Source organism: Gymnodraco acuticeps, unplaced genomic scaffold (genome assembly GCF_902827175.1).
Source record: "Gymnodraco acuticeps unplaced genomic scaffold, fGymAcu1.1, whole genome shotgun sequence".
Classification (NCBI taxonomy): Eukaryota; Metazoa; Chordata; class Actinopteri; order Perciformes; family Bathydraconidae; genus Gymnodraco; species Gymnodraco acuticeps.
The window spans coordinates 1,682,996-1,755,084 of record NW_022990501.1 but is presented as its reverse complement, the minus strand read 5'-3'; the positions used below and the strand labels follow the sequence as shown (position 1 = coordinate 1,755,084).

General features: G+C 40.6%; 1 long non-coding RNA gene and 1 pseudogene across 1 annotated transcript; one reads left to right on the top strand and one right to left on the bottom strand.

Moving 5' to 3' along the window:
- Window positions 1-7,506: 7,506 nt before the first annotated feature.
- Window positions 7,507-9,622, bottom strand: LOC117552993. Its single transcript, XR_004570055.1, has 3 exons — window positions 9,416-9,622; window positions 8,364-8,510; window positions 7,507-7,706 (listed from the first exon to the last, which is right to left on the bottom strand). It is a non-coding gene; the product is annotated as an uncharacterized LOC117552993 (long non-coding RNA).
- A 33,055-nt stretch (window positions 9,623-42,677) lies between these two features.
- Window positions 42,678-42,766, top strand: LOC117553018 (annotated as a pseudogene).
- Window positions 42,767-72,089: the final 29,323 nt, after the last annotated feature.

The following is a 72,089-nucleotide window of genomic DNA, read 5'->3' as shown; positions in this document are numbered from 1 at the left end:
GTACATATGTAGTATGTAGTATGTATGGCCATCTCCTCACTAGCCCTATGCTGCTGCTCCCCTGCCAGCTGTCTCTCCTTTACTCATCTTCTTCTTAAAATAAGAAGAAATGTCTGTTGACTTTCTCTTCATTTTATGCAAATTGACATTAAACACAGCAGTGATTAATAGTAGCCTACGCATTACACCAGCCCAGCATACCGACATCAGCTAACGTTAGCTTAGCAAGCTAAACTAACGCTAACTAGGATAGCCGCCAAAGTGTGTAGGCCTACAGACGAATTATTATACCTGAAGTCAAGCCAGCCTTTACTGAGCCCCGAGCCTGTTTTGCAGGTCTTCCGCCGTTTTTCTCGTTTTAATGCCATTGAACACACATTTTGATCAGAATAACAGCTAAAGGTAAGCATATCTCCGTTTTTTGCTACCTAAAGCTAACACACTAAAACCTAAAGTGTTGTGGGGCTTAACAGGCAACGAACGTATACGACTTACCTTCTGGTCTGGTGGATTTTTGTCAAGTCAGTAGAAAAGTCAGTAGAAAGAAACGTTTTGCTGCAACCTGCTGCTGTCTGTGCAAATATCAGAGTGGTGCGCGCGAGTATCAGAGTGGTGCGCCGAGTATCAGAGTGTTACCATGGTAGCAGTGGGACGTATACGACTTACCTTCTAGAAGTCTGGTGGATTTTTGTCATGTCAGTAGAAAAGTCAGTAGAAAGAAACGTTTTGCTGCAACCTGCTGCTGTCTTTGCGAATCTCAGAGTGGTGCGCGCGAGTATCAGAGTGGTGCGCCGAGTATCAGAGTGTTACCATGGTAGCAGTGGGACGTATGACTTACCTTCTAGAAGTCTGGTGGATTTTTGTCAAGTCAATAGAAAAGTCAGTAGAAAGAAACGTTTTGCTGCAACCTGCTGCTGTCTGTGCGAATCTCAGAGTGGTGCGCGCGTGTATCAGAGTGGTGCGCCGAGTATCAGAGTGGCTGCAGTATGAGCATTGGAAGCTCAAATCAAGCGACTCGCTGGCTGTGTATTTATTTGTTGTTAAATATCAGATAAACTACTACGCATACGTGACTGGCGAGGCGGTGTGTGTGGTGGGGGGGCCAACAAATATATCAGGGTGGCCATGGCCCCCCCTGCCCCCCCCCCCCCCTGCTGGCGCCACTGTTTTGAAGCACTGGCAGCCAAACTACCAACCCAGTCTCATAAAAAAACGTGTAATAACTACGTTGGTCCACAACTTGAGACGTAGTATTTCCACAAAAACGCCTCTGAAATTGTAAGATCCCTACGTTTTTTTTCACCATTCATTCCAATGGCTGGCGTCTATGTCACATGATCTTCAAATTCCTCCCTGCAGAAAAAAAAAAAATGGCCGAACTTCGTTTTATTCTCGGTGGAAAATGCCTATTTTAAGGTTAGTTTGGCCATTAAAATGCATTTTGATGTCATTTGATGCGAGAAATATGAGTTGTTATTTCAGATTATGTGTGCAGTGGATGTACATGATCTTTAGTTTGCTAGTTATTATGAAGATTACTTCAGGAAATTGTGTCCATTCAACGTTTTCATTGTTACCAAGGTGGTTGCTAGGGACGCTGCTATCGATATTATTTCTGTTATGTTGTGTTTAATGGTGTTATCTTTATTGCTACACCCTTCCCCAGTCAATTTATAGTGTTGGTCCACAGCGCAAACTTATTAGTTTAACAAAATCCGCATCTAAAATTGTGGCATAGATACATTATTTTCCCCTGTGCAATTCTCCATTTACTCAACAATAACACAAAATTATCCTTGTGTTTATTTATTTGTTTGATTAATAAACACAAGTTGGAGTCCGTCAGGACCGAGGGTCGGAGCAGCTCATTTGCTTTAGAGAATATTACACCCGGAAGTAAGTATTCTCTCCGCTTCGCTTGACAAACCCCGTGATAGTCCTCAAGCTCTGTGATTGGAGAGTGTGCTCCGAGGATTACGCCAAGCGTCGAACAGCACTTGAAATGGGATGGAACCACGGCAGACTGTCCAAAAATGGGGCGAAGCCTGCGAGCTAGTTCAGGCAGGCCCATTCCCAAACCGCCCCCTACAACCTACCCCTCCGTTTGCGCGTTCACGCGGAGGGTCCGCCTTATTGAGGGCTGTTCCAAAGCAACGAGTGTGGAGGGGGAGTGGGCTATCAAGCCCTCAAACAGCGAGTCTGCAGCGGTGCTGACTTGAGACCGGTCTCTACCTGACCGGAGTCACGCTGTGTGTGTCCGTCAGGAAACACGCTGTTTACAAGTAGTTCCAGCAAACATCCACTGATAAATTGCGATGTTAACAACCTCATGATAACCTCATATGTTTTTAACTTAGGATCATACCTGTGTTTAGTCTAGAAAAAGGTAAATGTGTGCATTTTATTATAAAGTTGTGTATATGTACAGACCGTTGCAAAAACAAAGAAGCTTATAAACATCAGGTTTAAAACTAAAAGAGCTTTGAAACACATTGAAAGATGTTTGGAGTTTTATTTGAGTTATTCATTTAAACTTTTTGTCTAAGAGATGCTGATTTGAAACCGTTGTTACATACAGTTACGGCATTTCCTGTTTCTGCCGGAGAGAGGGGAGGCCGTCCCAAAGCTTGCTGCTGTATTTACTCCCTCCATCTGACAGGAGGGAGCCTCGTTGAGCTGCGAGTGTGGCTTCAGACGGAGTTCACTCCATCACGGAGGGGTAGGGTCGAGGGAGTGGTTTGGGATTGGGCCGCAGTCAACTCGAGCATTTCCGCTGCATTCATACATAACGCCCCCTTGCCACTCTACAACCAACCAAACAGAGTCTCCTTAATATGCCACTCTATTTAACCTGCCAGATCTCTCTCCATGCATTGCTTGGTGCTGCTATTACTGCAGCTCTACGTCGCTGCTGCTTGCCTGCTGCGTTCACTTGCTATTGCTGCGTTCATGTTCCTGCTGCTGTGTTTCATGTTGCTGCTGCTTGCCTGCCGGTGCTGTCCTTGCAAATGTCTATTGCAATCTCCGACTCTGGAACCGAATCATCATACGCAAGAAGCCGTAAGAAATGCCTCATTCCCGAAACACAGGCTAGCTCAGAGCATGGTTCAGACGCCGCTGGAACGAGCCATAGCTCCCGCACGACACACATTCAGGTGTCCCTTCCGTCCTCATCTGGAGTAACTTTTAATATCCTTTGGGCCAGAGGAAGTCCCGAGTTCTACGCCAGCTCCGGTAACAACCCCTCTCTTGTGTGTCAGCTAAGAGTCGCACTGTCTCTCGGTCGGTGGGTATTTAAACACCAAAAAAGGCAGGAGCAAGCTAACTCCGGCATCCCCAAAGTACCTGCCATCCTGTCCTACCTTCTCGAAGTAAAATCAGCGCTTGAAGCCTTTAATTGCACGATATATTCCCGTGAACAAACTCGATTTCCTCTACCTGCAATGTAAATAAATGTTTCTACTTCCGCGTTCAACCACGTTGTGCCGCTGACGTCACACTCACGAGGATTCTGGGAATTGGAGTCCCAGATCCAGCCACGAGTTCTTGCTTCCCCCTTGCAGCAGCAGTTCCTTAGGAATCGCATCTTGGCAGGTATATAATACTATTCTGCATAAGCAATATTTTATTATGGAAATATTTGGCCTGCAGTAAGTCATATTTGAGGCAATTATACAGAAGTTGTATGTGTATAAGTATGTATACTAGGCCTACTATAAATCAATACAATTAAAAACGGAAATAAATTAATAATTTCCATCACGTGAATATGAAGGGAAGCTCGATACATTTTTGACCATCATTTTAGACTTCAATCTCCTACAGTGTCTTTTCTATGAATACCATGAATCATTCTCTGCCAAGTGGCCATGTACATTTAATCACCTACCAAATAAGAGTTTTTCCTCACAGGAATTAAGCTCTACCTGCAATATCTGCCCCTCGCTGGGTGTGCCTCAGGAGGCTTCATGCTACAAATCGTTTCCAAGCTCTTTCTAATCACAGATGTTCGTCAAATGACCTTATCACAGGCTTAAATCAAGGTTTCTTAGCAGGTTATGCTGGCTCCCAGGGACCCATGTCTGTTGAAACCTGCACTCAAGACTGAAGTTTGCACTGAAGGAGCCAGGAGTATTACACGTGCTGCTATTTAAACGTTTAAAAACACGACAGGCCCCTAGCCTAGTGCTAGGAGGAATTATTCTAGCAACGTTTCTTTATTGAGCCGTTAGTTCCTCACGATTATTCTGTTAAGAGTATTATTAACTACTAAAGATTTTTCCCGTTTCTTTGCTCTGTAGATGACATGGCAGGGAAAGCAGACATCCCATATGCCTTCTGTGGCATATATATTTTAAGGTTTTACAATCAAATGTGCATTTTGTTGCCATAGTAGCCACGTTTCTTTGACACCTCATCAGAAGCATTATGCTGGATTCTCTGCAACACCTGCAAGCACCGCTTGGTGTCCATCTTTTAACCATTTCCTAGTTGTTAACTTTCCCAGATAAAACTTTTCAACAGCTAGGCCTACCTCTTTCAGGACAGGAACTGGAAGCCCTTCCACACGTCTAGAATTATCGATATCATTTTCGATAGTGTGCTGATGCAAGCTTAACTGCCGCCAGACAAGCTGTCCCGCATCAGAACAGCCATAATTACAATTCATGTTATTTATTTAGCGCCTTTCCAAATGTTCAAAGTGCTCTACGTTATACTACATATTAGATTTGTAATACATTCAATACTGATTACTGCCTTCAATTATGGTCTCCCACTGGTAGTCTCTCTAAAAGAGATGTTTTATATCTATAAGGAACAAGCGCTAGCCTTTCTGTTCAAACCTTAAGGCACCATAGTCTTAGGTCACGTTCACACCTGCTTGGTTAGTACTATTGAATTGGTCCCTGTAGCGTTAACCCCTTGATGCGGTTCGTTGGATTGGTGTGGAAGTAGTCCGATACCTCTGCTCCGCCTAAAAGAGGTGGTCTCGGGTCGCTCGCTAGTAAACTCTGGAGAGGTTCATTGCTGGTGTGACGTAGTCCGCATCAAAACATGGGAAACAACTATTTGCGCGACATCGCTTGTTTTGCTATCTATGCTGTTTGCAACATCCAGTAACCTATAGGGTCATGCATTCATTCTGGTGACTGCTTACCTCACTGGTCCCCTGTGTACAGAGAAAAGGCAGTGGTACAATCTCATCAGAGCCACCTGTCATCGGTGAAACCTCCTCACTGCATAACGTTTATTATTACATTACATGTTACTTGTTAGACGCTTTTATCCAAAGCGACTTACATACTCAATACTGTGGGCAATCCCCACAGGAGCAATTTGGGGTGAAGTGTCTTGCCCAGGGACACAATGACATGCTGACTGCAGTGGGACTCGAACTTGCTATCCTCTGATTCGAAGATCAAAGCACTAACACACTGCACCACACGCCTCCCTATTATGTGTTATAATGTTTTTAATGCACGTTGTCCGATTTATAATCCTATGCGCCGGCCGCAGAGTCTGTTGATGTACTCCAGATTAACAGCAGTATGAAAATAACCTGCCAATGCTCCATGATGCAGGCTACTGTAGAAATAGCTGGGATCTGCATTTTATCCGCTTAATGTCCCGCCAATTGTTGAAAAAGCATCTCCGTACAATGACTTTAGTTTACAGTTCATAGTCTGTTTGAGGTTGCCTGGGTGAACGCAAACCCAACCTTCTGCAAATGAAACGATGTAATACACTTGCGTCTGGTGTAAAGACGCGGACTATTCGGCATGAATGCAATCTTAGAGATGGCTATTGCTCAGATCTTTGGTCCTTAGCCCCTCTGCGACGAGTGGAAGGTTATGTTCATTCTTTATAATGACCTTGCGGTGTCCTCAGATCCTCTCTAGTTACTTACAGATGCTGCGCCTTCTGCTGGTTCGGGGGATTTCACAATGAGTGGTTTGCCCCACCAGCTTGCCATGCCCTTCGTTCAACCAAATGACTCTGGATCTACACGTCAAGCCCTCAAGGATTTCCCATATTCTGCCTCCAACCAAGAGCATGATTCAAAGCATACAATTCAGCTTGGTACTTTATCTTCTTCTGCACTGTAAAAAAAAAAATCGTAAAAAAAACGGTCAAAGTACTGGCAGCAGCGGCTGCCAAACAAAAACCCTTAAATTAAAGTAAAATACTTTAACTGAAATAAAGTGAATAAGCCATTAATTTACGGGAATTGTCCTTAAAGATTTTACAGGAAAACACTGTAATTTTACAGATGTATCCTCTCTTTTTACAGTCAATAACATTTAATAAAAGTACAGCACTAATATTTTAACGTGCAAACACTGTAATTTTACAGATTTATCCTCTCTTATTACAGTCAATAACATTTAATAAAAGTACAGCACTAAAACTTCTACGGGCAAAAAACCCGTAAAAAAACGGTCAAATGACTGGCAGCAGCGGCTGCCAAACAAAAAACATTAAATTAAAGTAAAAATACATTAACTGAAATAAAGTGCAAAAGCAATTAGTATACAGAAATTGTCCTTAAAGATTTTAGAGGAAACTTTCCTCTCTTTTCAAAATCCATTGTCTTAAAATGTTACATTAAAATACTTTAAATAAAGTTCTGATGAGAAAAACAGTTTACATTTTTTTTATTAGATTTGTATGATCAAACACTAAAATAAATACAGAACCTAAAGTTCTACAGCTAGAATACTGTTATCTTACAGCTTTTTTCTAACATTTTCCAATCAAACAGGTTCAACAAAATGACATCACAAAATGTTCTGTAGGAAACAATTACTCTGAAAACTTAAAATGAGTGCCGTCAAAATTATCGCGTTAACGGCGGTAATCAATTTTTTGAATTAATTGCGTTAAAATATTTAACATATTTAACGCATTTAACGCATGTGCAGAATGGCCCGCCCCATACGTGCCACCAGTGGGGGGGGGGGGGGCCTTGTTGAGGTGGCGAGAGGTTTTGGTCCTGATGGAGAGAGGTGTTGGTCCTGATGGAGAGAGGTTCTGGTCCTGATGGAGAGAGGTGTTGGTCCTGATGGAGCGAGGTGTTGGTCCTGATGGAGAGAGGTGTTGGTCCTGATGGAGAGAGGTTCTGGTCCTGATGGAGAGAGGTGTTGGTCCTGATGGAGAGAGGTTTTGGTCCTGATGGAGAGAGGTTCTGGTCCTGATGGAGAGAGGTGTTGGTCCTGATGGAGAGAAGTGTTGGTCCTGATGGAGAGAGGTGTTGGTCCTGATGGAGAGAGGTTTTGGTCCTGATGGAGAGAGGTTCTGGTCCTGATGGAGAGAGGTGTTGGTCCTGATGGAGAGAGGTTTTGGTCCTGATGGAGAGAGGTTCTGGTCCTGATGGAGAGAGGTGTTGGTCCTGATGGAGAGAGGTTTTGGTCCTGATGGAGAGAGGTTCTGGTCCTGATGGAGAGAGGTTTTGGTCCTGATGGAGAGAGGTTTTGGTCCTGATGGAGAGAGGTTCTGGTCCTGATGGAGAGAGGTTCTGGTCCTGATGGAGAGAGGTGTTGGTCCTGATGGAGAGAGGTGTTGGTCCTGATGGAGAGAGGTTCTGGTCCTGAGGGAGAGAGGTGTTGGTCCTGATGGAGCGCAGCCTCCAGCCAGAGTGTTGTGTTGAAGGCAGAGCTGAAGTCCACAAACAGGATCCTGGCGTAGGTTCCTGCTGTGTCCAGATGCTGGAGGAGGAAGTGAAGTGATAACTATTAGTAAACCATAATGATGGATGTTATTATCAGCAGCTGCCAATAGATCCCCTACATCTTGTATGATGGACCTTTGAAGCACAAGCGCACGCACGCACTATTGTGGGAACAATCAAACGCACCCTCCCAGGCACTGCGTGTTAGCGAAGTACAACTAGGATTTCGAAGAGGAAGATATGCTTGGTCAATTCTTAATAAAAAAGAAAAACCAACAAATTGAGCACTTGAGTTTTCATTAGCAGCGCCTAGCTACAGCTGCGGAGCTTTGGTAAATACCGCTAACAGTCCATTTCCTTAAAATGGTACATATCGCTGAATCTATATTTTTATCTTCAGGTGATGAAATCTGCATAATGTTCCTGTACAATAAGATTCGAGCATTTTGTAATACAGTGAGGAAATTCAAGACCAGTAAATATTGATTGATTAAACAACACTAAATAAAATGTTAGTGTTTTCTTCAAACTCAAGACTCTCTGCTGCAGCTGTACCTTAAAGACAAAACAATTGTCTGATGATCTTTGTTGAATAAGGTCTGATTGTCCTGTACATGTACAATGTGGGGTATTTTTAAATACTTTACTAAACCACATTCAATATTATGTTAGAAACAAGTTAGTTATTACTCACATATCAAAGTCTTTTCATCTGCAAGATGGAAGAATAGCTGGGTGCTGCCTGGAGAGACTGATGAGAGGGACACAGGCTGGCGTTAGCAGCTTTCCACACAAAACCATCACATCTTCTCTTCCATAGTCTTCGCTGTCCACTGGTGCTCTGTCAAAAGAGTGAACATCACAGCTGTCATGTTAACCCTTTGTTACACAACATACAACCAACATGTGTCAAAAGTGACCCGAATTAGTTTTAATTGTAAATATCTTTGCAATAAATTACTTTAACCATTCAGGATCCCAGGTATTCCTCAATTAACATGTTTTAACAATCAACACCAAGTCTAATTTTTATTTGTCCCTTTCTTACTTTTTGAATACAAATCATGTTTGTATCACTACACTTCTAAGGCACAACATGGGTCAAACATTACCCGTATTCTTTTGCCATGTTATTTCATGCATGGCTGAGTGTTTCTTTACTATACATTTTCAAAAATAATTAATTTTAGCAGTGATTTGGACCAAGCATGTATGATGTAGTAATACAAAAAGTATTTTAGTTCACAGTGTGACATTAGCTAGTCATGTTAGCGTGTAATATATAGAGCAGAGCTAACTAGCAAATTAGCCGAACGTTAGCGGTTAGCTGTTTATGCTATGCTAGCTGTTGGCTACTGAACATTAACAAACTAGATTCCGCTGTAAGAAAGCTGTGAAACTTTACATTAAACTTGGCGACAACACTGTGATACCCCACTGCATGTTTATGTGTAATTCTCCCGTGTTGGAGACGAGAGGGTGGGGGGGCGGCACTGCAATAAACTGTAAACTAACGTTAGCAGCCGCATGTTAAGCCGGGTTTCCCGGGCGCAACATCTTGCAAGAAACAGCATCTCAGGGCTTCTTAACATTTAACAACCTATTAATTATGCATACCAACTTAACCGGAAGAAACTCAGCTAACTAGAAGAAGAAACGTAACCTTAAATACAAAATAAAACATTCACAAACTAAGTAAGGATTATCTAAATACATGTTTAACTCCATTACAGTTGCAGGACTCACCAGATCTCAAGTCTTCTGTTCTTTGTTGACGTCCCGATGCTCATATTTAACGTGTAGATGTAAAACGATCCCGATATGAATCCATAAACTCCTGTAACAGACACACAGACAGCTGTAGCTCCAGCAGGAGGAGACCCGCTCAAACTGACTTGGATGTTTCAAATGTGAACGACAGGCGCGGACAGTTCTCATTGGCAGGTTTCTTCGATGATGTTTATATTAACCAATCAGGAGTGTTGTGGAATCATTCCAAACATGCCTGACTTGTCTGCCGTGTTTTGGCTGAATTCTATTTCAAGTGCCGTAGCTCTGGCTGTCGGCCAGAATCCGAAAACCATACATTATACTGTAAAACTAAGGTTTATTACTGTAAATTGACCAATGGAAAAAAAAACACAGCAACAGAACACATAAATAAAACAAGGATAGCTGTGACTTATTGTTGAGTAAATAACAGTGTGTGTTTTAAACCTTGGTCCTCCCTGCAGAGATTTCTCCACTTTCTATGATTTTTTTTTTTTTAATGATATTGTCAACTGTAGATGTTTACAATATAGTAAGTTAGGAATTTCATGAAAACATATTTATTTACTTTTGTTTCAACATTGGATATTTTGTGTTTTTGTTGGATTCAATCGAATATTGAGAAAATGATTTATGTAAAAATGTTTTACTTACATTTTACGTTTTTTTTATTTTACGCTTTTCTTACAGTTTTATGTTTACCTTAAAATTACAAAGAACATCTTAAAGTCTTATAATAGTAATACACTTTTATATTACGAGTTACATATTTAATTACAGATAAAAACATTTTATTTTACGTACATCTGCATGTATTTTCTGAAAGTGCAAAAATACTGTAAATATTATATAGTACATTTACAGTAAAAAAAAAAGGAAATAAACGTTATTTGTTGTTATTGTCAAAATACTTCAAATAATGTTTTGGGTTGTTAATTTATAGTTAATATCTGTCATTTTACAGGATTTTGCAAGTTATTTAAAAAAACATGATAATTACTATACAAATTTACAGTTATTTCCTGTAAAATTACGATCTTTTTTTACAGTGTGTCCCAACCTCCTCTGTGTACTTATGCAATAGATATAATAGTCGTTCATGCATTATATATAATTGTATTTTCATTCGAATCCTGCAATCTTCAAGTGCTAAGTATTAAGCCACGTTAGAGTTAATTAATTTGCTCCTCAAGGGCCTTAAGAAGGCACGTCCTCCACGCAATGATAAAGACTGCCTCTTAACTTTGCACCCGTGCAAAGGTTAATGTATAAGTTCAGGCAAAGGGGTTTCACTATACATTGATAAACGTCAGATGCAGTTGTTACAGCTTTCTATTGGTTTCTCAGGTGGCGAATATACACAGACCTCTCACCTTTTAATCCTCAGCATAATCTCTTCCTTACAGAATTAACTTTGGAGATCAAATATACACACTTTTTTGAAACATTCAATGTCTGACATTTCTGTTTGGGGAGTCAAGGAACCCCGAATAATCATTGCTAAATCTAACACTGTTTTCTTTGTCCTTTATCTTCCATGCTGAACTTCTCGCATCATTGCCCTCTGACACATGGGTCGGCACCCATGTTTATTCGATGGCTGCAAACCCAACAACGAGGGTTCTCCTCCAAGCTGCGTGATCTCTGCCTAAGCTGCGATCTGCCCCCAGATCGCTATTCCCACTGTTTAAGAATCTGCACAGCCACAACCGCAGCTCTATATCCGCCTACCTCAACCCTGAGTATCCTGGGCCGTCGGTCATCTTCTGCCCACCAGCGCTATATCATGCCTCACATGAATGAGATCCTTGCAGCACAAACAACCATGAGCTCTTGCACTACTCGATGATGAGTAACGTTCAAAGATGTATATCTGTAGAATTCTGTTATTGCATACCAGGTGTTTGCTGGGTTAGATCATATTTATTTAATTATAGTATATTCCCCTCATAGCTGCATGCTTGGGGGGGAAAGCTCATTGTCGCTGCCTCAAAGACCTAGACACAGCAGTCTTGATAGGTAGTATATTCCCCTCAAAGCCACGGTGCTGGGGGGGGGGGGTCGGCACTGGTCACTTCCAGGCCTACACATAGCAGTCTCTCTAGGTAGTATATTCCCCTCAAAGCCGTGGTGCTTAAGGGGAATGGCTTTTCGGGCTGTTCCCGGGCCTTCACATAGCAGTCACTCGGTAGTATATTCCCCTCAAAGCCGCGGTGCTTAAGGGGGATGGCTTTTCGGGCTGTTCCCGGGCCTTCACATAGCAGTCACTAGGTAGTATATTCCCCTTAAAGCCGCGGTGCTTAAGGGGGATAGCTTTTCGGGCTGTTCCCGGGCCTTCACATAGCAGTCACTAGGTAGTATATTCCCCTCAAAGCCGTGGTGCTTAAGGGGGATGGCTTTTCGGCTGTTCCCGGGCCTTCACATAGCAGTCACTAGGTAGTATATTCCCCTTAAAGCCGCGGTGCTTAAGGGGGATGGCTTTTCGGGCTGTTCCCGGGCCTTCACATAGCAGTTTCATTAGGTAGCATATATAGGTAGTATATTCCTCTCAAAGCTGCTGTGCTCAGGGAAGAATCGGCTCTGGGCTATTCCTCAGGCCTACACATAGCAGTCTCACTTAGTAGTATATTCCCCTTAAAGCCGCTGTGCTTAGAGGGAATGGCCACATGGCAGTTCGCCAGGCCCTCTACTTATCAGTCTTACATCACCAGCGTCAGGCTCGGGCTACGCAGTTTTGAGGGATAGTATCTAATCTCCACGCAGTTTTGGGGGTTAGTTATTTAATCATCACTCATCGTGCTATGTATATCTATGGAGTGATGATGCCCGAGCCTAGTCGCCAAACTCAACTATATGCTGCTTCTAATAAACATGTTAAAGGAACACGTGAGTTGTCTGACTGAAATGGGGCGAAGCCTGCGAGCTAGTTCAGGCAGTCAACTCGAGCACTTATGCTGCATTCATACATAACGCACCCTTACCACTCTACAACCAACCAAACAGAGTCTCCTTAATATGCCGCTCTATTTAACATGCCAGATCTCTCTCCATGCATTGCTTGCTGCTGCTATTGCTGCAGCTACCTCTACAGATGTAGCACTCCAGATAGGACTCACATGGGTGTGTCCCAGTCAAAAGCCCAGCGGATCCCAGTGGCTGGGGGTGTTGCCAAATTGCTAGAGGGCGTTGCCAAATTTCCCCATTTGTTCAATTACAGGATTTAACCATGAGATGGCGCTTCATTCACAAATACACAAAGACAACTGGGTGTTGTAGAACTTAGTCTGTTTGCAATGTTTGCAGCTCTGCAGTTGTGTTTGTTGAATACTGTAGCATTTCATCACTTATTTGTTATGGTTTTCACAGGCTACTATAATGAAAAAACATCAGTTTTAGATCAAATAAAGTATATAGTTTGCTTTATGCAGTATATTTTTTGTAATATTGTTGGGGTGTTTTTACACAGTACAGTAGATTGAAGTAAATTAACTTATACATTAAGATAGGATGGACCTTTATTAATCCCTGTGGGGAAATGCAGTAGTTCAAACAGCAACAGGGTGAGAGTGAAAAACAGGATAGCACAGATTAATAAAATCAAAAATAAGATGAGCGATAAAAATAATAATAATGAGAAACTATGTAATAAGAAATGAATAAAACTAAAATATAATTATCATATCATATATTATAATGTATTGTATTATTAAGTAATATTATACATTAACCCCATTATAGCAGATGCCACATTGAATGGATGAACACATTTATGCATCAATAATTAGTATTTCTAAATACAAGTTGTAAAAATACTTATATGTATTTAATATTAATAACATAATGATTAATTTCAGATGATAATACTTTTCAGGGTTAGGTCCGGTCTGACAGCGCTTAGCTCTGCTGCAGAGAAGATCACTGCTCTAAACAAAGTCAAAAATCCTACATCCAAACGGAATAAATATAATTAATTACGATGAATACGTTAAGTCTTGTTCATTGTTTTTCACTTTTATTAAATGTTTGATATTTCCGGCACAGACCCTTTCATACCGGCAATGCGCGATAGAAACAACAGAAAGTGCGACAGTTTAAATATGCCAGTGTTAATTTCGTCAATGAAAACTATTACGAAAAATGTAAGTCAACAACCTTTTTTACATGACTAAAACGAGACGATGACGAGCTAAAAATAGATTATTGATAACGAAAACTATGACGAAATGTTTAGTTTTCGTTGACGAGACGAGACGGGACTAAGGTGTTAATGGTGGACTATCGGACATTCAAAATGCAGCATATTTTCCCCCAAGTGTCCATCTTGTCTGTCAAAATGCATCTTATGTTTCTAACTTGCAATATCATTATTTCCGCTCTATTCACTCCAGAAGAGCGATCTCCCTGTGTCTCTCTGTGTGCGGGGGGCGGGGCCTAACAGACATTCTGCAGCGGACACAGAGATCTGCCGGGGACGGAGCGTTCAGAGAGTAGGCTATAGAGCAGGGGTGCCCAACCTTTTTTGAACCGAGAGCTACTTTTAAAGTTGCTAGTCTGCAGAGATCTACCAGGCCAAATAGAGAGGCGTAGTTACTGACAGCCTACTACCAGGTAAATACACACTTCTACTTGTATACAACTGACCTTTGTACGATTAATACTTCATAAAATACTGCATATCCTTTATCTTACCTCTTTCTAATCTACACACATACAAGTATTTAACTGAAGTTACACAACAGTGTTGTTGATACAGAGTTGGAGTGTATTCACACGTCACATACTACAGTGGGTAATGTTTTCAAGAAACATTGAACAGTGCTGCCACATATGACACAGGAAAAACAGAAAAGACTCTGAACCCTTTCTTTGCCATTATATAAAAATAGTGTTGCTACAAAAGTATAAATTAGGCTTACTAATAAGACAACTCAGATCTGAAGCTACACAGGAATCTGCTGCCAAAGTGCAATAAAAAAGACCAAATTAATAGAATCAAACCCTTTTTTTGTTGCATTTTAGTAGATTATAAAAAGAAATGCCTTTAAAAAAATAGGATGCTAGCAACACTAGTTTCTTAACCTGAATTGATAATAGACTATAATCAATTTAAGTTTGCATTCTTATACCATTTTGTACAATAATTATAATGAATAAGTTCAAACAAACTAAAACTTACAGCTGATTAATAACGGTATCTAACTTGAGTTTTTATTATGTCAAAAACCTGTTGAAATGCTACTGTTATTTTGACTGTCCCCAAAAAGCGCGTCGGCAGCCTCCAGGAATGCTTCTTTCACAACTTCGCCATCTTTGAAAGACTTCATGTGTTTCGCAAGAACGTGACTGACATGATAAGATGCTATGGTAGCAGCCTTGCTCTTGTTGTTGGGCCTGGTGAAAATGGACTGCTGTGCATTTAGCTGTCCTTTCAGGCCCCTCCCCTTTTGGGAGCGTAGGGCAGAATTAGGAGGGAATTCCGTCTCGTAGCGTTTGTGCACTGTTTTGAAATGCCGCTCTGAAATTACCCTTCTTCGATAAAGCTACGCTCGCATTGCAGATGAGACAGATGGACTTTGAATTGGAATAGATACAAAAATAATCATCCTCCCACTCGGAGTGAAAATTATATATGTTTTGCTTCTGCCATAATTGCGGTCTTGTTTGTGTGCGGACTGTCACTCCTGTTGACACGGACAACGTTAGTGAATTAGTGCACTGCCCACTCGCCACGCCCCGACACATGGGGTCACGCCGGCCAATCACAAAGCTTTGATGCGTTCAAGTGCATTATTCTGGCACAGGAAGAGTATGTTATAGGACATTAACGATAAAACAGAATATTGTTGTTCTATTTTTAGACACATCTCGCGATCGACTGGTTGGGCACCCCTGCTATAGAGACACATTTTGACTAAATGTTGACTAAAATGTAATTTTTCATCGACTAAAAGTTGACTAAAACGTTTTGAGTTTTCGTCGACTAAAACTAATAACCATTTTCGTCTAAAGACTAAATCAAAAACAGCTGCCAAAATTAACACTGAAATATGCGAACACAAACCTATACAGACTGGGGGTTGGGAGATCAAAGGAGGGGGGAGAGCAGTGGAATGTGACCACCCCCCTTGGGAGACTTACTCCACATATTCCGATGGCCAATTAGTTTTAAACAAAGAGTTTGCAGCATACAGCATAGGCAACATGGGGGTGGGGGCTTCTCAAAATATTTTTGTTTGTTGTTGTTTTGTGTCAGTTTTACGTCGCCACTTCCATTCATATTTTTCATCATTGTTCCACAATGTTTATCATGAAATTAATATCCATATATTTTATACTATACTTGCACTGCTTACCGTTTTCATACTTTATATATCTTAGCATATATTCATACACACTGTTAATACTGCTCACAGGCTGCTAGTGTATTCATACCCCACACTGTTTATTCATCATTCAATTCATTCTATATTTTATTCTGTAGATTGTGTACATTACTTTTCACTTTACTGCTTGTTGCACAGTTAGAAGCTAAACTGCATTTCGTTGTCTCAGTACCTGTAATCTGTGCAATAACAATAAAGCAGGCATCTTTATTGTAGCCTCAACAATCAAGTTCTAAGTAGTGCAATATGAAATAAAAACAACTACACTCTTTTGGCAGTGTTGTGGTGCCGAGAGATGGGAGTCGGAGGCGGGGTATCAAAGATACAAGCTAGACTTTTATTTAGCATCTGAAAACCATTGTGAACAACTTCATTCCCGGGAAGCGAAGACCGGCGGAAACAAGAAGTCCGGTCCGGGTTCACTCAAATGTCCGTGCAGAACAATACCCCAACCCATAGATCCGTGGGTGAATAATGTCAATCACAACAACTACACTATTTTGACAGTGTAACAATTAAACAAGAACTACACTCTTTTGGCAGTAACAATTAGATAAATAATAAACTGTCAGACTGACACTAAAGACAAACAAACTATTTTCAGCAATCAATCTGTTTAGTTGACTCTGGGTGACATGTGGCGATTTAAAAAAATCGTTTTTTGGCTATTTAGATGGTGTTGCGCCATCTGGGTCACTGCCGGTGGTTGAGACGGTGGGGTCTTTGGCGACTAGTTTTATAGCCTCATGTACATTAGTTAGGTGCTTCAGGAGATTGGCATTGCTGTTATTTGATGTGGACAATGCTTTTTGTCCTGCACACAGTTTACATTTGACCATAATATGTTGTGCGTCCTTTATCCCCACAAATTGAAAATAGTGGTTATATCTCCAAGTTGTAAATGCGCTGCTGCTCTCGCTGATACGTGTGTGTGTGTGTGTGTGTGTGTGTGTGTGTGTGTGTGTGTGTGTGTGTGTGTGTGTGTGTGTGTGTGTGTGTGTGTGTGTGTGTGTGTGTGTGTGTGTGTGTGTGTTTGTGTGTGTGTGTGTGTGTGTGTGTGTGTGAAGGCAAGACCCGACCCAACTCTGTCTCTGATTGGCTTACCCTGAAATGTTACCCTGAGTTAACCAATCATCACTCCTCTCTGGTTCCTTTCACTTTTCCATGGTGCTGTGAGAGACGACGCTGAAGTTGGCTTCCGATTCAGAGCATCCGATTCGGCAGTTAAGGGGAAAGTTAAGGGACATTTAATTTACAGCGCTGAGCGAACAATCCTCCGTGTTTGAACCTCTTAAATCGCTGCATAGCCGATTTATTTGGACTGGATTATCCCAGAGAGTCTAAAGATTCTTTATAACCCAGTTTGAGATTTGTGAAACCTTTATTCTATTTGTGAAAATACAAACAAGGGAGATTTCAGTGCTTTTTTCGCATCCTGACCACATTAGACCAGGTCCTGATCTAAAACCACTAGACCTAGACTCATCAAATCTGGACTGGATTATCCCAGAGGGTCTAAAGATTCTTTATAACACAATTTGAGATTTGTGAAACCTTTATTCTATTTGTGAAAATACAAACAAGGGAGATTTCAGTGCTTTTTTTCGCATCCTGACCACATTAGACCAGGTCCTGATCTAAAACCACTAGACCTAGACTCATCTAATCTGGACTGGATTATCCCAGAGGGTCTAAAGATTCTTTATAACCCAGTTTCCGATTTGTGAAACCTTTATTCTATTTGTGAAAATACAAACACAGGTGGAAGGCTGAGGTTGCTGCAGCAGGCCAGGATCAGGATCAGAAAGTGAAAATACAAAAAAGGGAGATTTCAGTGCTTTTTTTACATGTAGACCACATTAGACCAGGTCCTGATCTGAAACCACTAGACCTAGACTCATCTAATCTGGACTGGATTATCCCACGGAGGCTAAAGATTCTTTATAACCCAGTTTGAGATTTGTGAAACCTTAATTCTATTTGTGAAAATACAAACAAAGGTGGAAGGCTGAGGTTGCTGCAGCAGGCCAGGATCAGAAAGTGAACCTCCCGGCTGGGCAAGCCTTTATGCCTTCTTGAGGCTCCGCCTCTAGATGGGCGGGCACAAACAGGACGACACTCCCAGTACCTGCCAGAGGACATTAAGGCAGGGAGCACAGACAGGCAGAAGGGGGGAGGGGTCGTCACAACATGTTCTTTTGTTTTGTTTTATTGTTCTGTCTTTTTATTTATTTAAGTATTCCAGTAATGTATGTTGCATGTTTTAATTTGATTGTATTTAATTGTTTAAATGAAATTTGTTTTAGGTTCACTTATAAAATCTGTCCAGGGACAACAGATGAAAAATAGCCTCTTGGCTAACTCTGGCACATTTACAGGAATGTTAATTAATGTGCACTGTCCCTGTTAAACAAATGAATAAATAAATAAAAATAAGTGTATGCTCCTCATTTAGGTGATAATTATTTATCTAGAAAGTTTTCGTATCTTAAATACTGTTTCATAGCAACCAAAACAATGAAAGACATGTTAAAGGAATTCAGGTTCATGAGATAAAGAAAAAGGCTAACCTTCAGTCTTTCATCCACTTTGAACAGCTTCTGCTGCTTTGTCCTAAAGCAAAATATGAATAGCAATTATTTTTCTGAGAGAGAAGACAGGATTACAATGAACCAACTTTCTCATACCATTGTTACCAAAGTGTTATTTTCTAATCTTGTAATGTTTTTCACATTCCTAGCAATCCTAGTACTCAAGATGACATACTGTAATTAGGCAAACAAAGCTTGTTGCTTAAAGTAAACTTGAACAATGCTAGTTATAGACTATATTTAATTTCCTGTTGAAATGTTTTGCCTGCAACTGTAAATACATTAAGTTTATATAAGTATACCTACTTATCTGTTGAATTTTTATTTGCAACAAAACATTATAATACATTTGAGAAGTAAAGACTTTATTCTTCCTTAATTAGCTGTACATACTTACCCGATTTGATGAGTGTAGGTCTAGTGGTTTTAGATCAGGACCTGGTCTAATGCGGTCTACATGTACAAAAAGCACTGAAATCTCCCTTGTTTGTATTTTCACAAATAGAATAAAGGTTTCACAAATCTCAAACTGGGTTATAAAGAATCTTTAGACTCTCTGGGATAATCCAGTCCAAATACATCGGCTATGCAGCGAATTAAGAGGTTCAAACACGGAGGATTGTTCGCTCAGCGCTGTAAATTAAATGTCCCTTAACTTTCCCCTTAACTGCCAAATCGGATGCTTTGAATCGGAAGCCAACTTCAGCGTCGTCTGTGAGAGGACATCGCTGTATTCACCTGTAAACTACATCCGCAGGGAGATTCGGTTCAGTTCCATCACATAATGTAATGCAGTAACGCACCCATTTAAATCACAGTAACTATAACGGCGTTACTGAATGGGAATAGGTAACTAGTAACGTTATTAGTTACCGCAAAAGGTAGTTGTTTTACAGTAATGCGTTAGTTTGTAACACGTTAGTCCCAACACTGGTAAACACACAGATCACCTGAGAGCTGCCGTTTCATTCAGACTGTTTAAAAAAATAAAACGGTCTGATTTTAACAACTCAATGTGTGATTGTTATAGTAGTAATATTAGACACTAATAATACAGTAAACTATTAACACTGTACATATTATTGTTTGCCCGTGGGATTAGGATGATCGGTAGTGAGAGCCGTGCTGCATTTTCCTCCGGTCGGATGTGATGTAAAAACAAAGCGATTATGTTTGTTGTTGTCAACTCACGGGGATTAAACTACATGTATTAGTGCTTTAATTTCAACTCGCGAACATATGATAGCCTACATTAAATGATCGTGAGGATGATGATTGAAAATCGTTTGTTTGAGCCGGGCTGCATTTCCTGATGAAAAAACATAGCGATGGTTTTGTACTTACACCTAGGCTACGTGAATTAAACAACATTATTTTGTTAAATAAAAACATGGTGATTTAGCACAGAATATGATCCTATCCGTGACATATGGATCTTAACAAATATCCGATCAGATACCTGTAGATCTATCAGCTCTTTATTTCACATGAGTTTCAGTGTGGCAGCTTTTCACGACTCCCCCTGGTGGATCCATGATCCATTGCAGCTGGTTTCATTCAAATTACATTTATTTATCAAGGGGGCGTATCAAGTCCTGCGGGGGGTTTTCCTTTTCAGCAGGGGCCCACCCCGTGCAGATCACGGACCCGCACGGGTAGGCGTCTGAAATGAAGCGCTACATCTGTACGTCGCTGCTGATTGCCTGCCCCACCACCACCCCAGCTTCCACCCCATGCTTCCACCTGTAGGCTCGGGGGTTAGTTATTTAATCATCACTCATCGTGCTATGTATATCTATGGAGTGATGATGCCCGAGCCTAGTCGCCAAACTCAACTATATGCTGCTTCTAATAAACATGTTAAAGGAACACGTGAGTTGTCTGACTGAACTGGATTTGAACGGGTCCACCCAGTCCCCCCCCCCCCCCCGTCCCCAGAACTACACATGATGGCTATTTTGTTTCGCAACATGTTCTCTATCTATGGCACGTCTCTACTGGGAGTTGTAGTTTTAAAAGACGTTTTTGTATTTCCCATAATAAGAAGTTGCCAGTATTAAACTGTGTACATTCCTGGAGGTTTAGGGGATAGGAAACACTCAAATTTAAAACATATAATTAATAAATAGGTGAAAATTGCTTGTGCCCATAATGGGCAGCATTAATATATATACACACATGCCAGCTAAGGTCAGAAGAGCTTTATTTAACAGCTGATCTTATGTTTGTGAACCCTGTTGTTCATTGATAAGCCTGAAACATGCACTTGTCAAGGTTCAGAGGCACATTTTGCAAATATGGCAGTAACCATCGATCATCTTAATACAAGATATACTTTATTGATGCCAAGTTGGAAACATTTGCGTTACATCAGCATGTGTAACATTTGTAAATATGCAGTGGTGTTTATTTGTAAATCATTTAGTATAATCACACAAATTCTGTGTTTCATATTTAATAATTATGTGTTCTTTATTTATTGATTGTTCAATACCTGACAAGGCCGGAGATGAAATATCTACATACATCTTATAAGAGTATAATACATATGTATAATATATAGGGCTGGGACTCGATTAAAAAAATTAATCTAATTAATTAGAGGCTTTGTAATTAATTAATCGAAATTAATCGCATTTTTAATCACATATAAATATTTGACCTAAGAACAGTGAGAAGCAATTTTTTTTCACATGGATTTTAGTATACCATTAGGCGCAGTCACACCGCAGTACTTTTCCCACAAAGGTTCATGAGAACTTAGTTCATGAGAACTTAGTTCATGAGAACTCTTTGAACCTGGGGGTGGATTAGGCAAATGAAGCCGCTGACGTCACTTCTTCTTCTTCTGCTTTGGGTTTACTGGCAGGCCGCAAACCACTTCACGGCGTATACTGCCGCCCAAAGTCCCCGGCCGGAAGTCCCCGGAGTTGGGGACTGGCTTCAGTAGAAGCTGCTGGGAGTCCCAGCAGCCTTCCGAGTAAATCGCCAGAACGCCGACACCTCCTCATCTCCACCGCTCCCATGTTTTATTTTGTGTTGCCATAAGTTAGTCTCTCTGCGTTTCTGCGCTGGGCTAATGCTAATAATGCTAATGCGAGGATAATAAAATGGCGGCTTCACAAAACTTTTTGGGAGTTTTTACGGGGCGTGGTTTGCAATCCGCCCAGCCAATCAGAAATATAGCTCTTTTCTCACAAGAGAGCCGTACGAAAGTCCCTGCTCTCTAGCAGGGACTTTCGTGGGGGTAAAAAGGTTCTCATGAACTAATTTTAGTACCGGCTCTTTTTGGGTGTGAACGCGATAAAAAGAGGCTAACGTCCACGCTAGCTTCCACGCTAGCTGCTATATGTTTTGCATTGAGGTGATACTTGAGGCTTGATGTGCTGCGGTGATATGCGAATTCCTTTTTGCATAATTTGCACACAACCGTGCTCTTATCGACGCTTCCATCCGTCCGTTTTTCAAAACAACATTTCCCACTGTTGTTCACTGTGGTTTGTTGTTGTCTGAAGTCATGAACGTTAGTTGGTGCTCCAGTATAATCGGTACGCCTGAAACTCATCCAGTGAGAAACGTTCCGCGGTGCAAAAATAAGTGCGATTAAAATGCATTAATTTTTTTAACGCGTTAATTTTTGTGTAATTAATTAATCTTAATTAACGCGTTAAAGTCCCGGCCCTAATAATATAGTTAAAATAAGTGCTTCAACATAGTTAACATTGCTGGAGGTATGCACACATATTGATAGATGTCTTGTAATGCACTATTGAGGAACCTGCGACCCAAGTTTTTCATTCATTGCATAACTACACCGTTTATGTCTTTATTAGGATCCCCATTAGCACTAGCATGAGCATTGGCTATTCTTCCTGGGGTCCTCACACACTCAAAACATACATAAACATACATAAACATACATACAACATGTATATGATATGTCAATAAACCTTAGAACATCTTGAAAGGGATGTGCAAAATAGTCATTATATACAGTCTTTAATTAACTATTAGTAGAGAATAACGAGTAATGAATATACTTTATAGGGATCCTATTAATATCTAATAATACAAATAATGAAATTCAATAACATGCTTTAACCACTAGGTGTCCCTTTATATCAGCTGTGCACCTTTATGGTGTAAATACAGCCTATCTACCAATTGGATCAAATATAAAAGTCAGCCGAATTAGTGTTGATACTGCAAGGAGACGTATTGTGTGAAAAGAAATGTAAGATGTTGTTTAATGGCTGATATATGTATGATCCATGTCACGTTTTCAGTGTTGGCGGCAGTTCCTCATGTTTGTCTAGAAGTCTTCTCATCAGGGCTCTATAAATAGAGAACTCGGAATAAAGTGTTTTCGGTCTGTTTCCGGTATTTGTTTATGACGATGTGATGAGATGTGAGACTGGAATTGCACAGGGGAAAATAACGTATAGGCCTATGCCACAATTTTAGATGCAGATTTTGTTAAACCAATACGTTTGCTCTGTGCAACACTATACATTGACGGGGAAGGGGGTAGCAATAAAGATTACACCATTAAACTGTTACACAACATAACAGAAATAATATCGATAGCAGCGTCCCTAGCAACCACCTTGGTAACAATGAAAACGTTGTATCAACACAATTTCCTGAAGTAATCTTCGTAATAACTAGCAAACTAAAGATCATGTGCATCCACTGCACACATAATCTTAACTAACAACTCATATTTCTCGCATCAAATAACATCAAAACGCATTTTAATGGCCAAACTAACTTTAAAATAGGCATTTTACACCGAGAATAAAACGAAGTTCGGCCATGTTTTTTTTTCTGCAGGGAGAAATGTGAAGATCACGTGACATAGACGCCAGCCATTGGAATGAATGGTGAAAAAAAACGTAGGGATCTTACAATTTCAGAGGCGTTTTTGTAGAAATACTACGTTATTACACTTTTTTTTTTTAGACTGGGTTGGGCACACCTGTGCAATAATCATGCTGTCTAATCAGCATCTTGATATGCCACACCTGTGAGGTGGGAGGGATTATCTCGGCAAAGGAGAAGTGCTCACTATCACAGATGTTTTCAGATTTGTGAACAATATTTGAGAGAAATGGTTATTTTGTGTATATAGAAAATGTTTTAGATCTTTGAGTTCATCTCATGAAAAATGGGAGCAAAAACAAAAGTGTTGCATTTATATTTTTGTTCAGTGTAAATATACAGTCAGTGCAATAATTATTTCATGCTAAATGAAGCTCTGTTGCTTGGATATCACAAGATCCTGTTACAGCAGTGGTCGCCAACCGGTCGATCGCGAGTGTGGTGCGGGTAGATCGCGGACCGTTAAAAAAAAAAGTAACAAAATAAATTAAAAAAAAAAAAATAATGTTTGAAAAATACGTTTTTAGATGTAAACCTATCATCCACCACCCCGTTAGCAGGTGCCACTTGATTGACGTATATTTGAGACACCTCAATAATGTAATACATTAACCGTGCTTTACGTGAACCTCATCATGACACAAGAGAGGACGGCAGGAATGCAATTTCCCGTGTTCAGTGAATGCAACAGAGTGTGCTTGTGTCATTCAAGCTCGGCTCTGTGGCCGTTTCTCAATCGCGAGGATACTGGCTTGGTAGTCGCGTACTTCCAAGTCACTTCCTTCAGAAACGAAGCAAGTATACTTCCAAGCCACGGCTTCGGAAAACGAAGAAGAATGGAACAGGCTAACAAGTGTGCCACTCTCTCTAACGGTTTCAACATAAACTGTACCGAAAATAAATACCTCACGATGTCTATCTAATTATGAACTTGCTTTACTTTCACGGAACACATTTTGGTGATAACAAACAAATGTAACAAAGTAACATATTTACCAACACATGTTCTACGCCACTACATACTTACATTTAAATGTGTGCTGCGTCGGTTCAGCCATTCTCCGCAAGGGTTTTTGAAATTGATCCGTGCGCAAAGCATTGTGGGGATTTTAAGGACGCGAAGTCTACCCATGTGCAGCCTCGAAATTTCCCCCAAACCAAGGACGCGGCTCCGGTGGAATTCCAAGTATACTGGAGATTGGAACAGTCCTTCGGCGGCACTCGATGACGTAGCATCCTTAAAATATTGGCTTGTTAGCCAGTATCCTCGAGATTGAGAAACGGCCAGTGTGTGTGTGGCAATAGCGCATTTAGTGTAATAGAGAGAGAGAGGGAGAGAGAGGGACCGGTGTTAGCGGGGACCGTGATGTTAGCATCTGGTTAGCTAGCTGCACTAACGGACATAAGGAGCTGTTTCCACAACAAGCTGGAGGAAAGTCCTCTCCTGTCAGACTGAGGGGCTCAGGTGAGCAAAGGACTCTGAGTGTTTAGAACGGTTTTGTCACAAATTATTCAAAAGATTATTTACGCGGCACATCTTCATATCATTATAGTTATACAAACAATAAGAGAATAAATGAAAAACAGGTATGAAATACTATATGGCAGTAAAACAAGAATACAGTTTAAAAGGGGAGTGATTTGTAAAATATCCATAAAGAAAAAGAAAATCTGTTTACAGTTATGTTTCATATGGGTGCTGAGAGAGGTATCCATAGATCACTTCATGTTGCTCTCAAAGTGCACCAGATTGATGCTTTCAACTTCAATATTTAAAAAAAAATCTTCCCGGGGGAGCATCCCCCCGGACTGCTCTAGAGGAGGTGAGGACCTAGAGGAGGTGAGGACCTAGAGGAGGTGAGGACCGACCTAGAGGAGGTGAAGTCCGCCCCCCACTCGTAAAAAATAGCACTTTACCCCTGCCTATGCCGTGAGCTGATTATGGAGCCTTCATTGTAACAGTAATTCAGATGCAATTAGCCTATATAAAAGGCCTCAAATTGGAAGCACTGTCTGGGCCGTCTTTTTCACTCAATTCTGCAATAGGTAGATCTCGCCTTTCACCTAGGCTGAGGTCGGTGATCTTGGGCTTAAAAAGGTTGGTTACCACTGATCTACATGCACGAAAACCTATATGTCATCTGTCTGTGTTTTCCCTCCTGTCTGATAGCAGATGATGTTCACCTGGTGCCCTGGTGTTTTTCCTGCCTTGCCCAGCTGTGTCTTGTCCTCTGATTAGTTCTGCATGTATTTATGTTCTGGTTTTCTGTTGGTGCCGGTGGGATTCTTGTGAGTCTTTCGCAAGGGAGAGAGTTCTGTTTGTTGTTTTGCCTGTGAGCGTACAAGGAAGTGAGTTCTGTATAATGTTGTACGTGTTAGCCTTGAAATAAAGGTATTTTCAGTTCAAACCATTGTCTGTCCTGCAATAGGGCCTCTTTAATGATCACATTTTTACTTTCAAGACAAACAATACAAAACAATAATGATTCCCCGTTCATAGTCGATTGTCCACTAATTGGTTATTTTGGTCTTAGTTAAATAAGATTTCTTTAGATTTCCAAAGCTGTTTTCAGGCGGAATTATTTATTTCCAAGAATCATTATGAGCACAAGTCTGGTAAACGCATTTTTTTTTGTTGCAGATTTGTGGATTAAATCAATTTAGATTAATCCATTCGAGGAAGAATCTCTGTATAGCAAAAGCCCCACAAAACAATATTTTCCATTGGATGATTCATACTGCGTTTTATGTGCTGGAAGCACTGTTAGACACTTCACTTGTTAATATTGCCTGAATTTGGTATGTTAAGGGGGTTATGAAGTAAACCACAATGTCAAAATTATACCTGGCATGTTGAAAGCACACATACATTTGATCCATCTTTATCTTCTGGCACGCTCCACTCTTTACTAAAACAACTCACCCTGAGTGTTATTGACTATAATAACACCAACTGTGAGCCATCTAGTTCATTCATGAATAGACAAATATTGCTTTGAGACACACTGTCAGGCAGCAGCGACAACTGCTGTGGGTGGGGGGTGGAGCTGCTATAAATCCTGTATAGCTGCACCAGGTGCACCTTTTACAACACAAAGCCTGTTTTTTTTATCCTCTCACAAAACCCAAATTACGAATAGGCAAATTCTGAGGCAATGCAAAATGGCAGAAGTGCATGAGCCCAGCCTGTGGGATGACAGGGTTAATTTAGTTCCGTGTGCTAGAAGAAATACAATTATTCCCCTATCTCTATCAAAATGAAGGCAGGGATGATTTATTTTAAGATATATATTATTTTTCTACTAATCACATATGGGATTTGCAAATGAGCACATAATTGCAAGATGTTTAGCTGTATTGTAATGCTCTCTGGATGCTGAGAAGGTGTTTAGGGAATTGCATGTTAGAGTCTGGTAGCTGCACACGTTTGTCCCTAAAGGGTATATGTATGACGTTGTGTGCATGCATTTGCTTTTTCTCTTCACTCACTGCTGTTCTTAACAAACTCCCAGTATCTTACATTTTATTCATATTTTAACCATATATTAACAACAAACTATGGTAAAGCCTCTATTTGATACCCTCGACAGCAATGCTGGCTTTATTTTCACTGTGATTTTGCGACTGTGCAAGATGCAGTCACAAAACTTAACAGATGTGTAGTTGATATAAAAATGATAGTCAAGTTTGATGGGCGTAGTTCGAGCAGAGAGTCCTAGGTGGTGGTGTAAAGATGGTGGTAGTCTAAGAAGGGATGCCAGAAGTTTGCTCTGCATCAGCCAATCGGATTGTTACTCCATCTCTGCGAGTGGGAGCCAGGTACCCCTCAAAAACACACCTGTTTGCTATCCTGGTCCCTAAATGATGGAATGCACTCCCCATTGACATAACGACAACAGAAACTCTGTCAAAAACTGAAAAAGCATCTGTTTACGATTGTACCTTGGTAATTAAATTATTGCTGAAAAAACAGAAAAAGCACTTTAACGAGTTAGCTTAGGCCTAGTAACTCATTCATCAGCGCTGACAACGGTATGACTTTGCGTGAATATTATCTTCATTTTCCTTGTTGTTCGGAGGTTGAATCTCTATGGTTTTGCACTTATTGTAAGACTTTGGATAAAGCGTCAGCCAAATTAAATGTAATATAATGTAATGTAATGTAGAGCGGTATGAAATGGGGAGGGACGCTTGATAGTCAAACCATGTCCTTGATCATAAGATAGTCCCTATTTTCTGTAGTTAGGTAGAGTATAGTGCATTTATACATTGTTTAAGTGGCCCTATTTGGTTTTTGGGAGGGAGTTCCCCTTTCCTGTAATGTTTTGCATAGGTTTTTGTGCGTGTATATGGTCAGCTAAAATCCTAAAGTTTTGTATTTCTGTAACATAGTAACATCACTATGTAACACTCAGACTTCTATTGGCTAGTGCTCCAACACATTGTAGGGGTGGGCTAAGTGGTTGACCAATCACAACAAAGTGATCAGAATCAGAATTTGTTTATTGGTCACGCAAAGGGGAAATGTACGTTGTTAATTATGACAATTTACAGAAGTACACATTCAAGTAGATAGTAAGTAGCAGCAGTATTTATAAAATAAAAATAAGTCTAGCCTGTAGAGCAGGCGTGGGCAAACTTTTTAGCTGTCCACTCCTCATTAAACACTCGGCACTCATTGTCGACTTTTCTTTTCTTTGGTCCACTCATTGTTACAGATGCAGGTTCAAAGGTGAATTATTGCGTCATCGTTTGCCTCATGACGTAACCGTTTACGTGCCTTCTTATGACCCACACAGCGTTTTACGTCGCTGATTTTCTCCGCAACACCTCTCACAACAACATCAATAGAGGACTGCGTCGGTAGTGATGGTGAGATGAAGCCTTATGAAGCTTTCCAGCCAATTGGTTCGCAAAAGGGTTCATCTCATGAGGCTTCATCATGGGCTTCATTTGAACACAAACCCCCGTGTGTAAAACAGGCAGATTGGACATCTCAACAGTGTGCTCTATCTCATACCGAGTTCCCAATGAGTAAAGCCTTAGAATAACTCTAAACAACGAACATTAAATCATATTTTCATGTTAACAATATTGTTTTTATTCCAGTTGAATGATTGTGATTGAAAAGCCTAAGGAGGCTGGTAAACATTGCAAAGAGGGATTTGTATTCCTTAATAATATTCGGAAACTTAACCATGTTGTAGCCTGAGAAAGGCTAAACCATATCAAAGAATACATTTATTAACTACATTATCTCATTTAGCTGTAGCTTTTATAAACAACAAAAAATATGTATTGTTCAGTCGTTGAAAACAGGGACCCTGCGGTCATGAGTCAACTGCTTTCCAGCTGAGCCACAGCACACACGCTAAAGCTCCCTGAAAACACTGGAATATATTTATTCCTGTATTTATTTCTGTATTTATTCATGTTTTTATTCCTACATTTATTTATGCTTGTATCTATTTATACGTTATGACATGTTCCGACCTCTATATAGGTGAGGGTCTGAGCTCTCTTGATTCCATCGTGTCACCGGGCCCGGGTACAGGAGGGGTAATATGGTTCTTATTATACATCCATGGGTAATATGAGCGTTGTGGTTCAACGGTTCAACCGATCTGAATGGCTTCATGAAGCAGTCACGTGGTATCGACAGGCAGCGAGGCTTCGTTTGTCATCGATGACGTCACTGGCCCAAAACGATACAAGCCTCGATACAAGCTTCACAAAAAGCTTCGGGGATTACTCGACACACGCTACGAAGCCTCGGCGCAATACGTAACATGACATCACTATGCGTCGGGTAGTTTTTAATCATACGAAGCCAGATTAAATGAAATAACTATTTCTCCAACCTTACTTTCTCCAGAGTGCCATGGTGCATTGTTTATTAATGTGGTTCAGCGGCATTACCGCCCGCTGCAGTGCTGCTCACGCACCGGAGTTTATTCTACTGTTAACTCACACGGCAGCGGCCGCTGTAAAATATTCACTGTCCGACTGTCACACAAGCAGCTGATGTAGATCATTCTCATATGATTAAGTTTGTCCTTTGCAGGCCACTGTAGCTAGTGCGCCACCCGGTGACGTGTTAAAGTAATAGGCATGCAACTTACATGTTCACTGTACATGCTGTGGTCATAAATAAAGCCACCGTCTATGCATTGTGTATTCCTTGTACATACACACATGCATGTATTAAGAAGTATCAACAACTTCTACAGCTGATACATATCCCCCATCCCCATCAGTGAATGTGTTTCAGTATGAATTTACGCTGTTTGGCATCACAACGCTGTTATGAAAGTTTCTCTGGCATTCTACAGGTGATGTTAGCATAGCAACCAAAGCTAATCAGACTATCTTGACTACAGTTGCTATCATATTGTAGCATAAGCTATTTTCTACACGCATATTTTACCGGCGTAGTTTTCGTTATGATTTGACTTGTGATGGCCACATGTAGCCCATTTGATTCCATCCGATAGCTGCAATAATACAAAAACGTCTGCCTCTTCACAATGGTTAATGACAGTGAACGGATGGTTATTAAAGTAAGGTAAATAAACAGAATCACACTCAGCCTGGTTAGTGTTGCCTGATTTTATATAAGTGTTTTTTATAAGTGTGTGGTCGCGTTCTAGTCACTTTGCTCAGCGCTACTGCTTGTTACAACTTGTATTCGCTGTACTCGCCATGAACTGTTATTGCTCAGGTTAATCTCGACCCCCTCCAATGTAAGCGTGACGTATTTGGTTCTTAGATCTTGCCGGGTTGCCGACTCCAGCAAAGGTCAATTGTGTCTAGAGTGCGCCATCTAGTGGGATCAACTGAAATGCCCTGTATTGCAGGAAAAAGGCTAAATGAATGCGGTCTTTACTATAATTTGGACAATTTTGTACCAATATTCGGCGGGCCGGATTAAAGATCCCAACGGGCCGTATATGGCCCGCGGCCCTTAGTTTGCCCATGCCTGCTGTAGTGAAGTGTGATGTATAATATTAGTAAAAGTTGGAGGCACAAAATACAGATAGGCTATGAACCTGAAACCTAGCATAATATGGACTTTTACGAAATTAACATATATACTCTCATCCCACACAAAGTGCAGCAAAAAACAAAATTGCTATTTCCTATTTATTACAGCCCAAGCAGCACACAAACAAAACACTTCCATATCTAGTGATGATAACAAGAAATAAGCAGATCAAAATCATGGCAGGTGTATTTTCTTTTTATCGTTTTTGTAGCCTTGTCTGTTTTCTTGTACATTGTAAAAATAAATTGCTGCTTTACAAGGATGGCTGTAGAACACAGGAAACAGAAGCAAACAAAAGCGATTGTAATCAACTTCAAGGATGGTAGTTGGTGCAAAGCAGCACACAGATTAAGTTCAGTTGGGGCAATCAGTTGCAATCAACCAGGCTTAAATGGAAACCATTTCAAAACATGCTGTTATGTTAAAACTGCATATTCCTGTCTCTCATTTTGCTCAATGCTTTACATGATGTGGTTATTTGAAGTGAGGGAAATATCTAAACATATGGAAAGGAAACCCTACGATGTAAACATGTATACAAAACACAAGCATTTTCAGCTGAACAGAAGCTCTCTGATCGGGTACAATCCTGTTTAATTAGATTTATATTTGCATCAAAAATAGAATTCTCTGCTCTGTATATCTATTGCTCTACCACCATATAGCCAGCGGCACACAACACCTTTTACATGTCACTGAGCTTTCTTCTTTTTTCTTCTTCCAAACTTTTTCTAAACAAAAATTGAGTTCCAATTCCTGAAGGTAGATAATAATAATGCATACTTAAAATGTCATGAATGCAGCTTGAATCCAACCTGTCTAATGCCCTCCAGTTTCCCCTTTTCTTCATCATCACTGTATTGGGGTTGCAGACATCGCATGAACACGTTAATTCTCATCTTAGACTTTCAAACAGATAGAGACATCCTCAGAGACACAGCAACTGTTCACCCCACACACCACTCTCAGCAGTGGGGAGAGGATATAATCAGTGCAAAATTAAACTAAATGAAAGGAATAATTTGTAATTTGTCTGCGGGTATACAGTTGGCAGTGGGGGTTATAAGTATAAATCAAACCTTTTTATATCTCACATAATCAAACAAATAATTATTTAGACCTAGAATCTTTTTAAAATATATTTTCTGACCTTTAATAAACCTAACAATTATGAATCATTCAATCAATATATTGTAATCAGATGAGTAATGAAAAATGTCTAAAGCCTTCACTAAAGTTGTGGGTGTGTTTTCCCTGAAAAACACAGGTATAAGCTTTGAGCATTGTCCGCAGATGTACTCCCTCCGCACTGCAGAGATTGTTTCTGCATTCCTAAAAAGTTAAAACTCCTGTGTCTCATCCCACATCTTATTCTCTTGAGATGCAGTTATCACACATAGGAAGTATACAACTTAAGGTAAACACCAGCTGTCCTAGATTCTGTCCTGGCTGTCAGCATACTTAGAATGAAGCACAGGCATGGACAGAAACGTGATCCTCACTGTTAAGAATTGCTTGTGTAATAAGGAAGTCATGAATAATACATTACCCAAGTAATAACGTCGTCATTATTAAGCCCTTATGCCCATTAGGAGCTGCTCTTAGTTCCAGCACTGTGTAACGCTGACCAGGAAGTCTCACTAGCAATGAGCAGATGTGACCTGCTTTCTTTTCTCATAACAATACACCTTATTAAACCAATCCGTATTCACTGTTGGCATTGATTGATGGAGATTTATATCACCTATATTCATATCCAGTCATTTAAACAACTTAATTGTTCCAATATATGGCATGATAAATGATGCACATTCACTCCCTGTTTTTTGCCAACGTTTTTTTTACATGAATAATTTGTGTAGAGATCCCCCCCCCCCCCCCCCCACTTTTACACACAAACACACACAATTCCACAAGAAGTCACTGCGCTTTCTAAACAAAAGGGCTTTGTTTGATATGCAGATCCTTTGATATATGACATGGAGCAGAGAGAATGAAAGCTGCTCACTTCAATAAACATCTTCTTTAAGCATGCGAGGAAAGGAACTGGGTCTTGGTTATTTTTCAAGGGCTGTGTGCGATTGGGGAGCGACTACTGATGACAAATGTTGTTTCTGACCTCTCAGATTGATATGCAGTTTCACAGCGATCTGGTCTGCTGCCATAGATACTAGGCATCACATCTAAATGGAGATCAATATAGTTCAGTTCCCAGCACCCAGTCAGTCATTAATCGTAACATCAAACGTGTCAGTCGCTATACAGCCTCAGTGACATTATCCAATGAGGTATGTGCTAATGAACACGGATATAATGATAGACAGCAAGCCACCAGACATATTAATCTCATGCGGGTTCATTTACATTACAGAGGCTTTGGTATAAATCCCTTCCATGGAACATTTTCAGTTTTGATCTTACATACATATTTTTTACTCCCACTGTCATGGAATGCACGCAGGCACAATACCTTCCTGACAGTATGATTCAGAGTAAATACGGTTGTCATGTTTCCTTTCATTCTTGGTATGTTAGACAAAGATGTTTTTTTTCAGACTCTCATATACAAACCTGATTTATTCCAGCAAATATGCAGGTTTTCTGACGGACCATCCGCAGACTTCTGTGCTTTACTATATGCAAAACACGACCCCCCCCAAGTAAACGATTTTTTACATAATGATCAGGAAAGCTTGTACCCAAAATAGCATGCACCTGATGTCTTGCTCTAACTCTACTTTGGAAAATGCTGATTCAATTTGAATCTTATAATTTCGGTTTTCAATTATTAAAGCGGCTAATTATGCTTTTTGGGGTTTTCCATATCCTGTTATATTAACTAGCGCTCCAACACATTGAATGTAATAAGAGGCGGTACAGCTCTAAGAGGTTGACCAATCACAACAGAACCGGCCCGCTAACCAATCAGAGCACACTGGGCTCTGGTTTCAGACAGAGGGTGAAAAGAGGTGCTGCAGCACAGGCAGTATGATAAATACCTTTTTGAACATTAAAGCATGTACAAAAGTCACAGTAGAGGCTTAGAAAACAAATATGAACCTGAAAATGAGCAAGTTGTTTCAGACAAATACAACCACAGTGATACAGAAAAAAACAAAAACATATAATCTTAATCTCCTGTGAATGTACAGCACATCCTCTGGGAGTTCACAACCTGTTCTAAGCCTTCGTAATGGAGGTTTGTTTTACAGCTCAGTACACACGCTCATACATTACACCACATCACAGTAACAGTGTGTTAGAACTTGTAGCACAGATACGTTCGATTTATAATACATTTTCAAAATCGTAAAACAAAAATGTTGGATTTGTGTTGGACCAAGTAATTACTTTACCCGTAAATTGTTTGAAATATAAATATATATAATATACATAAATATAATGCATTTTTTGTGGTGTTATTTTTATTATGCAGGGAATGTTTCATAGTTTCCCTGTGCTGATTGTTTTATTGATTATTACTCCGATTCAGATTATTACAGTATGATTACGTACCTGTAGGTGTCGTTTGGCCATTTCATTTAGTTCACTATGAGTGGAAGGGCAAACAATTTTCAACCGCATTTGCAAGCCACGTGTGATATGCCATTTAGCCATGAATCTTTTGTTCCTGTTAGGCCCCAAGCCTGTTTTTCAGGTCTCAGGCTTGAAAATGACATTTCCAGAACAAATGACCAACTACACTTCTAAAAGGGGTAAATTAATAATCTTTTTTCTCAAAGTAATGATAAACCTGTGAGATCATGTAGAAAAGTCAGAATAAATATAGATGTTTTTTATTTTAAAGAAAATTCAGATTGAACATGGCTTCTCTAAGTCAAACTGCAATCCTAAACCTAACCGAGTAATTGTTTTGCTTTAACCTAACCAAGTTGTTCCCTGTAAACTGAAGTTTATACAGAAACAAATAACTTATTGTAAGGAATCATACAAGCAATTGTATGTGGGTTATGCACGTACCACAAATCAATGTTTCATTCCAATCCCTGTTTGTAGCCTTTATTTAACCAGGTGAAAGCCCCTTGAGATCAAAAGATCTCTTTTTCAAGGGTGACCTGCATGTCCCTAATTTTTATTCACAGATAAATGCTGACCATGAAGACAGAAATCCAAAACTTGAAATGGAAAAGTTGCTTTATTCCTCTATGGATATAAAAGGAAAATAAATACATTTTTGATCACTGAAGGGTAAAACCGAAATAAATGAGTCCTTTTTTTGTGCAGTCACAAAATGTTTTCCTTTCAGAGGAGTAAATATGTAGTCTGTGTTTTTCCGAGCTTAACTGAAGCCCTCTGAGGGTGTGAGAGCATCTCACTCATGCTGCTACCTCTGAGAGAGCGGTGTGAGCCCCTGTGCTCTTGGCATAGTTTATTCAGAAAATGTAAACGCCTGCATCACTGCTGTGCTCCGGCTAATTAAAACTCTGTCTGTCTAATGAGAGCCGTGCCTGTCAGGGCCCTCCACACACTCAATAAATCACCGCTCCTCAGGCCTGCTTTATCCCACCGTACGGAGAGGGACGTGTGCGTCTCTCAGATATATGCAACTGAGATTCTCTCTCCTTCGGTTTGTTCCCAGCGTTCTCCATAAGGATTCATTGTCTTCTCCACTGCATCCCCTGAGTCATAACATGAGCAATGTAGAGTGGCAGTCCAAACTAAATCTACTCTGTTGGTGGCCATGGTTACTAAGCATGAGTTCCCCACACCGTAGACGCAATGAGACAGCTCATATAACCCACCTATATCCATCCACTTAAAAAGATATACCATGTGGGATTCATGTAAAACAGTCCCCACGCAGTTTCAACAATCAGTAATAAATCTAAATCCAAACAAAGAATAACGTCCAAACAGCACAATACGCAGTCCCCATTGAGACAAACAAAGGCGATCAATTCTCAAATGGTTCAGCACTGAATGGGAAGAAGTCAGGGCCGGACTGGGACAATAAGTCAGGCCGGGAATTATACACCCAGCCAGGCCACTACCAGTTTTTTGTGCCATTTTGCTGGATTTATTTGTCAATATTTACAGCGTTGCTGCCCGTATAGTGATAGCCCTCTAAATATACTACCCAAAAATAAACATATGGACATGGGTTACTATTTAAAAAAAATTGCAAATCTATTTAGGAACCTATGTGAACATATTTTAAGTGGGGGTGGACCTCAACTCCTATGCATGCTACCCCGGTAAGATTTTTTTTTAAATGTTAAACTTAAATGCATCAATCTGGTGCATTTTGAGGGGGAAATAAAGAGACTACACCCATATGAAACTGTATACATTTAAATAATCATAAAATCATAAGTAATGATGGCCATAACCAATAACATACCATATCCAATATGAAAAAACATTGAAACTTGTTTATTTATTTGTTTTTGGTTCATTTATAGTTGTGAGTGTGTCTGTGCTCCTGAATCAGCCTCTCCTGTCTCCCCCTCTCCTCCCTGCTCCTCTTTGAGGCAGCAGCAAAGACTAGTTTTAGCTCTCAACAAGTTTTAATAGTTTATCTTACCTTTTTTCACCTAGTTAACGTTTTTTTTTTTTATTATTCATGCATATTTTACTAATCACTCCCCCCTCAAATGGAAATATGTGTTTACATAAATGGTGACCAAACCGTTTGAGACCCACAGAGAACTTAGACTAAGTTAACTATCAAAACACTCAGAGAGTCCTTTACCTCACCTGAGCTGAGGTTATCAGTCTCTCAGTCTGACTGGAGAGGACTCTCCTCCACCTTATTGTTGAAACAGCTCCTTATATCCGTTAGCGCAGCTAGCTAGCACCAGATGCTAACAACAATACACGTAACCGGGTGCTTTATCTCACTCGCTCGCGCCACACATAACACACACCCTCCCGAGCTTGAATGACACACAGAGACCAATCGAGGTTATTAGTATGATCTGTATGAAAGTGGCCATGTCGGCAGGCCACATCATGTAGACAGCCAGTCACCCTCTGTGAGGCAGAGTCAGACCCACATTTGCGCAGCGTTGCGTTCACAATACATACGTATACAAAAAAAAATCCTCAGGCCAGCAGGCCACTTAGCAGGCCAGGCCATCGGGAAACCTCCCGGTCCTCCCGATGGCCAGTCCGGGCCTGGAAGAAGTCATGTACAGTACAGTGACCACAACAATAGAAATCTATTTACAATTGAATGAAATCTGATTCAACAGTCTTGTAATACACACTACCTTAATATTTTAATTTAAAAGCAGTAATCTGAGCTGTTGTCACGATATTTCACTTTAGGAAAGGAGTTTCTATAACACCAACACAGCTTGTATGCAAATTCTGCAGGTATCATCCTAGAAAGCAATTTCGTAAGCCTTTGTTTGGATTACATTTAGCTGTAAACCCTATCACCATGGCAGATAAACAACTGCTTTCTCCATATCTCAAACTCAAAATTTACTTATGGAGATAATAAGGGACATTGCCAACGTTGTTTTCGCCTCGCACAAAGAATAATTCTACTTAACTGCTGGAGGCAAGTTGCAAGTTGACCTTATTTTGCAGGGACTTCTAAGATAAGATGAGATATGCAGTTATCTTGTGGTTAGGGATGGAGAGACTTCATGCCTTAAACTAACCTTATTTGTTGGCTAGAATACTCACGAGAGAGCACAAGAAGGTAATGAGCCATTAGATCATTTTTAACTGATTTCTGTCAGAATCTCTCACGCTGTACCGGTGTCAGCAATTCATATCAAGAGAACCTCCATGCAATCTGAAGGCAGGCTTTAATCTTTGCTATTTGGACACCAGCATCTGGCCTTTTTGGACCAAACTGTTCTTGGGACTGCCGATTGTGCTTTGTGCTAATGATTAACTGTTGGTTCTACATCATCAGCTACCATGTCTGACAGAGAGGAAGACAGTGAGGAGAACAGTCAGGAGGGTAGTGATGACAGCTTGTAGGATTACTGGTCGTGCTAATGTTGTCTTGTGTTCACCTCTGCATGTGTGTTCTGTGTTCACCTCTGCATTTGTGTTCAGCCCATGTGTCTGGAAAATAAAGTCAAGACCCCCTCAAAAGTTACGGTTTATTTCATTTCCGGCTACAGCTCAGGCGCAGCCAACCCAGAATTTCGGCCAGCAGTCGAGGAAGAAGAAGCGAGCGGCGTGACAGCCCCTCCTTCTCCCCTCTGTGACAGAGCTGGAAGTCCACGGTTCCCCAGCTCTAAATGTGTTCCCGCCGCCTCGAGAGATGCCTCAACACCATCCTCAAGTCCGCACAAACACATGTCACACATTTGTTGATTTTTCTGTCATAAAACATTTGCCGCTGACGCATCCAGGCTTCAGGCCGAGGGCGCAGCTCAAAAAAATGATAAGAAAAACAATAAAACCAATAAACAGCCCGTCAACTGTTCCCCTTCTGAGAGCAGCTACGGCATCTCTCAAAAGGCGGATTACAGGCGGGTCTGTGAAGGCACTACCGCCACGCGCATGCGCAGTGCCGGCTGGGGTTGTGAAGGCACCACCGTCATGCGCATGCGCAGTGTCGGTGGGGATTGTCGAAAAGGGGCACCACTGTGCTCAGACACTGGAGGGCCCCATAACACAACAAATAGAGACTCAGAAGGGAAGAGACGTGACATCTCCACTGGCTCTAAGGAGCATGCAGTGGAAGATGCTCACATCATCTGCTTGGGTTTTCAAGACAGTAACACGGGGCTACAGACTCCAATTCGCTGTCACCCCCCCTCGCTTCTCGGGCATTCTGCATTCGCAGGCCTGAGGAGAGTCAGCCCATATTCTGGAGAGAGAGATTCTCTCTCTGGGTCCGTTAAGACAACAGGGTATTCGCCTGGCAACCTACCTGGACGACTGGCTGCTTCTCGCACAGTCGGAGCAGGAGGCTGTTACGCAGACAAATGTCCTCGTAAAGCACCTGCTCAACCTGGGTTTCATAATAAACACAGAGAAGAGCATGTTGTGCCCCGCGCAGACTATACTCTTCCTGGGTTTACGCCTGAACTCGGTGCCCTTTTCAGCTCGCTTGTCAGCGGAAAGAGTGAAAGCTTTCAGAGCTTGTCTCGCACTTTTCCAGCTGCGCAAACATGTTCTCTTCAGATCATGCCTGAGATTGCTGGGGCTCATGGCGTCAGCCATCCTGGTCGTACGACTGGGACGCTTACACATGAGGGAGTTTCAGCGCTGGGTGGCGCCATGGCGCGCGGAGAGTGATGGTTACTGTGAAATGCGTAATGGCACTGCGCCACTGGCTGCACCCGACTTTTCTAGTACGAGGTGTGCCTATGGGTGCTGTCCTTTCACGGAAAGTGGTCACCATGGACGCATGTCTGACAGGTTGGGGAGGTATTTATGAAGGTCGCCCGGTGAGGGGTCTCTGGAGCAGAGACCTCCAGCGGGCGCACATAAATTACCTGGAGCTTTTAGCGGTGTTTCTCACCCTAAAACGCTTTCTGCCTTTCCTCAGGGGACATCACATCCTTGTGAGGACAGACAATACGACCACAATATCGTATATTAACCGCCAAGGGGGTTTGCGTTCTCTCCAGTTACACACAATGGCGCGCAAACTGATCCTATGGAGCGGTCGACGTCTCCTCTCTTTGAGAGCGACGCACGTACCGGGAGTGATGAACCTCGGGGCAGATCTACTGTCCAGAGGTATACCACTTTATGCAGACTGGACTCTACTCTACAGCTGTGGGTGCGTTACGGCAGAGCCGCGGTGGATCTGTTCGCATCGAAAGACAACGCTCAGTGTCAGCTGTTCTTTTCAATGCGCAATCTAAATGCACCGTTAGGCGTGGATGCACTCGCGCACAATTGGCCTCCGGGCCTTCTGTACGCGTTCCCACCCCTGGCTCTGATACCCCCAACTCTGGCCAGAGTGAGAGAGCAACGCCACACACTTATCCTGATAGCTCCGCACTGGCCAGCTATGTACTGGCTAGCGGAGATATATCAGCTGCTGTGCGGGCAGCCATGGCAGCTCCCACTACGCAGGAACATACTGTCCCAAGCGGGGGGGGGCGATCTTTCACCCACACCCAGAGCGCTTGGCTCTATGGGCCTGGCCCGTGAGTGGTACAATCTGAATACAGTGTGACATGAAGCTGACCCTGGCAGCTGCCAAGCGAGCCAGTGGCACTCATGCACTATCTGTGCAGTCTTCATGCACTCAGTTCGCCCCAGGGCAAACAGAGTGTGGTTGAAGCCCAACCCTGCCTTTATCTTAAGGCGGTTGGTTCAGGTACCACATTTGACATTGAGGCATCCTCCCCGCCACTGTATTCCTCCGGGGAACAGCGGCCGGATTTGCCGTGTCCAGCCGTGCTTTACGCACGTACAGGGACAGATCAAGGGTGCTTTGTCATAATGACCAACCCCTTGTGTCCTGGGCTAACCCTTATACGGGCAAGCCTGTTACTAAGCAACGGCTCTCCCACTGGTTTGTGGAAGCAATTGCTTTGGGGCTCATACGAGTCAGAGTTCGCAGGCACCCTCGGGTCCGCGAGCTCTTTCGACTCAGGGTCTGCACGTTCTGTTCCCAGTGTGACTCAAGCAGTGCTGGGCACCTGGTTGAGTCAGAGCTCTACCTGTTAAGTTCTGGTTGGTTTGGTGATTTTCGAGATAAGCTCGTCTGACAATACGGGAGCAATTTCCCATAGTGAGACATCGAACGGAGTGTTATGAATGAGAACTATAGGTTACTTACGTAACCCCAGTTCTCAGAGTAACATGAAGTGAGATGTCTCACCAGACGGCCCTCCTTGCTATGGTGAAGCGAGAATTGGTGCTTATTTTGAATGACGCATGCGTCGTGGCGCAAGCTACTTATAGGGGGTGATTTCCCTGATGCTGACGTCAAGATCACTAGCCAATCAGGATTGGCGTAATGAGATTGATGCTTCTGTTTGCTCCGCGATGAGGCGCATCCCATAGTGAGACATCTCACTTCATGTTATTCTGAGAACTGGGGTTACGTAAGTAACCTATAGTTTCCCCTAATGTACTAGTCCGATGAACCACAGCAAATCAACTGAAGATGACAAAGGCCCAGTTCATAGCAATAGCTCAGAAGATGCCAAATGGGTTTGCTAGCAGCAGAGAAACCCTGATTGGACAAGCTCTGTCTGTCTTAGAACAAGACATCAAAGATCAAATAAATCAACATCTAACAGCAGCATACCCTTTATCAACCATAACGTCATTGAAAAGCAGTTTCCCCTCTTTTATGGACTCCATCTGGCCAATGGGCCGTTAATGTCATGTTTTTGTGTTCATGTTTCCTGTTTTATTTTGAAATGCCTTTCTCCGTGTGTCTTGTCCTGTTTTACATCCTGTGTTTTTCCACCTGATTGTCTGATTGTGTTCACCTGCCCCTGTGTTTCACTTCCCCTCTCCAGCTGTGTCTTGTCTCTGTGATTAGTCTTAAGTGTACAGGCCAGTCTTCCCTTGTGTTCTTGGTAAGTTTGTCGTCTTTGGTCCTGTTTACGGTCCTGCCTATGTTCCTCGTCCTGCTCCTCGTGCCCTCCCTGGTCTGTACATGTTCAGTTTTTCTTAGTTTGGTTTTAGCTTGCCTGGTCCCCCTGTTTTAGTGTTAAACTCAGTGGTGTTGTGGGGATTTTTTTACTGGGTGGACGGGGCGTGGACGGGAGACACTATGGACACGCTCGTGAACTGTCAAGGGGGTACAGGTACACTGTGTGTGGACCTCTGTGAGGGACAAATGCGGGACATATAGTCTCAATTTGTGGGACGCGGGAAAAATAATAAAAATGCATGTTTGTGCAGTCCCGCACAGTTCGGGACACCTGGGGCCTATACTACGAAGCTGGTTCAACCTAACCTGGATATGTTTGAGTTAGCCGGTTGGCCTAATCCAAAACATACGCGCTCTCGCTAAACTGTACTACGACGCTGGTTATCAAGTGGATCGCTCAAGCCAGCCGTTTCCTATCTAGTTAGGTGCGTGTTCACATGAAAGGGGTGGTATTTGGAGCATTCGACCAATCACAAACATGGAGAAGCGTTCTGACAGCGCAGCGTCATACTTCCTGAATGAAAAGTGAACTGTAATACTAGTCAAAAATGAAGAAGTTAAACTTTAAACATCCATGACTTAAACACTTTATCCAGGATAAAAGCCACATAGTTGCACGCAAGGTGGCAAAATAAAAAGTGTTTGAATGCGTACATTAACAGGGTTATGATATCACTGCCCCGTCTAAAAGACTAATTACATTTGTCTCGAGTGTTTCGTCAACTTAATGTGTTGCTTAAAATAATACTTCTGCATACAGTAGGCCTATGTGACACTGTGAGTGTTGCACGGCCAGATAGGGCTCAGCTGACTCAGATAAGAAAATATATGATAGGCTACATTAAGTGATATGCCGCGGACTGTACTTAATGTTACTCTGATCCGGTTACTTATGTTGTGGTAGATATGTGGTAAGTGTTCTTAACGCTAATGTTATAATAGTCAGATTGCTCTGAAGATGGGAGGTGATATTCTATTAATGTTCACGTTCACACAGTCGGTGATTTTTGCCGGCCGTCTTTCCTGCGACGGCAGCTTTTCTGTATTTCCTTTCTCCTGTAATATGACTTGATCGCTTTAAACTCCGCACACTGAGCTCTGATTGGTCAGCAGGCAGTGCTTTCACTGAGTTGAGCTCTTAGCCTGCAACCTAACCTGGTCCCGACCAGTTTAGCCGCTAAGCACAAGTTACCATGGAGATCTAGCCTGCTAAAAAGAGAACCAGCTTCGTAGGACCGGAAAGCCGGAGTTTTCCCTGAATTTAGCCGGCTAAGCGAAAATCCTGCTTCGTAGTATACCCCCCTGGTCACACACACACACACACGGTGCTGCCCCTCACACACTTCAAATCAAGTTGCATAAATGCTTGAGCTATATGTTTTTATTATAATTACTGTGAAATCTGCCTATTATGTTTTCGTCATTATTACAACAAATACACACTTGCAACTGATAACACTGGCAATGATTTTATATTTATTAGACTAATCATGCTTCAAATAAGTGGGGGTACGGCCCACTACACCACTGGTTAAACAGATTTTTGTTTGTCAGCTTTTGTTATGTCTCTTTGTTATAAATACCTGCCATCCTCCTTTTACTGCTTTTGGGTCCAACATCCTGCCTCAATCCTGACAATTCAGATTCTAAACTGACCTAATGTAACAGCTTGTTTGGACTACAGATTCCTACTGTGTGGCTACTTTCTTTCTTTTTTGACAAAATTGATGATAGACATGAAGGAGTATGGCATTGCAAACGTACTATGCTACTTTCCATCGCTTCTCGGCCTTTTGGCTAAGATCAAGTGTAGTATCTGTAAAAAAAAACTATGCTACTTTCCTGGGGGTCAGAATTCAAACTCAACCTAGAAAACAGCATAATCTCCCTTATAGCCAGCTAATAGTGTATCCTCACACAGTTGAAAACATAAAGACAACCAACTACAACAGACATGGAACCCCATGAAAACAGTGGTACGGATAAAATATTGTGGAAATGGTTAAATAACTATCAAAGTTTACATTAAAGAGTGAAATACCTCATAACCGAAGGGCCTAGGCTTTATTTATATCAACTTGGAGCTAGGGGTTGATTTAATAATATAATAATAGTTAAATAATCCACCCCAGGAAAGAGCCAAGGCTCCAAGTTGATACATCAAAAACAGCTAAGACACCATATTGCAGACTTAATGCAAGATGCCAATTTTTTAAGCATCAAAATCACAGACTGAGACTGAAGTTTGCACAGACTGAGAACAAACTCTTAACTCCTCCATCTAAAGAGAAATCAAACACTATTCATACTGTAGCAGTACCTCCGAGGCTAAGGATTATTCTTCAGGTTTAAGGTACAACTTTACCATCATCCAACAACCTTGCAGCAGAATATGTGTACAAAAAGCAGTCTGTGGTCTGTGTGAGGTTTTTTGTTTCTTTCAGTATCAAAATAAACGCCAACAATATATCGAGCTGCTGTAATGCTGCAGTGTACTATTTTGAGTCAAAAGAATGTTTTTCCCCTACAGAAAGCACACACATAAGCCATACTGCTACTAGCTTTTCATCATCAATCCAAAACTACTTGTGTGTTATTGTTGTACCAAGACTTCATAAAGCCATAATCATTGCAAGTGCAGTCATATCAAACAACCCCTGCTGACAGATGTGAAGACGGAGAGATCATTACATGCATTCGCCTCCCACTCTTCTTAGAAGTGGTAATGAAGAGGCAGCGCACTGTTACGGAAAAAGGGAAAAGAGTCGTCCCTCAAAATCGATAATTAGTCGTGTGATGAAGGCATGTCTGGGAGAAAAAAAAAAGCATTATGTATGTGCTTTCTGACTGAATTTTCTTTTTCTGTTCTACCATAAGGCAGAATGTACTGATGCGGTTTTAATTCTCTTCGCAGGTGTTAAAAAGTAAATTGGCGGTGTCGCAAATGCTGTTATGGCTTTTGTACATGGATTTATGACGGCTGTTGTAGAGCTAGAAGCCAGAAAAAGGACATGCACACCTCACGACTATATACCACCGCTTTGTGATATTAAACACAAAATAAGGCTGTAAATCTGTGTGTTTTCTTTGTGATTTTACAACAAATCGATTGAAGTTGTGAATTGAATAAAATTCTGTGAAATTATTAAATCTGAAAATCAGCAACCTTTTTAAAATACTGACATTAACCCCCAGTCTAACTGAAATAAAACATATATGTATTTCTTCTTTCTTTCACTAACAATTATGAACACCGTCCAATCAGCAGACAATAATATGAAACATCTGCTTATTTTAGTTTCTGTTTAGTTTAGCAAAACACATGACATATCAGCCTGTTTTGTACATGAAGGTATGGCGGCAGTCTGATGAGAGCTCTTTTGATTGTTGAAATAAAAATCCATAATCTAAGGATTTAATCTTAAACCATCCAGCATCCACCCCTAGCTCAATGTAATTATAGACAACAAAACCCTGTCATAGATAAAGGCCCCTTTCTGTGGAAATGTCTGGACAACAACAAAGGTCAAGGGGTCACAGCAATATATCTGTCAATCACACAGCATGGTGTTCAGCCCAGATTGGGTTTAATAAAAACCCAATGACTCATGTACTGAATAGGATAAGACTCGAGTGGAGCATCTGTTATGGATTACCAGGCTTTGTTCCAAGACTATATTCAGCAAGGGACTTTGCTGGATAAAACATTTCTGTGCAGGCATGCTTTAAAACCCCCCAAACGTCTTTGGACTGCAAGAACAACAAACCAATAGATGCATCCATATACTGTTTATTGTATTATTCATTTATTAAGTAGTTGATATATTTATTTCTATAGGAAATGCATGCATATATCAATTAGCAGATGCAACAGATAACATAACAGATACACTGTTCTCTCCACAGGATGTTTAAGTATGATCAAATAATTGTACGTGTCTACATATTCTTGTTAGTCATTAGTATCATTGTGCTGACCTTTTTCCCCAAACTCCAGGTCATAACCCTCTACAGTATTTATGCAATTGACTGAAAATATTCTTTCAAAGTTACTGTACCTGGTTGTATTATTTCATTGTGTTACAAACTCGTAATGATTTGTGTGCTAAAGTGTTCCTTCAGTTTGGAAATGTCTACCAATGTAGTATATGACATAATGTAGTCCATTGTAAAATTGCAATGGATGATGATACTGTTGTCGGCTGAGGGCTCAAAACTGATATGAACTAATTAATATTCCATATTAATGGTTGTCAGCCTTTGGCAATAGACAATGGCATTGTTTATCAGCTTTCCAATCCCAGTTTAGAAAATTACAGTCTGGCTCTAAAGCTAAATTCTCAATTGTACGGATAGTCAATAATTACCACCATCAGAATCAGAATCAGAATCAGAAACTGGTTTATTGCCAGGTAGGTTCACACGTACGAGGAATTTGATTAGGTGTAGTTTAAGGAACCCGGCTTATTATACTGTTTTTCATCAATATATTATAGGTCTCAGATGTACTGTATACAAAACATGTCTCTGAAGTGTTTGGCTTGAAATACCAAACAGATCATTCATCCATCTTCTCCCTCTTATCCGTGGTCGGGTCGCGGGGGTAGCAGTTCCAGCAGAGAGCCCCAAACTTTCTTTTCCCTGGCGACATCAACCAGCTCTGACTGGGGGATCCCAAGGCGCTCCCAGGCCAGCGAAGAGATATAATCCCTCCACCTGGTCCTAGCATCCCATAATCCCCTCTGTTTCAGCCCTGTTTCTAAAGTGCTGATTCTCTGTCTGTTACTTTAGATGAAAATAAGGAGCCCCTCCCCACGCCCCTCTGAGAGATATTTGGTTAAAAAGAACTCAATGGTGCTCTAGGAGGAGATTCAGGTGATAAGGTGGGGAAGGGGGGGGGGGGGGGGGGGGGTTACCTTGGTTGGTGATTGGCTAATGGTTACACAAGACAACAAATCGTTATGACATCATAAAGTGGCCAAAATCTGATCAGCTCATTTTCAGACAGGTTTTATATAAATGGATCAGGACAAAAAGAGAGAGAATTTTTTTTTCCTGAAACTTTCAGAGTCTCTTTACTTTACTGTACACATGTTTATGTATAAAAGACATGAACAAGTGGATTTTGCATAATACAGTAGGTGACCTTTAATAAAACCATGTAAAATCCAAATGTTTTTGTGAGAGTTGCTTAGCAAATGAGCAGCCAATGCTGCCAATTTTGGTTGCAAACGTAAGGCTTTTGTAGTAGGTTTTAAATACTGAGGGGGTAATTGAAAAATGTATTGCACCTGCTAACCCTTATTCTAATAAGACAAAAAGGAACCTTGTACATCTCAAAGCAGCAACAAAGAGTGAAATGCTCCCCTTACTGTGCTGCCAGGCAGATAGCCTCGCTGTGATCCTGTGCTATTAAAATTACATCAATACAAATGAGCCTCAGGGTAAAAATATTCTGATTCATCCTGTTCAGCGCTTATAACCACGAACAGATACAGTGAAATTAACAGTATCTTCAGAGAGTTGGCAATAACTAAAGCACCTACAGTGTGTAGGGACGTCTACTCAGATTCTGATTCTTTTTCAGTGAAAAATAAATGAATAAAGCTCAAAAACTATGGAATTATAACATGGGTGAAAAACATTAGAAATGATCACCTGTTTAGAATCCAAGCAGGGTGGCAGTATTTCTAAATATAATGCGTTTTAAAATGATGCCTTACTACACAGATTGTAGTACTGCATGAATATGTAGGTACAATTGTTTTTCTCCTGTGTTGCCAAGTTTTAGAAAATATTGGAATATTTTGCTTTGTGTAATCTCTCCGGTAGCAGAAGCACCAGCCGCACATCACATGGTAACATATTTTTGTTGCGTTGGGGATTCTTTACAACTGCTGCTCTGTGGATCCTGTCTTTTCCTGAATAATTTATTCAGTTATGAAAAGTTAGACTAAGACATTACTATTTCTGTTTTACTTACAGTGAGTTGTCACACCTTTGTAATGTTTCTACATGAACTAAGAACACATATTTAATATTTTCATGGTGATGTGTGAATAGTTCCGTACAAAAATAGGTTTAACATACCTTTTCATATGCATCTCAAAAGACCTTTGCAATTGTTGCTCTTTTTATAACTAGTTACATTGTGGTCAACTGGCAACGAGTGCTTAATAGGAAGGGAAGGTTCCTGTTTTTCTCTTCCTCTTCCTGTGGGACCAAAAACTATTAATCAAGAGGAGGGATTTCTTCTTAGGGGAAACATGTTTTAATACTTATAATTTTAAAATGGTGTTTGCAGTCAGATACATTTTTGTTTATTTTAGTTTCAGTTGTTAGTGGGCATTTCCTGGTTTACCAAATCCCCTTTCAGTGGTTCAGTCTATTTAGGCAACCCCCCCATGTGGTTTAGTCAAAAAATGTCAATATGTTCTATTGTCTGATAACATTCTCATTAATGTATCATCTAGTAATGATTATTGGAGTGTCATTCATTCTTGAATGAGCCCAATTGTTATTTTAAAATGTTCATTCTGAGCCAATAGTCATATAATTTGGTCAGAAAACTAGATTGACATATCACATTGTTAGGTACGTTAACTGTAGCCTCTAACTGTAAAATACAGTATCAGGGTTCCTACATTAGTATTTGACCTTTTCATTCTCCTTTAACACACCCATTCAGTTTGTGAGTGAAAGTAACCCTTAATGGTTAGGAATGAAGAATTATGCCCCCAAGAGAGTTTGCTGTAACTGATAAGAGTAGAAAGTTGTAGGTTCTGACATTTCAATTGCCTCTCAAAGTCTGTCAAAGATGTCAGTGTTCTACCAGAACCAAATGGACAGCCTGCACAAGCCAATGAACACAGACGGGTCGTTTCAAAGAAAGTACGAAGGTCGGAACAAAGAGATAGGGAACTCCAACCATTTGTATGGACAACTTCACACCAGTGGCTGCAGCTTTAATGTGCAACAGTACCACAGAGTGTTCTCAGTAGTATTGCTTTATTCACACAGGGAGGCCTTTAAATCTGCAGTTCTCTTTTTTCAGGATATTGTTTATAGCACTATAGTATCAAAGAATGTGTCTTCAAGTCGATGATCTATGTGAGTGAAGAACATATTTTATATATAAGAATAAGGTACATTTTCTATTTACACAACCTACATTCAATAAAATATAGTTCAGTAAAAAGTAAGGGTCAGGGTCACAGTTGGTATAGGATTTATAATCATGTGTCGGCAAAACGGACACCCCAGGATTCTGTTAGTGGTAAAGTTTTCCTGACAAAATGCTTGCTCTGTGAGTCTACAAGCTGTCTAGTTTAGCATTCCCAGGGGCGCATCTGCTAGCAAATGTGAGGATACACTTCCTTCTGCTTACAGAACGGTTTCTCACAGAGCAATGAACACATGAAATCCCACATAATCATTAGAAAAGACGAGGGAGAATGAGATTAAAGTGCAGAGATAGTACGGGTGCTCCTACTTCTAGGACCATAAAACCATTCAAACTTTAGTTGACTTATACATATTTACATTTTTATGATAACCCTCTTAGCATAGTGGCATTTCCCTAATCTTAAGAGAGAAAAACTTGGCAGAGTAGTGTTTTAAGCAATGTTTGGGCTACTTTCCTGTGTGCAGCCTTGATACGTGATACTTTCACACACACAAAAACACATTGTTTACTCTATGATATTGACAAAATGCTGCAATAATAAAGTCCTCTGGGGAGAGGGAAGCCAAACATTGGTAACAAAATATAGACAGTGAAGACATCTGACAATGGTGGAGCTCTTGTTATCAGAAACAATGTATTAGTTAAACCCACTAACAACTCAATGATAGGACCTTGTCTCCCAAAAACTGAACACAGGAACATATGCCCTGCTTAATAAACGCTTTATGGGAAAACAAGGGGATTTTTATTATCACTATGGCTACCTTTTTTATGTGCTCTCTACAACTTAACATTCACTAAGGCATAGCTTTTAATATAAGTGTTCAAATATAAGTAAAAACACATTGATTTGTTTCTACATTCAAACTAAAAGATGTTTTTATGTACTTACCTTCAAAACATAGCGCATGTTTTGTTTGTTTTTTAGCCAAGTTACCATGGTTATTGAGGCTTTGCACAAAATAGTGCTCTTCAAGAAAGGTCAGAAGAAGAAAATGTCCACTTAGGGAAGAAATCGTTTTTAAAGGGATTTTGCCGATTGTGAGACGTGTTGAGGATAGCTGGAGAAAACATAAATAACTTTAAGAAAACGTAATTATAAAAATACTCAAATGAGATGTCTCTGTTGTTAAACCTGGACAAATGTTGTTTTTAATTCGAGAATTTCGAGAGTATAGCGCTTAAGTGTATGACATTAGACCGAAAAAAGGTTCATACAGTACTGTGGTATAACAAGAGATCCAACAATAATAGATAAACTGAAAAAATCTATATTCTTCCCCTATAGAGCATTATTCTTTTTTCTTCAAAACCCAAGTGCTGCCATTTGGCCATGTCGATTGCATGACAAGAGAAAGCACTCAAAATAACCACAGGGCTGAATTGCAAAACACAATTTTTAGTAGGGGAAAGTTCTGATTGTTTTTGCTGTATTGGTCAGACATTACATTACATTACATTGCATTTAGCTGACGCTTTTATCCAAAGCGACTTACAATAAGTACATTCGACCAGGAAGACACAACCTTGAAGAAAACAGAATCATATAAGTACATCAGGTTTCATAGAGCCAAACATTTCAAGTGCTACTCAACTGGCTTTAGGTAAGCCAGTCCTTTATTAGTATAAAAGTGCTTCGTTAATCGTTCTATCGCTCGAAGTGGAGTCGAAAGAGATGAGTTTTCAGTTTGCGCCGGAAGATGTGCAAGCTATCTGCCGTCCTGATGTCAATGGGGAGCTCATTCCACCATCTTGGAGCCAGGACAGCAAACCCACGTGTTTTCGCCGATGGGAACTTGGGTCCCCCTCGCAGCGAGGGCGCAGCGAGTCGTTTGGCTGATGCAGAGCGTAGTGCACGCGCTGGGGTGTACGGTTTAACCATGTCCTGGATGTACGAAGGGCCAGATCCATTCGCAGCATGGTAAGCAAGTACCAGTGTCTTGAAGTGGACAAAATACACTGCTCCTGTGTCTCCTCCAGATTTCAGTGAAGATAGCCATTGTTTTGGCGTGATCAGCTGTTACTAGTGTAAACAGGGTAGCCATAGGGTTGCTGCTCAACTGTGAAAGAAACTCTCTCTACAAGAAAGTTTAGAGAGCGTAATTGTTCAAGACCAAAATGTGTAAGTCTAGTTTTGCTATCTTTTTTCACTGATTTCACACATAAGAATATGTGACCATATGCAACTTATTTTATACAGCTTCACTCTCATTTGGACATATTTAGAGATTCTGAAGATCAGTGGAGACGAGTATTTGTATTTACACATTTTACACAACATAATAAATGTAAACACTTTTATTTGTATAACTGCTCTGCATGGGAAAAATAACAGAACTCAATAAAATGGCAATGATTAAAATTATAAGGGAGAAGATGCAAGTGAGAATGAAGAAGAAGAAAGTATTATTTATTATTAATAATAAAACGATAGCTTATAATGATAAGGATACTCACCCTGTACATCTATGCAGAGAACATGTGTTTTGTTCTTACTCTTGTAGACCATTTTATAGTCTGGGTCTTTCAAATAATACCAGACATTGTTATAATGCAATTTTACCAGTGTAACCACCTGATCATGTCATGGGTGGAGTCCCACATCTTGTGCCACATCTGACAAGAAAAATGCCAGCGCACTCCTTTCAAAAAAGCCTTATAAATAGATTATTAATAGGAGAAAGATGAATGCCTGATGGGAACATCAGGTAGACAAACGATGTATTGCACCATGGAGAATTCACTGTGGACCTCACAAGATGGGAGATATAAAGGTTTAATTTAGCTTTCGGCTCCAAAGCAATGTCGTTTCCTCCAACGGTGCTTTTGGAAAGACACGATGAATCACTGTCCCTTAGCTCAATCACGGCTGTCACACTCTATGAACGAGTAAATGACTTATGGGAACAGAAGCAGGAGCAAGTATTGTGAAAGTAATCATCACTGGCCAAGAACAATCTCTTAAAAGGGGGCATCAGGAGGCATTGATGTGTCGCTGGCTCAAATATATAGAGATTCAAAATGTATTAAAAAAAAGTACAATAGCACAATACACTTATTATTTCAGTCCATCTGTAAATATCAGAGAGGAGGATGGCAACATGATGTTATGGACAGTAAATGGATGGAATATGGTACTAAATCGATATTGCAATATAAAAAATGATAAAATCAAGTATGCTTACATGAAATTCATGATCTATTCAAAACATGTTTTTGGTTTAATGAATGTTTTTTTCTTGTGAAATAACTACAATTTAACTGTGGAAAAGTTCACTTAATGAAATGACACGCTGAGCTGATTATAATGAATATGTACAACATGTACATGTATGGAGATCCAAGGATTTGCTATGCACGGTTGATACTTGAGGTAATTCATGTCTGTCAGGTGCTGATCCAAAACCTCGCCTGCATGTACCACAACCTCCTAATCACAGGAATTACGTTGAGAGGAGAGAATGGGTGATGTCCTCCCGCCCTGTTAGTGCCCCATAGAAACGCTGTATGGATTCAAACATATCTGGGATTATTAAGAGACCTGAGAACAAGGTCAAAGAATTGAGGAAGAACACAGAGCAAGTTAAACTTAACTTCCACTTCATCCCCGAGGCTCTGCAAATACTTAGGAGATAGTTGAGGCAGGCTCTGTTGAAAGCTCCCCCGCCGGCACGCAAAGCTTTACTTTTGATGTTAATTCCTTGAAAGCTGTTTCTTTAGCTGGGGATTAGTGCATGAAGAGCTAAGCTTACCATGCTCTGGCTAATAAAGATGAAACATATAACACAGGTACTCGTACATACCCTCGCCTGGGAACAGTGCCTATAAAGTTGCCTTAATTATAAGGAACTCACTTCGCTTCAGTAACTATAAGAATGGGACGACATTTGTACTTAAGAAAATACTGTGGAATTAAATGTTGGAAATCCTTTGTATTCTCGCAACGCAACTGGTAAAATAATGAGTATATAGGCACATCATTTTCTCAGCTCATGCGTTCAAAGCTGCCATAGTGTGCTCTCAGCTTAGGTCTCTTTAGCATAGCGCGCTAAGACTGACAATTATGAAGTGTGTCCATTACAGCGGCTGATTAGCCTCCATGTCTGCTCTGGCTTGAGCGACTGTTGTAGCTAATGATTCTGTGGCAGCGTGCATAGAAAGCCAGACACCACAATTCATCTGCTCGGCCAAAAAATCCCCGTGATTAATAGGTGTTTCACTCCAACATTCGCCCCTTTGAATATTTGAAACGGTTCCCCCCATCGCCGAGTCTCTGCTTTGACAGTTTAAGAAGTAAATTAATCAATCCAATCACTGCATCCATCCTGCTTTCAAGTACAATGAATGGCTTCCCCTTTCATCACTTAATTGGCTATTTTCCAATAACTAATACCAGGATGATTCATTCTAGTGACCTTTATTTGATAAAAGGTATTGGTATTATTGACAGGAAGACAATATCAGCTAATTCTCACAATTGGCTTTATGAATTGCGCCGTGCATTGAATTTAAAGCAATATATAGTGACCTTAAATCAAATCCTATTCAGCTTAATGGAATTTCATTAGCTTTTCTTCCACACTGGAGGTGGCTCTGTTTGTTCATTCTCAGCCATTTGTGTCCAACGGAAACTGTTTTCAATATGTATTTTTGGATTATGGATGAGTCTAGGACCTGGTTTGCTCTTATGGGAAATGCATTAATACACCGCCGTCACGGCTGTCAACTTGCATACAGTTATATCATAAGGCAGGAAGGCACAATTATCCAAAAGCCAATGAGGTCTGTAAGAGAGTGGTACATCTTATGTGATGTAGAGTGATATAGCTGAAAAACACATCTGCATATTTTGTTCAGCGTAAAGCAGAAAAAGCACATCAAAACTCTGCATTAAAGACTGAGGGAAATAGTCTCTGGATTTTCCTGTCAAGTTGTACATTTAAACAAGCTGTTAATTAAAACCTTAATTTCCTTGTTTCATGGGGCCAAATTGACTCCCTGGCAAACCTTCCCTCTGAGTTTAATAGTCCTTGTTGTAATTAATGATTGTCAACAATATCGTCCTTGGGTAATCGTGCCAACTTTGTCTCTCTTGGTAACACATCTTAAATCAGGTACCCTTCTGGCATCTTACATTCTATGTTGGACTGAATGCTCAAGCATGGTGAAGAAAAGGTGATTCACCTGTATATGGATGACATTAGAGTCCATTTCCTCAGGGCTCCAAGGATAAACATATATATCATCACCTTTCTGTCACCATAAATGCGCTCTTTGGTGCAATTTCACCATGAAGTCAGGTGCATTTAGCTTGTGCACTTAGTGCCCACAGCCAAATTGAAGATTTAACAACCCCCACTCCATTGCCTAGCACCCAGCTCAGCCATTTCCTGTTAGAATCTGAACACAATCATTACCCTCAACCCTTACTTTGACATATTCAGCGTGTGACATACATACTCTATTGTCATGCATGAGAACCACGTGTTAAATGGAGACAGGGACACAAAGTAGTGCATTGTCTGTATTACATACAGTATCTGTAGGGTTTATATTTCTATAACACCCCAGGACATGGACCCAAATGTCACCCATTAGAGTTTCAAGGCATACATCACTAAACATAAACACATACGCAAAGAAAACACACTGAAATGGAAAAAATGCAACATGCAGTAGATGTAATGCCTAAGGAAGTTAAGGCAGCGGGTCTATGGTTTAAAACAATGCCAAGCAAGTTATGTGGTGCATGATGGGATGAATGAAAACCTCAATCTATTTTGATTTAGCCTAAGGACTGTCAAATGCCAGTGATTTGTATTGCCCCCTCCCACAATTCCAGCAGAACTTATATCATGAAAAATATCTGTCATATTCGCAATAGAGCTTTAAAAAAAAAGATATTTGAGGATTCAATTCTAATGTAAAAAAATTGCTCAACATTTTGGTATCTAAACATGGAATTGTTAGGCATAATATAAAATACACAAATATAAGAGTAAGAAGGATAATCTAAACAAAATTAATGTAGGAATGATAGGAAAAAAATAGCAAATTACTTTACTTTTAGAGTGATTATATAGTAAATCTGGATTAATTCTACAAAGTAGTACACAGCTGACATAATTGTTGGATTATTTTAATTATTTTCAATAGCATTAAACTCATTGCTATGAATTGCATCACATAATAATTGAATTCTTACACTCAGGCAAAACAGGGGAGAGAGTTGCATTACTCTGTGATGTCATCAGATAAGTTGGCTTGGAGAGGCACGGTTAAAACAGTAAGGGGTGAACGTAGCATGTGTTACTGAGACATGTCATCAGCACATAGGTAGCGGGAGTTTTCCATGCATTTTTTACCCATCAGGTGCCTGAATGCATTTGGAACGACAAAAACAGATAAAGGCCAAATCCGTTCCAATAAAGCAGGCTGAAAACACCAAGTCATGAGCTGTGATAGAAGACGCAGAAAAGCATAATGTGTAATATATGTATCTCTAAGTATGTTTAATGTTTAATGAGTCTCATGAAATGAAACCAAAATGATTTCCTTGCTTTTCCTTTTTTTTATTAATTAATTGTTTGGCCTTTAAAATGTCAGAAAATCTAAAAAGATACATCCATCCCTGAGTCCCCGAACGTCTAAGATGATGGGAAAGTGTTGTCAGTGTAAAACCTAAATATAATCACTTTAATATGATGTTAAACAAAAAACAGGAAGAAATGTCTTTATTGAAAAGCCTGTAAACAGCATTTTATTTGTTTATGCTGGTCAAAGTATTTGGTAGTTATTTTTTCTGTAAAAAGACTATTCCAATAAGTTCCCAGCTGCAATACCAACTCTTCTTTTGTTTCATTAAAAAAATAATTGAAGCAATCATAGTTGTTATGGCCGGTGAAAACATTCAGTTGATTTGTTGGTATTTCAGCAAATCTTTACAGCCTTTTTTTTGTTTAGTATATTTAATTCATTAGTGATGCTTAGCTGAGTACAGTGTGCGTTTTATATCTGCCTCAATGAGTCTGGAGTACAAGAGTGAGTTAAATTGCCTAGCTTAATTAGCCTTGAATTACTGTAAGAGACTTAAAAAACATTATTGGACAAACTGGCCTGCATCCATTACAAATGCCCCTGCTCGTTGATTTTATTGGACAGCACCTTGTGTCACATATTGCATACATTAGCTGTTAAAAGGGCAGCTTCCACTTGCCAGAAATTGAGTGTGGCTTGTTGTTTGAGGACATCAAGTAAAAGAAAGCTCTGGTCTCTGGCGAGGCAAAGATGCAAACCCTGGACCTGACATTGACACGTGGCCTAGATTTCAGCTACACAATGTCATTGTAGCTGCATTAATCAATCCAATCCACTACAATGGTTGTCAGAGTGCAGGTTCAGAGTTGCCCAGACTGAAACTTGGGCTACATTTAAAGGGGCCCTATTAACTCTCCTGTTGTCTTCGGGTCAAATCTGACCGATTTACTACTTTCATCAATCATAACCTTTTTGTTTTACATTCGATTGCATTAAGGCTTTATGATATCCTTCACAGTAGACATTATTATTATAATTATTATAATTATTATTATATTATTAACAACATATGAAATTGCTGATCACCACTTTCATTGAATTTTGGATGATTTAGTCAACTTTGTAACACCCATGGTTAGGGATGGGTATCGAGAACCGGTACTAAGTCAATACCGGTACCTGATTGGACGGTATCGGTATACCGTTAAGCCGCTGGACAAACGGTGCTGCTATCGGTATATGTGTTACGTCTACTTCCTTAATTTAACTTTAAACCATTCTGGTTGGTTGGGAACCCTCATCCTGTGTGATGTATCCGGTTTGAGACCCCTCTGATTGGCCACTGTAAATGCCACTCGTCATCTCTCTCAACAGCGCTCTTATAGAGTGGCGAAGTCCCTCCCTTTCCGGGGGACCTCCATGGGACCTTATTTTGGAAAAATCATGTATTGAAGTCAATGGAGAGAGAAAGATTATCTGTTGATCCCGTTTGAATTGTGCAACGAATTACACATATGATAGTCAATTTAAAAGATAATTGTGCAAGTAAAAAAAAAAAAAATGTCGTAAAACTGTGAAGTAACACATTTGTTTGTGTGAAGCGCTCAATGAACTACAACTCTGGTCTTGCATACGTCACCAACACCAAGATGGCCGTCACGTTAGCACATTTCACCTCTTTCTTTCAGAATGAAGTGAAAAGTATTAAAATAGGTGAAAATCACTACAAGTCTGGGCATGTTGAGAACATACACAAAAGGGGAGTTAGTCGGTTCCGTAAGAGCCAGCATGCGGGACCGGCTTTACAAGGTTTTGGTGAGTAACACGAGTGTAATGTGTAACGTTAATGTACGCGACTCTGGGATTTGCCAAGCCGTAACTTGGAAGCATACTTGCTTAGTTTCTGAAGGAAGTGACTTGGAAGTACGCGACTACCAAGCCAGCATCCTCGCGATTGAGAAACACCCTCTATGTCTCGTCTGAAAGGAGTGCTGACAGAGAGCACCGGAACGCCGCTCCAGCTCTTCAAATATTGCATAAGGAGCCGTACACATGCCGCAGTGTTTGCGTGGCTGTGTCTTTAGTTGTAAGCACAGTGGTGATCTGTTGTTATTAGCATCTGGTTAGCTAGCTATGCTAACGAATTTAAAGAGCTTTTCTTCAACCAGGTGGAAGAGAGCTCTCTCCTGAGAGGCTCAAATAACCTCAGCTCAGTGAGGTTAACCCTTTCATGCATAGAGGTCACTACAGTGGACAGCTATTAAAAAGGTGTTTTCTTGTAGGCCTATATGCATTGTTTTTTTTGCATAGTTGCACCATCAGCCACTACATAGGACCCTATTGCATCATCCCATACACTGCCACTCAGTGCCAAGTCAGTGTAATGATACATGTCTCTAAACCAAGATGGCCGACAGAAAGCCACATGGACCAAGTCACCCATCTATATCTTGCCAATCCTTTTATGGAAAGCGTCCCCTGCAGGTATAAAAAAAGGTGATGACATCAAGTAACAACTAAGGAATCATAAATTCATAAATGATCAAAGTATTGATTTTATGTTTGCAGGAAATCATGATTAACCACCTGTCCACTACAGTGGGACGTCATACTGGCTATATTTCAACTACAATTCGTACTAGTACTGCTGTTGTTTATCCCAGGGCCGTCCCTCCCTACAGGCAGATCATGCAGACTGTGTGGGGCCTCACCTTGTGGAGGGGGCCACACCTTGCGGAGGGGGGCCTCACCTGAGGCGCACCTATGCGCTTATGTGGTGCAATTAGGGTGGCGCGGAACGGTTTCGCCGCTGCGAGGCTCCACTAGCACTCATCAAATAACTGTGCGTGGGGCCTCAAATTGGCCCCTGGCCCTGGTTATTCTTGAAAATACTTCATCTGCAATATCTTTTTGGGCCGTAAATCAATATACTCATGTTATTATAATGTCATTTTAAGTTTGCACATCTTTATTTATAATTTTTTCAAAATGTACATCTTCAGTTCAAACCCTGAATGCATACTGTCCACCTGGGTGGACATATAAAAATCAAAGTTAAAATCTTGTTTTTCATGCCCCAAGAGCAATAATAACACTTGGTAAAAAAATACATAATTCATGCATGAAAGGCACACCTTGATATGATCATTATAGTTATTAATGAGACATTAGAGACTAAATGAAAAACAGGTATAAAATACTATATGACAGAAACAAAAAAGTTGTTAAAAATAACAAGAATAGAGTTTAAAAAGGGAGTGATTTGTAAAATATCCAAAAAGAAAAATCTACTTACAGTTCTGTTTCAAATGGGTGTTGAAAGATGTATCCATAGATCTCCCAATGTTGCTCTCAAAGTGCACCAGATTGATGCTTTTAACTTAAATATTTAAAAATCTTCCCGGGTGAGCATGGACCCTAGAGGGCGTTAGGCCCCCCCTCAATTAAATCATGTTCACATGGATAGGATACTAAATACATTTGCACACATCTTGTGTCCATATCTTTCTGTTTTGGTGGTCATGCCACACCGTGCACATGCATGCATACGTGAGTCATGGTGAGATATCTGGATTAAGAGGTTGCTTTTTCTTTGCACAGCATGAAAGAAAGGCGAAATGAATGGGCTGTGGTTTTAGTTTTTTTAAGCAGAGGTTGAGTTCAATCATTTGTACGGCCCTCGGAGGATGTTGTAAAAATTGAAAGGAAAAAGGTTCCCCACCCCTGCTGTAAATAATAATAAAAACCCTTGATTTATAACTTAACATCTCTGTCTCCTATTGATCTGAGTATATTATAAATAATAGCAGTTAATTGAAGCATTATAGCACAGGCCTTTGTCAGATGGTATATTGCGCTGTTTTTTTCCTGCTTCGAATAGTTCTCTCTTTTTTCACCATACCTGTGTTTGCATCACTGGCAATACATGTTCAGTGTCTATTCTTTGTATATTTACTGCAGTTGTTCATGTATACCAGTAGTCTGACACAATATATACAGTTTGAAAGGGTGTTAAATGAAATTTGGTGATGATTAATGGTTTTTGTGTTAATGTCATAGCAATTAAAACAGGACCGGTCAAATTTGACCGCGAACACCAAAGTAAGGGGGGGGACGAAGACAATAGGAGGGTTAAGCTTGTTGGGGTTCTCTCTTTCCTGTAGTGTGTAGGTCCCTGTGCATAATGGTCTGCAAAGGCTAAAATCTCCTTCAGAATGGAGTTTCTCAATCAGAGCAGACTGGGCTCTGGTTTCAGACAGAGGGTGAAAAGAAGTGCTGCAGAGAAAAATAAAAAGCTTTTTGAACATTAAAACATGTAAATATGTCACATGATTAAACTTTAATGGGGCTAACACCAGATTCCAGTGTGAACAGGTCACATTTCTGAAATGACCTGCAAAATATCAGTGACAGAGTAAATGTGGAGGCTACTTGGTGTTTATCATTTAATTTAATGTGCAGTGGATGCCAGCAAATGCATAAGCAGAAAAAAGCAACAACAAGGAAGAAGAAAATGTAATTATGCTTTTTTGTGGAGCATATCTCTGTAGTGGGGATGTGTTTGGATGCAGAGTTGGAGTCAGGAGCTACATAGTCGTGTTGTTTTTGGACGAATTGTAACACATTATCTTATTAAGAGATGTACACATTTCAGATTTCACTGTTCCGACATAGTTATACAGTATCTGATTGAAGAACACTAAAACATTTGCCTAAATAAATATTGAAAATATGTGATTCACTGATGTGATCTTTTTCAGTTCACATTGTTATAAAAAGGAAAAACTGGGCTGAGTCTTGCATAAAAATCAGATTTGAGTCACTTTTGCCTGCAGCATTAACAAGGACTTATAGCTCAAGTGACTAATCACTTCTTCAGTATCACTTTATAATGCATCTTACAAGTATCACATAATTACATCTAATGACAGTCTATACTTGGGCATTACTTCATTAAGTGCACATCGTTTCTTGTAGAAGCTGTGGAATGACTGCTGATGGCAGTTCGTCGAGCACCTTGTCTGTTAATTGCAATTGTGTACAATAAATTGACTTGTTGAGGAGAGGGATGTTTTCTTATCTTACCTCGCCCCTGGGCTGTTGTGTTAGAACCAAGTTATTAATAGCATCGCTATTGATGAACTGTCAAATGCTCAGCAGTCGGCAGATGGACACTTGTACTTGATAACATGTTCGAGGCTAGGGGCCATGTTCCATTTACAGAGCTGAGGGATCGCAGTGTGTGTACTGTATCAGCATCGGGCTAATTTAGAGCCAGCAGATGATATTCAACTCTGTATGATGTGATTTATTGGTAACACTTTATTTTGATAGTCCATAGTTAACACTCTATAAGTCATCAGTTGACATTCAACAACACTGTTTCAACAGACAATTAACATGCATTTCACTAACTGCCAGTAGAATATAAGGTACATCTCAAGTGTTGATCTATAGATTTTACAAAAAGTGGCTGTTGACTGTTAACATGTTTTTTGCAACAGGTTATTAACCGATATTCAACCTTACTATCTGTAGATTGTGTCAACATCTTCAAAATTGACAATCAACTACTCAAAATCAATCTGTCAGTTGAAAGTCAACAGGGTCATGTCGACTATCTGTTGATAATCTGTTGAGTCAAGATGTCAACTAAAGATTACATTAAGCATTAGTTGATGATCAACAGATAAGCAACTTTAGAGTTTAGTTGACTATCTGTTGATCATCAACTAATCTAGAGTTGACTATCAGTATACTTTTAGTAGGCATTCTCCACTAAGCGTTTGTAGGCATGTGTTAGGACTATCCAATTAAAGTGAAAAACAGTTGAGAACAGTAGAAAGTCTATAACCTATCAACAGAACACATTCATCCACTAATTATATGCAACAGACATGGAAATGAAGCGAAATGATTTCCACAACTGATCACGAACACTGGATAACTGAAGTCAATACCAGGCTATAAAGCACAGTAAAACAAACACTATAGGCATCATATCAGAGAAAGAAAGCTTTTTTATTTCAAGAATATGTTAATACATTTAATTAAAATGTTATTATTTCAAGTTTGTTTAAAAGCACAGACATTAACATAAATGGAGACACATGGTTATTACTTGAGGGTTATTGCAACTGCATCTGGCTCGTGGGCAACGTATAACTTCATGCCGTGCATTACGAGCCTGTTGCACTTAGACCTCTGCTGTTCCCTGTATATACAAATGAAACACTAAATTGAGTACAAATCAGGACACACCATGTGTTTTCCTCAACAGCAAAAATCACATCCGTCTTGAAATCATAACGAGACAGTTTACATTAGCTGTTAACAGACGGTAACAGAGGTGCTCTTCACATGCATTACAAGGGGTTTAAGCCATCAAAAAAAGGCTGGTTTGCAAGAAATTGAACCACATGGTCATGGTATTGATATAGTTCATAAAATGTCCAACTACTTATTTTTAACCCCACCTCATGCTCAGAGATTTAAATAAAGTGGCACATGGGTCCTAGAATAAATAAGAACAGATGATTATTTTAACTTTTATCTTGATAAGTGAGAGCGCAGGCCAGTCTACATGAATGCAGGGCAAGGCACGTTTCTGTCCAAAGGTTCCATGACTGAGTCGATAATGTTTTATATACATATATATATATATATATATATATACATACATACATACATACATACATACATACATACATACATACATACATATATATATATATATATATATACACAACATTTTCCTAAAAAACAATGTATATACTGTATATATATATATATACACATTGTTTTTTAGGAAATTCCTACATATTAGACCTTTAACGGTTGACCTTGGCCTCAGGGTAGATCAATAATTTAATGTTCTTCTGTTGGTCAAGTTTCGTTGTTTATTTTATTTATAGTTATTAAACTGTTCAAATCTGCAGTGCAGTGATTTATTTCCGTTTGCCTGGTATTGACTACCAGCTGGTAGATAATGTGTTTCAAACTTTATTTTTGACCATTTCACAACTGTTCAGTGTTTTTACTATATTTGTAGTATATTCTTAAAATAAAAAGCTTTATTTCTCTGATATGATGCCTATAGTGTTTGTTTTACTGTGCTTTATAGCCTGGTATTGACTTCAGTTATCCAGTGTTCGTGATCAGTTGTGGAAATCATTTCGCTTTATTCCCATGTCTGTTGCATATAATTAGTGGATGAATGTATGTGTTCTGTTGATAGGTTATAGACTTTCTACTGTTCTCAACTGTTTTTCACTTTAATTGGATAGTCCTAACACATGCCTACAAACGCTTAGTGGAGAATGCCTACTAAAAGTATACTGATAGTCAACTCTCGATTAGTTGACGATCAACAGATAGTCAACTAAACTCTAAAGTTGCTTTTCTGTTGATCATCAACTAATGCTTAATGTAATCTTTAGTTGACATCTTGACTCAACAGATTATCAACATGACCCTGTTGACGTTCTGACAGATTGATTTTGAGTAGTTGATTGTCAATTTTGAAGATGTTGACACAATCTACAGATAGTAAGGTTGAATATTGGTTAATAACCTGTTGACATGCTACTAAATGTCAACTGATGACTTATAGAGTGTTAACTATGGACTATCAAAATAAAGTGTTACCGATTTGGTAGACCCAAGAAACACATAAAGGTGCATGTTCAACAACCCTTTTAAATAACGACGCTTCAGCGTGCTTGTCAATGTTTGAGTGTGCATAGATGCATTTCTTTAACAAGGATATTTGAACAACAGAAAGGCGGCGAGCTTAGCACCATAGCAGCTTTAACCATGGTGTCCCTATAGTGATGCCCAATCAGGGTAAGTGCTTTATATCGATTTAGCAGTCTGTGTTCAGCCCCTGCTTTTGATTTCCCCCATTAGGTCAACAGAAAGGGTGAACCTATTATCAGCATGCTTCATCTTGATAACCAGCATTTGTGTATTGCTTGTTGATAAAGGTTGCTCTACACCCAATGTTGTGTGTGTGTGTGTGTGTGTGTGTGTGTGTGTGTGTGTGTGTGTGTGTGTGTGTGTGTGTGTGTGTGTGTGTGTGTGTGTGTGTGTGTGTGTGTGTGTGTGTGTGTGTGTGTGTGTGTGTGTGTGTGTGTGTGTGTGTGTGTGTGTGTGAGAGAGAAAAAAAATGCAGATAGCTTCAGTCTTTCAAAGTGTGACATTTAGATGTGCGCTTGATGTGCGAGATTTATGAGTTGCACTGCACTCATCCGTCTCCGATATTTAGTATTAAGTCCATAAATGCTTAAAGCGAAAGGAAAGAGGAGTGAGTAATTCTGAATGAGGACAGTTATGAAGAAGTTGAATTATAATCTCATCAAGAGCCCGTAGATAATCCTCTGTACGTCAGTTCATGAAAAATCGAAGGCCGTGGATGTTTTTGAGCTTCTGTCAAATCACACTGGCTCACTTTTTGTCATTAGACAGAAAAAGTTCAACTTTGTGCAAACTTCAGATATTTAATAGTTGGTGCAGTTCTGCAAACATCGATTCTGCCATGCCACAACAAAACATATTTCACTGAGACAGTAGAAAATATATTATACCTGGATATTAATGCAGTCAGTGTTGTACTTGAACATATAACTCTATTGATAATGTCACGATCTGTCTGTGTTGTTGTTTTGTCTTGTCTTTTTCTATTTTTGGGTTTCCTGTTTTATTTTGTAAATTGTTCACCCCCGTTTCCTGCCTGTTACTTTCTGTCTGTTTTCCCTCCCTGATTACCCGATTGTGTTCACCTGGTGCCACTGTGTTTTCTCCTACCTCCTCACCTGTCTCGTGTTTGTTTGATTAGTCCTGGGTGTATTTAAGTTCTGGTTTTTCCGTCTGTCTTTGTCGGTTCGTCTTGTGTTTTGAGTAATTCTGCGGTGAGTGTTCTGTTCTGTGTCTAGATACTGTAGCCTTGAAATAAAGGACTTATTTTTGTCACTTAAGTCTGCATTTGAGTCCTGTTTCCCACACAAACCGTGACAGAACGAATCGACCAGAAATGGACCCAGCAGATGATCCATTTGAGGTGGAGCTACAGCATTTTTCCTTTGGTTTGGCTTGCTGCTGTGATTGGTGGAGTGGAGCGTCCAGTGTTCGGCAGAGGGAGGCCGCTCTGGTAGAGGCGCACCGGTTGGCTATGGAGAAACCAGACTTGGTGAAGTTCTTGCCTGGCTAGATTTTGAACTTCCTCTGGGTGTGTGATTTCCAGCCTGCTGACTACAAACGTCTCGGTGTGGTCCGTCTGGAGTCAGCCAGTGCTTCTGCCCCAGTTCCTGCTCCTGTCCAGGAGTCGTATTCCGGAACTCGTCAGGCTTATGGAGGTCCACGGAGTATTCAGGAGGCTGCTAAGAGGAGTCGTCGCAAGGCCAGGCTAGCAGCCCGAGCCCCAGCAGCCATGGTTCCGGCTCCAGTACAGGCCCCAACCGCCATGGTTCCGGCTCCAATGCCGGACCCAGCAGCCATGGTTCCGTGCTCCAGTACCATCCCACATAGCCATGGTACCGTGCTCCAGTACCACCCCACACAGCCATGGATCCGTGTTCCGGTTCCTTGCCCAGCAGCCATGGTTCCGGCTCCAGTGCCGGCCCCAGCAGCCATGTTTCCGGCTCCAAGACCGGCCCACACAGCAATGATCCAGGCTTCAGCTCCGGACCTTACAGCCATGTTTCCGGCTCCAGAACTGGATCTTACAACCGTGGTCCCTGCTTCAGAACTGGATCATACAGCCATGTTTCCGGCTCCAGAACTGGACCTTACAGCCATGTTTCCGGCTCCAGAACAGGACCTTACAGCCATGTTTCCGGCTCCAGAACCGGACCTTACAGCCATGTTTCCGGCTCCAGAACCGGACCTTACAGCCATGTTTCCGGCTCCAGAACCGGACCTTACAGCCATGATTCTGGCTTCAATTCCGACCCCCGCAGCCATGGTTCCGGCCCCAGCAGCCATGGTTCCGGCTTCAGTACCGGCCCCGGAAGCCATGGGCTCGACTCCAGTTTCGGCTACAGGGCTGGCTCCTCAGCCGACACCAGCTCCCCGAGTCTTGTCGGCGTACCGGCCGACTCCAGCACCTCGTCTTCTGCTGGCTCCCCAGCCGACGCCAGCTCCCCGAGTCTTGTCGGCGTACCGGCCGACTCCAGCGCCTCGTCTCCTGCTGGCTCCCCAGACAACGCCAGCTCCTTGTCCTGTCTCGTTGGAGGTCCCGCCGACTACTCTCCTGCCGGGGGTCCTGCCAACCCTTTGTCCTGTGCCGTTGGAGGCCCCGTCGACTACTCTCCTGCCGGGGGTCCTGCCAACCCTTTGTCCTGTCCCGTTGGAGGGCCCGCCGTCTACTCTCCTGCCGGGGGTCCTGCCAGCTCCTTGTCCTGTCTCGTTGGAGGTCCCACCGACTACTCTCCTGCCGGGGGTCCTGCCAACCCTTTGTCCTGTGCTGTTGGAGGTCCCGCTGACTACTCTCCTGCCGGGGGTCCTGCCAACCCTTTGTCCTGTCTCGTTGGAGGTCCCGCCGTCTACTCTCCTGCCGGGGGTCCTGCCAATCCTATGTACTGTGCCGTTGGAGGCCCCGCCGACTGCTCTCCTGCCGGGGATCCTGCAAATCCCGTGTCCTGGTCCTCTTCCGTGGGGGATCCTGCCGAGGCCTGTCCCACCAGCTCCGACACCGTGTCCTGCCCAGCCTCCGGCACTGTCCCGTCAGCGCCTTCCTGCCTGGCCTCCGGAGCTGTCTGGTCTTCGCCCTCGAGCCCGGCCCTCTGAGAGCCGCGGTCTTCGCCCTCGAGCCCGGCCCCCTGACTCTTCCTGCCACAGTCCTCGCCCTCGGGCCCGAGCCCCTGACACTTCCGGCCGCGGTCCTCGCCCTCATGCTCGGCCCCCTGAGTTCGCCCGCGGTGGCCTTCGCCCCTCCATAACCCCCATTTTGGACTCTGCCTTGCCCCCGGGCCGTCCGCCCGAGACCCCTTCCTGGTCCTCTGCCTTGCCCCCGGGCCGTCCGCCCGAGACCCCTTCCTGGTCCTCTGCCTTGCCCCCGGGCCGTCCGCCCGAGACCCCTTCCTGGTCCTCTGCCGTGCCCCTGGGCTGTCAGCCCAAGCCCGTCCTCCAGACCCCCTCCACCAACCCTGGTGGCTTAGTGATGCATACATATTAATATACTTCCTCAGTTAAAATCCCATCTGAAAAGGGATCACACCAAGAGCAGGAGAAGATTAATTTTGAATAATACATTTGAATACTAATACCTAGTTGTGTGGGATGAAATATATTCATATAAAAAAAAAAAAAAAACTTTCGTCCAAAAGTCTGAATTCTAGAAAAGAACGCAGCAGGTCAAAGTTGTGTGAAGCATTAGTGTTAATTATTGTAATTATTGCATAGTAAACATGTATTCTTAAAAGAGGAAAGTTTCTTAGAAATAAAAAGCCAGCTATCCTTAGCCATGCAATTGTATTCATGTCACATGCAGCATTTTTATTTTTATTTAATGGACCTATCATGCTATATTTGAATAATATATTGTCGGGCCATATTACCTATACAAAACATGTCTGCAAAGTTTTTTTTTCAAAATACCAAACAGATCATGGATTTTAGTCATGCCTCATTTGCTCTTTTTTAGCCCTGTTTTTGCAGGGGCTGAATCTGAGAAGTCTTCTTCGCTGCTTTTGTGGCAGACTACAGCGCCACCTACAGGCCTGGCATATGTACTACAGCGTCTCCAGCGGCCGGCCGTGGCCCAACCCCCATTCCCCTGATAGGTGGAGAGTTGGCCATAGGCGGAGCTCCTCGTTCCTGATGTCAGAGAATTTTCAAATCTGCATCAGTCTGTATCAGATCCGTTACAGCCCCTTTTTTAGAGATTTGGGTATGGAGGACAAGAGAGAGGGTTGTGTTTTCTGACACTTGGTGAGTTCCCTGACACACCGGGGACACATATTCATGTATAAAAGACATACAAAAGTGCATTTTGCATGATAGGTCCCCTGGCTTTTCTTAAATGTCCCGAGGATTGATTATAGATAATATCTAAAAAATGTTTTAGTAACAAAAATGTTTTTGTTTTTTTTAAAGGTCTACGATGAATTAATGTCACCTTTTGTCTTGGGTTTGTTTTTGTGTGACATGGCAATCAGTCGAAAACATATTTTTAAATATAAAATGTCATTATCTCATACACGCTTACTTTCTTAAAACTCTACTTTCATGCCTTCATTTGCCAAACCCTGCATTTTTTTAGAGCATGGTAGACAGGAGCAGATCCTAAAGTTAGGACCCCTATGTTATCAATCGGTACAATATTTTGAATCCAACCATGACCCCAACAATCAAAAATAATCATGAGATATGGAAAGATTCATCCCCCTAACAAGCAGCATCAGCAACACTGATGATGATCATTGTGTCCTGCTGAAGGAGAAACACCTGACCTGTATACCCCTCATTATCTTCATGGAAAAGCCTATGTTTTCTACCAACTGTGCCCTCCAACAAAATAAACTGCAGCTTTCCTAAAACGAAAACAGCTGCACATGTGTTTTTTCTCTGTGACAAATAAGGAGGATTAACTTATCAGAACTATCCTGTCCTGGGATAAAGATTGACACTCAGGCCTGTCCTGATATCTTCTGCGATCTGCCACAGCTCCATTCCTTCTGTCTCCGGGGGGAAAAACGGTGTGTGTCATCCAGCTGAAAGGGCCGTTGCTTGCCAGTTGCTCTCCACTGAGCAGTCTCCTAATGCCTGAGCAAAGAGGAGGGCAGGGAGGATTGTCCCCGACATTGCCCACCCAGGCAATCAGCTGTTGCAGGATTTGTGGGAGGTGGAATTAGTCCATCTCCACTGGCTCTGTCTACTGCTTCTGCAGCCTCTTCCCAATACCTGTCCGCCTCCTCAGCCAGCCCTCCAACCTGAACTAAATCTCACAACTGACTGCCTCAATACAAACCTGACATGCGGAATGATCTTTTCAGTTTATCCACCAAAACTATGCGCTCCCAGGTTTTTTTTTTTAGGAATAAACTTTTCCCGGAATGAAAAACTGCTGCCTGTACAGAATGTCAGAGAGATTAGGGATCCAATTTAATGAACTCTTATAACTCATTTTGCAGTCTTAAGCATTATTATATATCATACATTATTTGCAGTGCTGGGATCAAACTAAGTACATTTACTTAAGTACTGTACTTAAGTAGAACATGAAACTAGCCAGCAACGTATACAGTAATCAAAATGAATGCATCCTTGCAGATGCATTATAAAGTGATGAAAACACAGCTTATACTGAAAATTGAGAAAAAATCACTGATGTTGCGCATATTTTGGTTATAAACATTGAATGAAGTTATTTGATACATTTTAATTGTAAAAATAATTGTCCCATAAAAAGTTGAGTCGTAAAAAAAAGGTCAATGTGAAAAAGTGGTTATTGTACATGTTTAAAGGATAGTCCCCCAATTAAACATATATATTTTGAGTTCATCTTAATAAATAGTAATACATTTTGTGTTACAACTATTGCATTTATTTGTATTAAGTATGTTTCTGGTAGAGGTGTATTTAAGTAATCCAATCATGATTGAATTGTGTCACCAGTAAGGAGGGCTCAAGCTACAGTATTATCTATTCCAGTGGTTACCAACCTTTGGTCTAACATACTCCTGCAATTCACCTCCATAAGATAATCACAAGTACTACTTCTTTAGCCCCACCCGATAAGTTCCAAAGTGTTCATTTGAATCTTTGTTAAAGTCGCATTATACAACCTTTCCCCCGAGGTTGTAGCATTGTTCTTGACAATTTTGAGAACACTGGGCTACCAACAAGACAAGATTACTAATGACTGATAACTTACTTTCAGTTTCCATTTTCATATAAGAAATAACATTGGTGTACTTGTTTATATTTTTCAGCTAATGCTCGCAGCCTGACTTTGGAACTAATTGTCAACATTTCCAAGAACTAGAAACCTAAGGGCTATATTAAAGGCAAAGTAAAAGTATGAATAAGCAATGGGTCTCTTTTGCCATTGAGAGCTTTCACAGTTAGCAATACTCTGGTTGTTCAGCTACCTGGGGAAAGCTACTTCAAACTGTTGTGTTGAGCTGCTTTCAACCCTGTCTCCTAAAAATTACGTTCCCACAGAACTAAACTGCATTCTCAATTACGTTTAGCTAGAAACGTATTTTCTCCCACGTTACGTTCGTTATGAACGTATCTCAAATACGTTTATTTTCTACATATCTTCTAGAAACGTATTTTCTCCCACGTTACGTTCGTTATGAACGTATCTTAAATACGTTTATTTTCTACATATCTTTGCCATTTATTGCCTTGCTTATAATAATGATAATAGTCATTTATAAATATCATTTTAGAGCACACATTTGAAATCGAGAATCGGGCTCGATATAGGCTATGGTTAAATTAAAATCAGTAGGCGAGGCTGTAATTTCGGCAGCTGTTACTCTCATGAGCGAGGCAGAAAATAATAGTTTTAACATGCCAAAAAGCTGCTGTGTCGTTTATTGCACCTCAAAGATTAAAACAAATCCAGAGTTACTTGTTTCTGTACTTCCTCTAAGAAGAAAGGACAGTAAAAGAAGAGCTCTGTGGCTTCAGGCTTGATCGCCGTTCAAATTACAGTGTTGGTTTCCCCAAAAGTGGGCGGGGCTGTAAAGTGACGTTTTACTATCATCTATTATTCAAAACCATTCTATTTATTCTAACGTAAATTACATGCCAGTGTTTTATCTTTTTATTTATTTGTTTTTATTTTAAATCGTATAATGTCGGACTTTTTTCCCGTCTGTGAGGAAAATAAATGGGGTTTAGAGCCTCAAAATACTGAAATCTGTATTTTTTAAAATCTTTTCCTTCTAATTTGTTATTCTTTTCTAAATAACACACTGTTATTTACTCAACCATAACACACAATTATCCTTGTTTTTATTTATTCGTTTAATTCTATAATCTTGGGCTTTTTAGCTGTAAATAAAGTCACCGGAAACAGACGGGACATTTCGAGCGATACACACCACAAACCCACCGAACTGATTACCCAAGATCCTCAGCTTGAAGCTCGTTGATTGGATGTTTTAGCCGCAATAAACGCTGGGATATGGTGTTAATAAGTTGTGATATCCGAAAACGAAAAATAAAATAATACCTAATTCAGAGTGTGCTTGCTTTTCTCTTTGAAAGTCATCACATAACGGCATTGTAATACACGGTTCGGCTGCATTAAATATTATACATCTGCCGTAGTTCTTTATTTATAGAGCCCTGATGAGAAGACTTCTAGACAAACATGAGGAACTGCCGCCAAAACTGAATACTTGATGTGGATCATAAATATATCAACAATTAAACAACATCTTCAATTTCTTTTCACAAAATACGTCTCCTTGCAGTATCAATAGTAATTCGGCTGACTTTTATATTTGATCCAATTGGTAGATAATAGGTTATATTTACACCATAACGGTGCACAGCTGATAGAAAAGGACTTGTAGTTTTTAAAGATATTACTGATTTTCTTTGAATATAAGAATGTAAATACTGAGTTGAGAGAATAGTCAGGGGATTTGGGTGATGGGAGACACATCTATGGATTCAGAATTTCAATAGCGTACCATTAAATGACGGATATACCTTTCTGTCTGTGATGTTTTACAAATCAGATATTAATGTGTAGAAGTAAAACATGTGAAATAATATAGCAATATCCTGTAAAATTATGTAAAAACATGAATAAAACTACACATCTTCAGATGTTATACATACATAAGTGTTCTACACTAATAATACAAAGTTATTATTAGTATGCTGTGTACACCTTGTGTTTAACAGTGGTTAAAGCACGTTATTGAATTATTTTTGTTGAATAATGTTATTTGATGAAAACAATATTAAGAGTACATACTTTCATAGGGGGAAAGTAGAAGGTCAATGATAGAAATATAGAATATAAAAAGTCAAGAAGATACTATAAGTGATCTCTACAATAAAACAGTTTAGTGCCGGATGTACAAAGATATTAATAGGAGGATGTGCAAAACAGAAAAACGAATTAACCTTTATTAACACATTAAAGAATACTTTAGGTTAAGGTCTTATTTTAAACAAGAAAAAAGCTTTGGGGGTATCTATCTACCGATGAATATTAAGCCTGACAAAGTACTTAACGTCTAATATATTGCTTTCCTGCAATGTTAACTATGTTGAAGCACTTCTTTTAACTGATATTATACACATTAATTATACTCTTATGTATGTAGATAGAATAAGAAATGTGCAGAATATGACAGTTTAATGGTGGAGGTACACACATATTGATAGATGTCTTGTAATGCGCTGTTGAGGAACCTGCGACCCAAGTTGTGTATATGATCAATAAACCTTAGAAAATCTTGAAATCTTGAAAGGGATGTGCAAAATAGCCATTATACAGTTTTTAATTAACTATTAGTAGAGAATAACGAGTAATGAATATACTTTATAGAGATCTGCAGATAAATGTTTCGTCTTCTCAAGCACCACCTATCAAATATCTCTCCTGATTGTTGGCACTTGACAATCACCTTACCTGAATTTTACTCAGGTGTAACTAAAGTCTGCTTTAAGGGTTGTTTATATTTCACATCATTAATCAGAATCTGCAAAGTAACTAAACTAAATGTAGTGGAGTAAAAATACCAGGTTAACCTCTGAATTGTAGTGGAGTAGAATTACAAAGTAACAATGAGCTGTCGTGTGGGTATATATTAATGCTGCCCATTATGGATATAAGCGATTTTTACCCATTTAGTAATTACATGTTTTAAATGTGTACACACCAATGTGTTTCCTATCGCCTAAACCTCCAGGGCTGTACACAGTTTAATACTGGCAACTTCTAATTTTGGGAAAAACGTCTTTTAAAACTACAATTCCCAGTAGAGACGTGCCATAGAGAACATGTTGCGAAACACAATAGCCAGCATGTGTATTTCTCGGGGGGCATTCGAGTCCAGTTTTGAATAGTCTGCCGTGGTTTCGTTCCATTTCAAAGAGCTTGACGCTCGGCGTAACCTTGGCGCACTACCACTCCAACATCACGGGGTTTGTCAACGGGACTGTAGTCCCAAACGATAGCTGGGGATTATGGGTAGTGTAGTGTCTTCGGCCATCCTAAATCTCGAAATGTCCCGTCTGTTTCTGGTGACTTTATTTACGGCTAAAAAGCCCAAGATTATAGAATTAAACAAATAAATAAAAACAAGGATAATTGTGTGTTATTGTTGAGTAAATAACAGTGTGTTATTTAGAAAAGAATAACAAATTAGAAGGAAAAGATTTTTAAAAAATACAGATTTCAGTATTTTGAGGCTCTAAACCCCATTTATTTTCCTCACAGACATTTATACGATTTAAAATAAAAACAAATAAATAAAAAGATAAAACACT